Below are 72,089 nucleotides of genomic sequence, written 5' to 3'. Positions count from 1 at the left end.
CTATTTTTAATTTTAATAATTTTTAATTTAATTATTTTATTTTATTTATTATTTTTTCTTTCTTTCTTTTACTTTCTCCACTCTCTTCTGAGCCATGTGGCTGACAGGGTCTTGGTGCTTGGGCCAGGTGTCAGGACTAAGCCTCTGAGGTGGGGGCTCTGAGTTCAGGACATTGGTCCACCAGATACCTCCCAGCCCCAGGTAATGTAAATTGGTGAAAGCTCTCCCAGAGATCGTCTCAGCACCAAGACCAAGCTCCACTCAACAACCAGCAAGCTCCAGTGCTGGACACGCCATGCCAAAAATCTAGCAAGACAGGAACACAACACCACCCATTAGCAGAGAGGCTACCTAAAATGGTAATAAGTTCACAGACACCCCACAACATACCACTGGACGTGGTCCTGCCCACCAGAAAGACAAGATCCAGCCTCATCCTGCAGAACACAGGCACAAATCCCTTCCACCAGGATTCCTACACAACCCACAGAACCAACCATACCCACTGGGGGCAGACACCAAAAACAATGGGAAGTATGAACCTGCAGCCTGTGAAAAGTAGATGCCAAACACAGTAAGTTAAACAAAATGAGAAGACACATAAAAACACAGCAGATGAAGGAGCAAGGTAAAAACCTACCAGACCAAACAAATGAAGAGGAAACAGGCAGTCTAAGAGAAAAGAATTCAGAGTAATGATAGTAAAAATGATCCAAAATCTTGGAAATAGAATGGAAAAAATACAAGAAACGTTTAACATAGACTTAGAAGAAATAAACAGCAAACAAAGATGAGCAGCACAATAAATGAAATTAAAAATTCTCTAGAAGGAATTAATAGCAGAATAACTGAGGCAGAACAATGGATAAGTGACCTGGAAAACAAAATAGTGGAAGTAATTACCACAGAGAAGAATAAAGAAAAAAGAATGAAAAGAATTGAGCACAGTCTCAGAGAACTCTGGGACAACAATAAAACACACCAACATTCAAATTATAAGGATCCCAGAAAAAGAAGAGAAAAAGAAAGGGACTGAAAAAATATTTAAAGAGATTACATTTGAACGTCCCTAATATGGGAAAGGAAATAGTCAATCAAGTCCAGGAAGTGCAGAGAGTCCCATACAGGATAAATCCAAGGAAAAATATGCCAAGAGACACATTAATCAAACAATCAAAAATTAAATACAAAGAAAAAATATTAAAAGCAGCAAGGGAAAAGCAACAAATAACTTAAAAGGGAATCCCCATAAGGTTAACAGCTGATCTTTCAGCAGAAACTCTGCAAGCCAGAAGGGAGTGGCAGGACATATTTAAAGTGTTGAAAGGGAAAAAACTACAACCAAGATAACTCTAACCAGCAAGGAGTTTATGCAGATTCAATGGAGAAATTAAAACCCTTACAGACAAATAAAAGCTAAGAGAATTCAGCACCACCAAACCAGCTTTAAAACAAATACTAAAGGCAGGAAACACAAGAGAAGGAAAAAAATTACAATAAAAAACCAAAACAGTTAAGAAAATGGTAATAGGAACATACATATTGATAACTACGTTAAATGTAAATGGATTAAATGCTCCAACCAAAAAAAAATAGTCTGGCTGAATGGATACAAAAAGAAGACCCACATATATGCTGTCTACAAAAGACCCACTTCAGACTTAGGGACACATACTAACTGAAAGTGAAGGGATGGAAAAAGATATTCCATGGAATGGAAATCAAAAGAAAGCTGGTGTAGCAATTCTCATGTCAGACAAAGTAGACTTTAAAATAAAGACTATTACCAGAGACAAAGAAGGAAACTACATAATGATCAAGGGATCAATCCAAGAAGAAGATATAACAATTGTAAATATTTATGCACCCAAAGTAGGAGCACCTCAATACATGAGGCAAATGCCAACAGCCATAAAATGGAAAATCGACAGTAACACAATAATAGTATGGGACTTTAACACCCAACTATCACCAATGGACAAATCATCCAAAATGAAAATAAATAAGGAAACACAAGCTTTAAATGATACATTAAACAAGATGGACTTAAATGATATTTATAGGACATTCCATCCAAAAACAACAGAATACACTTCTCAAGTGCTCATGGAACATTCTCCAGGATAGATCATATCATGAGTCACAAATCAAGCCCTGGTAAATTTAAGATGATTGAGATCATATCAAGTATCTTTTCTTACCACAGCTCTATGAGACTAGATATCAATTACAGGAAAAAAAAACTGTAAAAAATACAAACACATGGAGGCTAAATAATATACTACTAAATAACCAAGGGATCACTGAAGCAATCAGAGGAAATAAAAAAAAAAAACCTTGAAACAAATGACAATGAAAACACAAAGGCCCAAAACCTATGGGATGCACCAAAAGCAGTTCTAAGAGAGAAGTTTATAGCAATACAATCCTATCTCAAGAAACAGGAAATATCTCAAATAAACACCCTAACCTCACACCTAAAGCAACTGGGGAAAGAAGAACAAAAAAAACCCAAGGTTAACAGAAGGAAAGAAATCATAAAGATCAGATCAGAAGTAAATCAAAAAGAAATGAAAGAAGCAATAACAAAGATCAATAAAACTAAAAGTTGGTTCTTTGAGAAGATAAACAAAATTGATAAACCATTAGCCAGACTCATCAAGAAAAAAAGGGAGATGATTCAAATCAACAGAATTAGAAATGCAAATGGAGAAATAACAATGGACACTGCAGAAATACAAGGGATCATGAGAGATTACTACAGGCAACTATATGCCAATAAAAAGGACAACATGGAATAAATGGACAAATTCTTAGAAAAGCACAACCTTCTGAGACTGAACCAGGAAGAAATAGAAAATATAAACAAACCAATCACAAGCACTGAAATTGAAACTGTGAGTAAAAATCTTCCAACAAACTAAAGCCCAGGACCAGATGGCTTCACAGGCAAATTCTATCAAACATTTAGAGAAGAGATAACACCTATCCTTCTCAAACTCTTCCAAAATATAGCAGGGGGAAGAACACACCCAAACTCATTCTACAAGGCCACCATCACCCTCATACCCAAACCAGATAAAGATGTCACAGGAAAATAAAACTACAAACGAATATCACTGATGAACATAGATGCAAAAATCCTCAACAAAATACTAACTAACAGAATCCAAGAGCACACTGAAAAAATCATACACCATGATCAAGTGGGGTTTATCCCAGGAATGCAAGGATTCTTCAACATATGCAAATCAATCAATGTGATACACCATATTCACAAAATGAAGGAGAAAAATCATATGATCATCTCAATAGATGCAGAAAAAGCTTTCAACAAAATTCAACACCGATTGATGATAAAATCTCTCCAGGAAGTAGGCATAGAGGGAACTAACCTCAACATGATAAAGGGCATATATGACAAACCCACAGCCAACATCATTCTCAATGGTGAAAACTGAAATGATTTCTACTAAGATCAGGAATAAGACAATGTTGCCTACTCTCACCACTATTATTCAATATAGTTTTGGAACTTTTAGTCAAAGCAATCAGAGAAGAAAAAAATAAAAGGAATCCAAATCGGACAAGAAGAAGTAAAACTGTCACTGTTTGCAGATGACATGATACTATACATAGAGAATCCTAAAGATGCTACCAGAAAACTACTAGAGCTAATCAATGAATTTGGTAAAGTAGCAGAGTACAAATTTAATGCACAGAAATCTCTTGCATTCCTATACACTAATGATGAAAAATCTGAAAGAGAAATTAAGGAAAAACTCCCATTTACCATTGCATCAAAAAGAATAAAATATCTAGGAATAAACCTACCTAAGGAAACAAAGGACCTGTAAGCAGAAAAGTATAAGACACTGATGAAAGTAATTAAAGATGATAAACACATGGAGAGATATACCAATTTCTTGGATTGGAAGAATCAACATTATGAAAATGACTATACTACCCAAAGCAATCTACAGATTCAATGCAATCCCTATCAAACTACCATGATATTTTTCACAGAACTAGAACAAAAAATTTCACAATTTATATTGAAACACACAAGACACTGACTAGCCAAAGCAACCTTGAGAAAGAAAAATGGAGCTGGAAGAATCAGGCTCCCTGACTTTAGAGTATACTACAAAGCTACAGTAATCAAGACAGTATGGTAGTGGCACAAAAACAGAAAAATAGATCAATGGAACAGTATAGAGAACCCAGAGATATACCCACACACTTATGGTCACCTTATCTGTGATAAAGGAGGCAAGAATATACAATGGGGAAAACATCATCTTCAATAAGTGGTGCTGGGAAAACTGCACAGCTACATGTAAAAGAAGGAATTTAGAACACTTCCTAACACCATACACAAAAATGAACTCAAAATGGATTAAAGACCTAAATGTAAGGCCAGACACTCTAAAACTCTTAGAGGAAAACATAGAACACTTTATGATGTAAATCACAGCAAGATCCTTTTTGACCCACCTACTAGACAAATGAAAAGAAAAGAACAGACGAATGGGACTTAATGAAACAAAAGCTTTTGCACAGCAAGGGAAACAATAAGGAAGATGAAAAGACAACCCTCAGAATGGGAGAAAATATTTGCAAACAAAGCAACTGACAAAAGATTAATCTCCAAATTATACAAGCAGCTTATGCAGCTCAATACCAAAAAAATAAAAAACCCAATCCCAAAATAGACAGAAGAGCTAAATAGACATTTCTCCAAAGAAGATATACAGATTGCCAACAAACACATGAAAGGATGCTCAACATCACTAATCATTAGAGAAATGCAAACCAAAACTACAATGAGGTACCATCTCACACTGGTCAGAATTGCCATCATCAAAAAATCTACAAACAGTAAATGCTGGAAAGGACGTGGAGAAAAGGGAACACTCTAGCAGTGTTGGTGGGAATGTAAATTGATACAGCCATTATGGAGAACAGTATGGAGGTTCCTTAAAAAACTAAAAATAGAACTACCCTAGGCCCCAGATTCCCACTCCTGGGCATATACCCTGAGAAACCCATAATTCAAAAAGAGTCATGTACCACAATGTTCTTTACATCACTGTTTACAATAACCAGGACACAGAGGCAACCTAAGTGTCCATCAACAGCTGAATGGGTAAAGAAGATATGGCACCTATATGCAATGCAATATTACTCGGCCATATAAAGAAACAAAATCAAGTCATTTGTAGTGAGGTGGATGGACCTAGAGTCTGTCACAGAGTGAAGTAAGTCAGAGGAAAACAAATACCATATACTAACCCATATATATAGAGAGTCTAAAATAAAAATGGTTGTGAAGAACATGGGGCAGGACAGGAATAAAGACACAGACGTAGAGAATGGACTTGAGGACACTGGGAGGGGGAAGGGTAAACTGGGAAGAAGTGAGAGATTGGCTTTGACATATATACACTACCAAAGGTAAAATAGATAGCTAGTGGGAAGCAGCCACATAGCACAGGGAGATCACCTTGGTGCTTTGTGACCACCTAGAGGGGTGGACTATGGAGGGTGAGAGGGAGATGCAAGAGGGAGGGGGTATGGGGATATATGTATACATATAGCTGATTCACTTTGTTATACAGCAGAAACTAACACGACAGTGTAAAGTAATTATACTCCAAGGAAGGTTTTAAAAAAAAAGGAGAATTTATTATGACTCAATAAGGATCAATAATTTGTATTTCTCAAAAACAGATATATATAACTGAAACACTTTGTTATATACATGAAAGTAAAATCATATTGTAAATCACCATACTTCAATAAAAAAATTTGTATTTCTTCCTATCTTTTAATGATAGAGTCTTTCAATTTACCCAGTGATACATATACAGAAAGATATCAGAGAGATGAGGCTCTCTCTTGCCTTTTATCCAGTTAATTTACTTGAGACTGTAATCAATCAACTGGTCTAATTACTGCAGTCTCTGAAGCCAATTTTCCTTTATATTCCTGCCTCATTTCTTAAAGGAATTGAGGAAAATAAATTTTTAATAAGTATATTGAATGCTGATCTTTTTTAGATTATAAATATTAAAATTACCTCAAAGCAATATATAACAAGTCCTAGGAGGAAAGCCCTGCAAAACTTATGTGATTCTAATATGCTAAAATTACAAACACTGCATGAGAGCAGAAGGCTCCCACTAGGAAGTAAACAAATGTATGATATGGACCTTTGTAGACATGAAAAACATGTTTATTTTGGCAAAAACTAGTTTTTCCTTTCTTTTGTTACTAGAAAAGAGCAGTTCACTAACCCCAAATTGTTTAGGACCAAACCTACTTTACATTTGTTTGCTTAGGTACAAGTTTAGAAAATGAAGGATTTTCATTGAGAACGTACATGCTCTTTTGTTTTTGCTTTTTTTGATATATTTACAAGCAGGAAACTGTTAAGACAACCTTTGATTTACTTTGTTTTTAATTTTTATTGGAGTATAGTTAATTTACAATGTTGCATTAGTTTCAGGTGTACAGCAAAGTGAATCAGTTATACATATGTATGTATCCACTCTTTTTTAGATTATTTTCCCATATAAGCTATTACAGAGTATTGAGTAGAGTTCACTGTGCTGTACAGTAGGTCCTTATTATTAAAATAGTTATCTATTCTATATATAGTAGTGTGTATATGTTAATCCCAATCCCCCAATTTATCCCTCCCTCCCATTTACCTCCTGGTAACCATAAATTTGATTTCTACACCTGTAACTCTATTTCTGTTTTGTAGATAATTTCATTTGTACCTATTTTTTAGATTCCACATATAAGCAATATCATATACTATTTGTCTTTGTCTGACTTACTTCACTCAGTATGACAATCGCTAAGTCCATCCATGTGGCTGCAGGTGGCATTAATTCGTCCTTGTTTATGACTGAGTGATATTCCATTGTATATATGTACAATATCTTCTTTATCCATTCCTCTGTTGGACATTTAGGATGCTTCCACGTCCTGGCTATTGTAAATAGTGCTACAATGAACATTGGGGTTCATGTATCTTTCCAAATTATGGTTGTCTCTGAATATACTGGCACCAAAACAGAAATGTAGATCAATGGAACAGGATAGAAAGCCCAGAGATAAACCCACTCACCTATGGTCACCTAATCTATGACAAAGGATGTAAGAATATACAATGGAGGAAAGATAGTCTCTTCAATAAGTGGTGCTGGGAAAACTGGATGTAAATGGATGAAATTAGAACACTCCCTAACACCATACACAAAAATAAACTCAAAATGGATTAAAGACTTAATGTAAGGCTGGATACTATAAATCTCTTAGAAGAAAATATAGGCAAAACACTCTGACATAAATTGCAGCAAGATTTTTTTGATCCACCTCCTAGAGTAATGAAAACAGAAATAAACAAATGGGACCTAATTAAACTTAAAAGCTTTTGCACAGCAAAAGAAACCATAAACAAAACAAAAAGACAGCCCTCGTAATGGGAGAAAATACTGTATTTGCAAACAAAGCAACAGACAAAGGATTAGTGTCCAAAATATACAAACAGTTCATGCAGCTTAATATCAAAACAAACAAACAACCCAACCATTTGTTTATTTTTAGGTGTTTGGGAGTGTTCTAAAGACAGTCTTTGGAAGCTACCATCATACAAATTGTTCACCTATGAAATTGACCTTTGAAGCTGAATTTTTTCTGACATAGTAAAAGCTAGATGGCTACACATAAATTAGTCATATGCTCTTTGGTCCTTTTCTTTTTTTTTTTCTTTTATTTTGTTTCCCTTACAAGCTATTTAGAACATGTCTTAAAATTATTAATACATCAGTGCCCTGCTGATTTTGTTATAAAAGATCCAAGTTAATGAACTCCTTAATGAGCTAAACCGTGTGCTATTTTTTCAAATATTATGGAAAATAAATGTTTACAGTTCAAAGCATAGCTAAATTAGCATTGCTTTTAATCAGATTTCATTGGCCACAATTTGAAACACCCGCAGATAGGAAATAAAATGTGTCATATTGTACTTTGGCATTTAGGTCTCTTTCTTTCCCATGAATCATTGTTTAAACCTAAACCAGATCAGGCAACAAGATGTTCAAGGGTAGCATTCATTGGACTCATCTTTTTCTTAGCACTGTAATTGTCTGTGTTAGAAGAAAGGGTGAGAGAGTCTCATACTCATGATTTAGGGACAAGAAGGAGGAAGAGTTGTCCACAAGAAAGGACTGAATAGTAATGAAGTCTAAAGTACTCTAACATCTGGAACCAATCCAAAGGTGCATCCATGGACGGATCATTCTTCAGAAATGTTGCTGTGTGTACAGATCAATTATCTAATTTAAATTTTTAGTTTCTGTCCATGATTATTCAATTTAGAGGCTATCATTACACATTTGGTAAAGAGGAAGAGGAGAGAAACAGTTAAGAGGTATTTTTCTCCTGGGTATTATAATTTTTTTGTTGTTTTTTGTTTGTTTGCTTGTTTGTTTGTTTAGCAGTGCCTCAATACCCTGATCATTGAGTGCCATAGGCAATTGGGTAGACCATATCCTCATATACTTTAGATTCATTTCTCAAAAGACTGGTCAAGCACAATCTCAGAAAGATCAGAGTGACTTGATCTGCTCCGCTCATTCAGGATCCTTAATTTTTGTTTGTGAATGGCACACTGGTCTCCACGGATGCAGTCACAGAGTTATTTGTTTCCCTTCTTCACCCCTCCACCAAATGTTGAACATTTTTACCTGAAGTGATCTTCAGTCCCAAAACCTAGTAATCATTTTATTTAAATAGGAAATGTAAAAATTGCTTATCAGAGTCATTGAAATTGGCTGCTTCCCCCAACCATTTCACCCAGGAGGGTGTGCTATCATTTCTTACATTCTGTCTCCTTAATACTTCATGTTTACTTTCTTTTCATGTCTTGCTTTTGTGGTTATTTTAATCAGATTTTACACACACACACACACACACACACGGTACATATGTATACGTTCAAGATAGATAATGATGTCTCCTAGGAAAAGAGAGGAGATAAAAGGAATGCAAATGAAGAGCACATTTTTTTTTTGATGTTACACAGCTTCTCTACCTCTATTAACCCTCTCGTACCCTTTTTAACAGAAAAGTTTAGAGTTTCTTCCATTTATTTTTTCCTCAGAAACAACCTGGACCAGTGAAATATTGGATTTGATCTATAGCAATGAGGATGCAGAGAGATGTAAAGGAGATGCAATATAAAAACGAGTGCCATTCATGGATTAATAATTCCCAGAATTACAAATGGTATTTTCTCTTAATATTCCTTTTCATCATAGGACTAAATCCCCCTGTCTTTTTGTGGTGTCTGGAGGAACCATGATGAAAAATGATATAGACAGAGCTTGGACAGTTGAATCATAAGTGTCTATAATAAAAGAGTAAGAATTTAGTTATGCCAATACCCATATTATACTCATCTTCCACCCAAAGATAATACCTACATAAGAGGAGATTTTGATGAGTATATGTTTTTGTGAATAGGACAGATGGAAGTTTTCAACATTTAAATAATGCGTGATCTTTATAGGTAGAAAATTCAGTGTTCGATCTAATATAGAATCATGTTTACTGTTATGTAGCAGATGTTCACAGACTCAAAGAAAAGGATGATGAGAACATGTGGTCTTGAGTTATTAAAATATTTAAAATTAACCATGGGTCTCATGGCTTAATTTGATTTTAGGATTTGAATATAAGAAAGCTGGAAAGAGATTTTGAAGTCCTCTAGTTCAATTTTCCCATATTATAAACAAGAAAAAGAGGAAGATAAATAAAGGAAAAATTTGGACATTTTACACTTGACCTACTGCTGTTTCTGCCTCAACAAGGCTTTGTATCTGAGGATTTTATAGACACTTATGAAGATAATAAAGCCCACTATTTATAAATAAAATAGCCTAGCTCACCAGAATTTATCAGTTTTTATCTCATTGTGGATTTCAGAAGTATAGGAAGACATATAGCCATATAGTCATTTCAAGCCATATAGTAGAGTTAATGTTTAAAAAGCCTTAGATTATATTGTAATTGACCTTTATGATTCCATATTTTAAATGCAGCTTAACTTTTATGCTTGAGGAATTGAACGGCATGCAATCTCCTCTATTAGTGAAAACACACCTAACTGTTGAACTTCTCTGTTTTTCATTTTGGAAAAATAACAGCAAAGAAGCAAATTTTTTTTGTTTTTACATCTTTATTGGAATATAATTGCTTTACAATGGTGTGTTAGTTTCTGCTTTATAAAAAAGTAGTCAGCTATATATATACATGTGCCCTCATATCTCTTCCCTCTTGCATCTCCCTCCCACTCTCCCTATCCCACCACTCTAATCTCCCTGTGCTATGTGGTTGCTTTCTACTAGCTATCTGTTTTACATTTGGTAGTGTATATATGCCCATACCACTCTCTCCCTTCATCCCAGGCTACCCTACCCACTCCCTGTGTCCACAAGTCCATTCTCTACATCTGGGTTTTTATTCCTGTCCTGCCCCTAGGTTCTTCAGAGCAGTTTTTTTTTATTTTTTATTATTTTTTGATTTCATATATATGTGTTAGCATACAGTATTTGTTTTCCTCTTTCTGACTTACTTCACTCTGTATGACAGTCTCTAGGTCCATCCACCTCACTACAAATAACTCAATTTTGTTTCTTTTAATGGTTGAGTAATATTCCATTGTATATATGTGCCACATCTTCCTTATCCATTAAGCTGTTGATGGACACTTAAGTTGCTTCCATGTCCTGGTTATTGTAAATAGAGCTGAAATGAACATTGTGGTACATGACTCTTTTTGAATTATGGTTTTCTAAGGGTATATGCCAAGTAGTGGTATTGCTGGGTCCTATGGTAGTTCTATTTTTAGTCTTTCAAGGAACCTCCATACTGTTCTCCATAGTGGCTGTATCAATTTACATTCCCACCAACAGTGCAAGAGGGTTCCCTTTTCTCCACACCCTTTCCAACATTTATTGTTTGTAGATTTTTTAATGATAGCCATTCTGACCGGTGTGAGCTGATACCTCATTGTAGTTTTGATTTGCATTTCTTTAATGATTAGTGATGTTGAGCATCCTTTCATGTGTTTGTTGGCAATCTGTATATCTTTGGAGAAATGTCTATTCAGGTTTTCTGCCCATTATTGGATTGGATTGTTTGTTTTTCTGATATTGAGCTTCATGAGCTGCTTGTAATTTTGGATAATAATCCTTTGTCAGTTGCTTCATTTGCAAATATTTCCTCCCATTCTAAGGGTTGTCTTTTCATCTTGTTTACGATTTCCTTTGCTGTGCAAAAGCTTTTAAGTTTCATTAGGTCCCATTTTTTAATTTTGTTTTTATTTCCATTTCTCTAAGAGGAGGGTCAAAAAGAATCTTGTGATGTATGTCATAGAGTGTTCTGCCTATGTTTTCCTCTAAGAGTCTTATAGTCTCTAGCCTTACATTTAGGTCTTTAATTCATTTGAGTTTATCTTTGTGTATGGTGTTAGGGAGTGTTCTAATTTCCTTCTTTTACATGAAGCTGTGCAGTTTACCCAGCACCACTTATTGAAGAGGTTGTCTTTTATCCATTGTATATTCTTGCATCCTTTATCAAAAATAAGGTGACCATATATGTGTGGGCTTATCACTGGGTTTTTGATCCTGTTCCATTGGTCTATATTTCTGTTTTTATGCCACTACCATACTGTCTTGATTACTGGAGCTTTGTAGTATAGTCTGAAGTCTGGGAGCCTGATTCCTCTAGCTCTGTTTTTCTTTCTCAGGATTGCATTTGCTATTCTGGGTTTTTTGTGTTTCCAAAGAAATTATGAAAATTTTTGTTCTACTTCTGTGAAAAGTGCCATTGATGGTTTGACAGGGATTTCATTGAATCTGTAGATTGCTTTGGGTAGTATAGTTATTTTCACAAGGTTGATTCTTCCAATTCAAGAGCATAGTATATCTCTCCATGTGTTTGTATCATCTTTAATTTCTTTCATCAGTGTCTTATAGTTATCTTCATACAGGTCCTTTGTCTTCTTAGGTTGGTTTATTCCTAGATATATTTTTCTTTTTGTTGCAATGGTAAATGGGAGTGTTTCCTTAATTTCTCTTTCAGATTTTTCATCATTAGTGTATAGGAATGGAAGAGATTTCTGTGCATTAATTTTTCATCCTGTTACTTTACCAAATTAATTGATTAGCTCTAGTAGATTTATGGCACCATCTTTAGGATTCTCTATGTATAGTATCATGTCATCTGCAGACAGTGACAGTTTTACTTCTTTTCTTCTGGTTGGATTCCTTTTATTTTTTTCTTCTCTGATTGCTGTGGCTAAAACTTCCAAATCTCTGTTGAATAATAGTGTGAGAATAGGCAACCTTGTCTTGTTCCTGATCTTAGTGGAAATGGTTTCAGTTTTTCACCATTGAAGATGATGTTGGCTGTGGGTTTGTCATATATGGACTTTATTATGTTGAGGTAAGTTCCCTCTATGTCTACTTTCTGTAGGGTTTTTATCATAAATTGGTGTTGAATTTGGTCATATGCTTTTTCTGCATATATTGAGATGATCATATGGTTTTTCTCCTTCAGTTTGTTAATATGGTTTATCCCATTGATTGATTTGCATATGTTGAAGAATCCTTGCATTCCTGCATAAACCCCACTTGATCATAGTGTATGATCCTTTTAATGTGCTGTTGGATTCTGTTTGCTAGTATTTTGTTGAGGATTTTTGCATCTATGTTCATCAGTGATATTGGCCTGTAATTTTCTTTCTTTGTGACATCTTTGTCTGTTTTTGGTATCAGGGTGATGGTGGCCTCATAGAATGAGTTTGGGAGTGTTCCTCCCTCTGCTATATTTTGGAAGAGTTTGAGAAGCATAGGTGTTATCTCTTCTCTAAATGTTTGATAGAATTCGCCTGTGAAGCCATCTGGTCCTGAGCTTTCGTTTGTTGGAAAATTTTTAATCACAGTTTCAATTTCAGTGCTTGTGATTGGTCTGTTTATATTTTCTATTTCTTCCTGGTTCAGTCTTGGAAAATGTGTTTTTCTAAGAATTTGTCCATTTTTTCCAGGTTGTCCATTTTATTGTCATTTAGCTTCTTGTAGTAATCTCTCATGATCCTTTGTATTTCTGCAGTGTCATTTGGTACTTTTCCTTTTCATTTCTAACTCTGCTGATTTTAATCTTCTCCCTTTTTTTCTTGATGAGTCTGGCTAATGGTTTCTCAATTTAGTTTATATTCTCAAAGAACCAGCTTTCAGTTTATTGATCTTTGCTATCATTTCATTCATTTCTTTTTCATTTATTTCTGATCTGATCTTTATGATTTCTTTCCTTCTGCTAACTTGTTTTTTTTTGTTCTTCTTTCTCTACTTGCTTTAGGTGTAAGGTTAGGTTGTTTATTTGAGATGTTTCTTGAGGTAGGATTGTATTGCTATAAACCTCCCTCTTAGAACTGCTTTTGCTGCATCCCATAGGTTTTGGGTTGTTGTGTTTTCATTGTCATTTTTTTCTAGGTATTTTTTGATATCCTCTTTGATTTCTTCAGTGATCTCTTGGTTATTTAGTAGTGTATTGTTTAGCTTCCATATGTTTGTATTTTTTAAAGTGTTTTTCCTGTAACTGATATCTAGTCTCATAGCATTGTGGTTGGAAAAGATACTTGATATGATTTCAATTTTCTTAAATTTACCAAGGCTTGATTTGTGACCAAAGATATGAACTTTCCTGGAGAATGTTCCATGAGCACTTGAGAAGAATGTGTATTCTGTGTTTTTTGGATTGAATGTCCTGTAAATATCAATTAATTCCACCTTGTTGCATGTATCATTTAAAGCTTGTGTTTCCTTTTTTTTTTTTTTTTTCATTTTCTATGATTTGTCCATTGGTGAAAGTGGGGTGTTAAAGTCCCGTACTATTATTGTGTTACTGTCGATTTTCCCATTTATGGCTGTTAGCATTTGCCTTTTGTATTGAAGTGCTCCTATTTTGGGTGCATAAATATTTACAATTGTTATGTCTTCTTCTTAGATTGATCCCTTGATCATTATTTATTGTCCTTCTTTGTCTTTTGTAATAGCTTTAGTTTGAAGTCTATTTTGCCTGATATGAGAATTGCTACTACAGCTTCTTTTGATTTCCCTTTGCATGGAATCTTTCTCCATCCACACACTTTCAGTCTGTATGTGTGCCTAGGCCTGAAGTTGGTCTCTGGTAGACAAACATATATCTGGGTCTTGTTTTTGTATCCATTCAGCCAGTGTATGTCTTTTGGTGGGAGCATTTAATCCATTTACATTTAAGGTAGTTTTCGATATGTATGTTCCTATTACCATTTTATTAATTGTTTTGGGTTTGTTATTGTAGGTCTTTTCCTTCTCTTGTATTCCCCCCCTTGAGAAGTTCCTTTAGCATTTGTTGTAAAGCTGGCTTGGTGGTGCTGAATTCTCTTATCTTTTGCTTGTCTGTAAGGGTTTCCATTTCTCCATTGAATCTACATGAAATCCTTGCTAGTTAGAGTTATCTTGGTTGTAGGTTTTTCCGTTTCATCACTTTAAATATGTCCTGCCACTCCCTTCTGGCTTGCAGAGCTTCTGCTGAAAGATCAGCTGTTAACCTCATGGGGATTCCCTTTTAAGTTATTTGTTGCTTTTCTCTTGCTGCTTTTAATATTTTTTCTTTGTATTTAGTTTTTGATAGTTTGATTAATATGTGTCTTGGTATATTTCCCCTTGGATATATCCTGTATGGGAGTCTCTGTGCTTCCTGGACTTGATTGACTATTTCCTTTCCCATATTAGGGAAGTTTTAAACATAATCTCTTCAAATATTTTCTCAGTCCCTTTCTTTTTCTCTTTTTCTTCTGGGACTTCTATTATTCAAATATTGGTGCATTGAATGTTGTCCCAGAGGTCTCTGAGACTGTCCTCATTTCTTTTCCTTCTTTTTTCTTTATTCTGCTCTGCAGTAGTTACTTCCAGTATTTTATCTTCCAGATCATTTTTCCGTCCTTCTGCCTCAGTTATTCTGCTACTGATTCCTTCTAGAGAATTTTTAATTTCATTTATTGTGTTGTTCATCATTGTTTGCTTGCTTTTTAATTCTTCTAGTTCCTTGTTAAATGTTTCTTTTATATTTTCCATCCTATTTCCAAGATTTTGGATCATCTTTACTATCATTACTCTGAATTCTTTTTCAGGTAGACTGCCTATTTCCTCTTCATTTTTTTGTTCTGGTAGGGTTTTACCTTACTCTTTCATCTGCTGTGTATTTCTCTGTCTTCTCATTTTGCTGAACTTACTGTGTTTGGCATCTCCTTTTCACAGGCTGCAGTTTTGTATTTCCCATTGTTTTTGGTATGTGCCCCCAGTGGGTAAGTTCTGTTCAGTGGGTTGTGTAGACTTCCTGCTGGAGGGGACTGGTGCCTGTGTTTGGGTGCATGAGGCTGGATCTTGTCTTTCTGGTTGGCAGGACCACATCCAGTGGTGTGTTTTGGGGTTTCTGTGACATTATTATGATTTTAGGCAGCATCTATGCTAATGGGTGGGGTTGTGTTCCTGTCTTACTAGTTATTTGGCTTAGGGTGTCCAACACTTTAGTTTGCTTGTTGTTGAGTCGAGCTGGGTCTTAGTGTTGAGATGGAGATCTCTGGGAAAGCTTTCACTGTTTGATATTACATGGAGCTGAGAAGTCTCTGGTGGACCAACGTCCTGATCTCGGCTCTCCCACCTCAGAGGCTCAGGTTTGACACCCAGCTTGAGCACCAAGACCCTGGCAGCCACACAGCTCAGAAAACAAGGGAGAAAAAAGAAAGAAAGAAAAAATAAAATAATGTTATAAAAGAAAATATTTTAAAAATTAAAATAAAATGTAATTTAAAAAAAAGAAAGAAGTGAGCAGCCATACCTAAAAACATATTCACCAATAATAACAATCACTAAAAAGTATACAAAAAAAAATGACAGACAGAACTGTAGGATAAATGGTAAAAGCAAATCTATACAGACAAAATCACATAAAGAATCACACACATACCCACTCACAAAAAGAGAAAAGGGAAAAAATATATATATAAATAAAAGGAAGAGAGCAACCAAATCAATAAAAAAATCTACCAATGATAATAAGCTCTAAATATTAAACTAAGATAAACATAAAACCAGAAGCAAATAGATGCAGAAAGCAAACCCCAAGTCTGCAGTTGTTCCCAAAGTCCACTGCCTCAATTTTGGGATGATTCTTGTCTATTCAGTTATTCCACAGATGCAGGGTACAAGTTGATGCTGGAGATTTAACACGCTGCTCCTGAGGCTGCTGGGAGATATTTTCCTTTCTCTTCTTTGCTTGCACAGCTCCTGTGGTCCAGCTTTGGATTTGGCTCTGCCTGTGTGTAGGTCGCCTGAGGGCAGCTGTTCCCTGCTCAGACAGTATGGTGTTAAAGTAACAGCTGATTAGGGGCTCTGGCTCACTCAGACCGGGGGCAGGGAGGGGTATGGAATGTGGGGCTAGCCTGCAGTGGCAGAGGCCAGTGTAACGTTGCTACAGCCTGAGGCACTCTGTGTGTTCTCCCTGGGAAGTTGTCCCTGTTTCACAGGACCCTGGCTGTGGCGAGCTACACAGGCTCCCAGGAGGGGAGGTGTGGCTAGTGACCTGTGCTTGCACAGAGGCTTCTTGGTGTCTGCAGCAGCAGCCTTAGCATTTCATGCTGGTCTCTGTGGTCTGCGCTGATAACTGCGGCTCGAGCCCATCTCTGGATCTCGTTTAGGTGGTGCTCTGAATCCCGTCTCCTCGCACACCCTGAAACAATGGTCTCTTGTCTCTTAGGCAGGTCCAGACTTTTTCCAGGACTCCCTCCCGGCTAGCTGTGGTGCACTAGCCACCTTTAGGCTGTGTTCACACAGCCAACTCCAGTCCTCTTCCTGGTATCTGACCTCCGAAGCCCGAGCCTCAGCTCCCAGCCCCCACCTGTCCCAGCGGGTGAGCAGACAAGCCTCTCGGGCTGGTGAGTGCTGGTCGGCACTGATCCTCTGTGCAGGAATCTCTCTGCTTTGCCCTCTGAACCCCTGCTGCTGCACTGTCCTCCATGACTCCAAAGCTTCCCCACCCACCCACCCCCCATCTCTGCCAGTGAAGGGGCTTCCTAGTGTGTGGAAATGTTTCCTCCTTCACAGCTCCCTCCCAGAGGTGTAGGTCCCGTCCCATTCTTTTGTCTCTGTTGTTTTTGGGGTTTTTTTTTTTGCCCTACTCAGGTACTTTGGGAGTTTCTTGCCTTTGGGGAAGTTTGAGGTCTTCTGCCAGCATTCAGTAGGTGTTCTGTGGGAGTTGTTCCACAGGTAGATGTATTTCTGATGTATTTGTGGGAAGGAAGGTGATCTCCACATTTACTCCACTGTCATCTTGAAGTTCCCTCCACCAAGGTAGCACATTTAAAAAAAACAAACTTTGTGATATGATTTCTGTTACTAATTATGCAGATATTAAGATGAGGGATTGCAATCCCTGTATAAATTATTAAAAAATAGTAATTTTGTCCATATATCCCAAGGATTAAAATAACACCAGTGGGCACAAGTGCTATAGATAAGGGATTACACTTAAACCTGAGAATTGCTCAGGTTTTCTGTTCTCCAAAATGTCTTGTCTAAATCCTGTCACTCACAGTCTGTTTTTAAACAATGGATATTTAAATAACCCAGAACTGCTTCTTCATTAATTCAGTATAATTTTAATTTACAAATATGAACTTATATATAATTTATAACATATGTGTAATTTATAACATATACAATTTATATATATTTATGGATTCATTTTAGACTTCCTTTTTTTAAATAAATTTATTTATTTATTTATTTATTTTAGGCTGTGTTGGGTCTTCCTTGCTGCATGCAGTCTTTCTGTAGTTGCGGTGAGCAGGGGCTACTCTTCGTTGCAGTGCACAGATTTCTCATTGCAGTGGCTTCTGTTGCTGGGCAGCACGGGCTCTAGGCATGCAAGCTTCAGTAGTTGTGGCACGTGGGATCAGTAGTTGTGGCTCACAGGTTCTAGAGCACAGGCTCAGCAGTTGTGGTGCACGGGCTTAGTTGCTCCGCGACATGTGGGATCTTCCTGTGCTAGGGATCGAACCTGTGTCCCCTGCATTGGTAGGCAGATTCTTAACCACTGTGCCACCAGGGAAGTCCATAGGCTTCCTTTCTTATAACCATTTTAATTTGTGTAACATTTAGGGTGAAAAGTGCGTAAATACTAAGGATATGGCTTGATGAGTTTTCACAAAGTGAGCATACCCATGAAATTAGCACCGAGAAAAAGAAATTGAACTTTCTCAGAGCCCCCTAAAGCTCTATTCCCGTGCACTTCCAGACAGGAGCCCCCATCTCCAAAGAAAATCACTATTTGTGAACGTTTTCACCATAAAGTAGTTTGCCTGTTTTTCCTGTACTCGTAAAGTATGTACTCTTGAATATTTAGCTTACTTCATTTACATAATATTTGTGAGATCAATTCATATCATACTTGTTATTTTGCTTTTGTCTAGGTTTCCTTAATGTAGCCTGCTCCATCATAAAATGTGGTATCCTGAGCAAAAGTAGCTCACGAGATATGCAAATTTGCAGGCCCAAGTCTAACCCACTGAATCAGAAACTATGGGTATGGAGTCAGTAATCTGAGTTTTAATATGACCTCCAAGTGAATTTGATTCATATTAACATTTGAGAAGCACTGATGTAAGGCATTCCATTATGTGTATGTGAATATTCAACAAATTACTTATCCATGGTACAATTGCTGGACAGTTGGGTTGTTACTATTTGTCAGTGATTAAAATAGTGCTGCAGTGCACATTCTTATGAAAGTCTTTCATTGCACATATATGTACACATTTCTCTTGGTTAAGTAACGGGATAGAATTGCTGCATCTTAGAGTGTGCATTTGTCCAACTTTAGAAATTTTCAAACTTCTTTTCAAATCATATGCACCAATTTACACTTTGATCAGCAGTATACTATTTGAAGTTCTCTATGTCCTCATCAAGCCAAAATATAGCTAACATATTTAATTTTAGCCATACTAATAAATGTCTGTGGCATCTCATTGTGGTTTTACTCTGTATTTCTCTAATGACTAATTGGTTTAAGCAACTTTACGTAGCTTCAATATCACCTTTCTGAGGTATGTGTACAAATTCTTTGCCTTTTTCTATTGGGGTGTCTTTCTTTTTATTATTAAGGTAGAAATTCTCCATATAGTCTGGATACAAGTCCTTTGATGGGATAATTTAATTTCTTTATATCTTACTCCATTTTATTTTTTCCTTTTTCACTTTCTCGGCAATATCTTTTAAAGAAGTTTTTAATTCTGAGGTTCGTCGATATATGATTTTTTCTTTATGATCAGAGCTTTTTGTAATTGTTTAAAAAATGTCATCCCCAAAGTCATGAAGATATTCTCCCTTCTGTTTACCTCTATAGGTTTTATTGTTTGTTACCACATTTACATCAAAATACCTGTTTAATACCTATAACATAAGTAGTAATGTTCTTTTTAAAAACTTTTGATATAATAATTTTCTCTCTTCCTTTCTCTCTCTCTCACCTGGACACACACACAAACACACTAACATTATTTTGTGAATGTTTGTTGCTAGTATATGTACATAAATCTTTTATCCATTAGAGCTAGTCATGTTTTTTCTAATGGATTTCATTCATTTTTCTGTATAGATGTGCATGCTGTCAGTAAATAAAAAATGTAAAATATTCTTACTTCCTTTTCTCAATCTGGATGCATTTTACTTTTTTTTTTTCTTGTTTTACTTAACTGGATAGAACCTCTAATATAATACTGAAAAGGAGTGGTGAGAGCAGATGTCTTTGTCTTGCTTTTGACCTTAGGAAAAATACATGGGTATTTCACAACTAAGTATGATGATGTTACCTATAGGTTTTTTGTATATGCCCTTTAATCAAGCTTAGAAAGTTCTGTTCTAGTCCTACTTTGCTGAGTTTTATCAGGAATGCACGTTGGATTTTGTCATTTTTTATTGACAAAATCAATGGGGAAAGGAAATGGACACTTTTATAATCCCATATCACTGGTAGTTCTGATATTCTGGGACAAGAAAGGGGGATGAAGGAAGTGGCTGGATGACATTTTTTAATGTTTTTTTGTTTGTTTGTTTTTTTATGGTACGCAGGACTCTCACTGTTGTGGCCTCTCCCGTTGCAGAGCACAGGCTCCGGACGCGCAGTCCCAGCGGCCATGGCTCATGGGCCCAGCCGCTCCACGGCATGTGTGATCTTCCGGGACCGGGGCACGAACCCGTGTCCCCTGCATCGGCAAGCGGACTCTCAATCACTGCGCCACCAGGGAACGCCCCCTAGCGCTCTTTTAATAATGGTCCCACATTATTCAATTATATAAGAAGTAGAGATCAAATGATTTATCTATTAATCTCTTATCAGGAAGGCAGTTTAATGTGAGCTGATGAAAGAGATTGTGTTCCCAAAAAGAAAATAAAATCTATACTCCGATGGTTCCAAAAGGAAAAGGAATATATTCATGCTGTAGAATTGAGACTATCTTTTAAGCCAGAGTTGGTAAACTTTTTCCTTCTTGCCTAGGCAGGTTATTGTTTCTCTGTTCTCAATTACCTACACCTTTTCCATTCATTAGACACATGCTTGTCAGGTTGCCAAGGCATTCTCCATTGTGGAATCAAATATCCTAACTTATTTCAAAAGTACTGGTTTTGCATCAAATTTTAAAATGACATATTTTATGTATGAAATTTCAAAATTAATTTAGACTAGCTCCCTATTTACCTTAATAATATAATTATGTCCATTGTATTTTTCCTTGTCTTTGATTTGTTTGACTGTTTTCATCTACTCAAATTATATATTCAAATAGGAAATTTATTCTTCCAATAGAGAAAAAGCAATATTTTGAGATAAGAAAGCTATTCTTGTGTTTTTGGCAATAAAGAAATTTCACAACCTATTAGGGAGCAAATTTAAATGCTTTATTGTACATGATTTAATAAAATCTAGGATTTACTTAATTATTAAATGAAAATCTACATTTAAATATGTAAAAATGTTATCATATTTTTTGGCTCAAAGACCTGTCTTTGATATTGGGCCATAACTTGTGCTTTTGGTCTGAAGAAATCATTGGTAATAAACCAGCACAAAACCCTATATTTGTTACCCCGATAGGTGAGGAGGATTATCTTCTAAATTGCAGAAGTTTGTTACCAAGAAAATGGATTCTTTATAGAATACATACCTTTTTAATGAATGAGGAAAAAAACTATTTTGTGCCTCAAATCCTCAAGTCAGAATAAATAATAACTATTTTTGGATTTTGTTTTTGTTTTTTCTTGACTATGGTATATACACATAGTATATAATTAATAATAAAGGAATCCATAGTAGATGCTATAAACTGTTTTCAAACTTCCTTGAATCCATATTTATTTTCTATTTAGACTTACCTTAGATAGTGAAGTATCCCTCACTTTTCTTCACATTATACATATTCTTAATAATTACAAGAACTTTACAGACAGAGAAAATCCATCACAAAGAATTTAAATGATTTCCCTGAAATCTTACATTTAGAAAGCAACGAGATTTGTTTTATAATACAAATAACTGACACCTGCTTTTCCAATGCAAGTCATTGAAATGAAGCAGTGGTCATCCCATATTTTCAACCAATATCCTCCATGCCCTGTCTCTTCCTTTATTCAATAATGAGTTTTTTTCCCTTCAAGTTTTATTGAGATACAATTGACATACACCACTGTATAAGGTGTACAGCATAATTATTTGACTTACATACACCATGAAATCATTATCACAATAAATTTAGTGAATATCCATCATCTCATATAGACACAAACTTTTAAAAACAGAAAAAAAAATTTTCCTTGTGATGAGAACTCTTAGGATTTACCCTCTTATCAATTTTCATATGTGACATACAGCAGTGTTAATTATATTTATCATGTTGTACATTACATCTCAAGTGCTTATTTTTCTTATAACTGGACGTTTGTACCATTTGAGTGCCTTCATCCAATTCCCCCTCTACCCACACCCCATCTCTGGTAACCAAAGAACTGATCTCTTTTTATATGACTTTGTTTGTTATTTAAGTATAGTTGACTGAAAATGGTATGTTAATTCCTGGTACACAACATAGTGATTTGATATTTCTGTACATTTTTAAATGATCACCATTATAGGCCAAGTTATGATATATCACCATACAAAGGTATTATATACTTATTTACTATATTTCCTACACTGTACATTTCATACTTGTAACTGTTTATCTTGAAACTGGAAATTTGTACCTCTTAAACTTCCTCACCAATTTCTTATATCCCCTCATCTCCCTTCCCTCTGGCAACCACCTGTTTCTTCTCTGTACCTATAACTCTGTTTCTGTTTTGTTATGTTTGTTCATTTGTTTAGATTCCACATATGAGAAATAATACAGCATTTGTCTTTCTCTGTCTCACTTACTTCACTCAACACCCTCTAGGTCCATCCATATTGCCTCAAATGGCAAGATTTCATTCTTGTTCATGGCTAAATAATATTCCATTATACATATATATATATATATATGATTTGTTTTATAATACAAATAACTGACAATGGCTTTGACACTTCTGTCTGTAATATCTGTATTAAAGACAAAGAAAATCCATCAGAAAGAATTTAAACGATTTCCCCCAAATCTTACATTTAAAAGCAATGAGGAGTATGATTAGAGGGACCTTCAAGATGGTGAAGGAGTAAGATGTGGAGGTCACCTTCCTCCCCACGAATACATCAAAAATACATCTACATGTGGAACAGCTCCTACAAAACACCTAGTGAATGCTGGCAGAAGACCTCAGACTTTCCAAAAAGCAAGAAACTCCCCACGTACCTGGGTACGGTAAAAGATAAAAAGGAAAAACAGAGACAAAAGAATAGGGACAGGACCTGCACCTCTGGGAGGGAGCTGTGAAGGAGGAAAGTTTCCACACACTAGGAAGCCCCTTCACTGGTGGAGACGGGCGGTGGTTGGGGGGGAATCTTTGGAGCCACGGAGGAGAGCACAGCAACAGGGGTGCGGAGGGCAAAGTGGAGAGATTCCTTCACAGAGTGTTGCTGCTGACGAGCATTAACCAGCCTGAGAGGCTTGTCTGCTCACCCACCAGGGTGGGTGGGGGCTGAGAGCTAAGGCTTAGGCTTCAGAGGTCAGATCCCAGGTATAGGACTGAGATTGTCTGCATGAGTACAGTCTGAATGGAGCTAGTGTGCCACAGCTAGCCGGAAGGGAGTCCAGGAAAAAGTTTGGAACTGCCTCAGAGGCAAGAGACCATTGTTTCAGGGTGTGCAAGGAGAGAGGATTCAGAACACTTCATAAACAAGCTCCAGAGATGGGCGTGAGCCGCGGCTATCAGCAGGGACACCAGAGACAGGCATGAAACGCTAAGGCTGCTGCTGCAGCCACCAAGAAGCCTGTGTGCAAGCACAGGTCACTATCCACCCCACCCCACCTGGGAGCCTGTGCAGCCAGCCACTGCCAGGGTTCCGTGATCCAGGAACAAATTCCCCGGGAGAACACATGGCATGCCTCAGGCTGGTGCAACTTCACACTGGCCTCTGCCACCGCAGGCTTACCTTGCATTCTGTACCCCTCCCTACCCCCAGCCTGAGTGAGCCAGAGCCCCACATCAGCCACTCCTTCAACCCTCTCCTGTCTGGGGGAAGAACAGACACCCTCAGGCGACCTAAATGCAGAGGCAGGGCCACATCCAAAGCTGAACCGCAGGAGCTGTGCAAACAAAGAAGAGAAAGGGAAATCTCTTGCAGCAGAATCAGAAGCAGCAAATTAAATCTCCACGATCAACTTGATGTACCCTGCATCTGTGGAATACCTGAATAGAGAATGAATCATCCCAAAATTGAGGCAGTGGACTTTGGGAACAACTGTATACTTGGGGTTTACTGTATGCGACTGACTAGTTTCTGACTTATATGTTTATAATAGTTTAGTTTTTAGCACTTGTTATAATTGGTGGATTTGTTTATTGGTTTGGTTGCTCTTTATTTTTTATTACTTTTTAATAACATATTTTTAATTTTAATAACATTATATATTTTATTTTATTACCTTTTTCTTTCTGTTTTGTTCTCCCTTTTCTTCTGAGCGCTGTGGCTGACAGGGGCTTGGTGCTCTGGCTGTGTGTCAGGCCTGAGCCTCTGAGGTGGGAGAGCGGAGTTCATGACACTGGTCTACCAGAGACCTCCTGGCCCCTCATAATATCAATTGGTGAGAGCTCTCCCAGAGAGCTCCATCTCAACGCTAAGACCCAGCTCCTTACAAGAACAAGCAAGCTCCAGTGTTGGACACCCCATGCCAAACAACTAGCAAGAGAGGAACACAATGCCACCCATTAGCAGAGAAGCTGCCTAAAATCATAACCTACACAAACGACTGAACCAACCTTAGTCACTGGGGGCACACAACAAAAGCAACAGGAATTACAAACCTGCAGCCTGTGAAAAGGAGACCTCAAACACAGTAAGTTAAGCACAATAAGAAGACAGAGAAACACACAGCAGATGAAGGAACAAGGTAAAAACCCACCAGACCAAACAAATGAAGAGGAAATAGGCAGTCTAAATGAAAAAGAATTCAGAGTAATGATAGTAAATATGATGCAAAATCTTGAAAATAGAATGGAGAAAATACAAGAAAAGATTAACAAGGAATTAGAAGAACTAAAGTGCAAACAAACAATGATAAACAGCACAATAAATGAAATTAAAAATTCTCTAGAAGGAATCAATAGCAGAATAACTGAGGCAGAAAAACAGATAAGTAACTTGGAAGATAAAATAGTGGAAATAAATACCACAGAGCAGAATAAAGGAAAAAGAATGAAAAGAATTGAGGACAGTCTCAGAGACCTCTGGGACAACATTAAATGCACCAACATTTGAATAATAGAAGTCCCAGAAGAAGAAGAGAAAAAAAGAGGGATGGAGAAAATATTTGAAGAGATTATAGTTGAAAATGTCCCTAATATGGGAAAGGAAGTAGTCAGTCAAGTCCAGGAAGCACAGAGTCCCATACAGGATAAATCCAAGGAGAAACACACCAACACACATATTAATAAAACTATCAAAAATTAAATACAAAGAAAAAATATTAAAAGCAGCAAGGGAAAAGCAACAAATAACTTAAAAGGGAATCCCCGTAAGGTTAACAGCAGATCTTTCACCAGAAACTCTGTAAGCCAGAAAGGAGTGGCAGAAAATATTTAAAGTGATGAAAGGGAAAAACCTACAACCAATATTACTACACACAGCAAGGAGTTTATTCATATTTGACAGATAAATTAAAATCTTTACAGACAAGCAAAAGCTAAGAGAATTCAGCATCACCAAACCACCTTTACAACAAATGCTGAAAAAACTTCTCTAGGCAGGACACACAAGAGAAGGAAAAGACCTACAATAACAAACCCAAAACAATTAATAAAATGGTAATAGGAACATACATATCGAAAACTACCTGAAATGTAAATGGATTAAATGCTCCAACCAAAAGACATAGACAGGCTGAATGGGCACAAAAACAAGACCTGTATATATGCTGTCTACAAGAGGCCCATTTCAGACCTAGGGACACATACAGACTGAAAGTGAAGGGATGGAAAAAGATATTACATCCAAATGGAAATCAAAAGGAAGCTGGAGTAGCAATACTCATATAAGATAAAATAGATTTTAAAATAAAGACTGTTACAAGAGATAAGAAAGGACACTACATAATGATCAAGGGATCAAACCAAGAAGAAGATATAACAATTATAAACGCATATGCACCCAATGTAGGAGCACCTCAATACATAAGGCAAATGCTAACAAACTTGAAAGGGGAAATCTACAGTAACACAATAATAGTAAGGGACTTTAACACCCCATTTTCACCAATGGACAGATCAACCATAATGAAAATAAATAAGGAAACACAAGCTTCAAATGATACATTAAACAAGATGGACTTAATTGATATTTATAGGACATTCCATCCAAAAACAACAGAATAAAATTTCTCCTCAAGTGCTCATGGAGCATCCTCCAGGAGAGATCATATCATGGGTCACAAATCAAGCCTTGGTAAATTTAAGAAAATTGAAATCATATCAAGTATTTTTTCTGACCACAACACTATAAAACTAGATGTTAATTACAGGAAAAAAAACTGTAAAAATACAAACACATGGAAGCTAAACAATACATTACTAAATAACCAAGAGTTCACTGAAGAAATCAAAGAGGAAATCAAAAAGCAGTTAGAAACAAATGACAATGAAAACACGATGCCCCCAAACCTATGGGATGCAGCAAAAGCAGTTCTAAGAGGGAAGTTTATAGCAATACATTCCTACCTCAAGAAACAAGAAAAATCTCAAATAAACAACCTAACATACACCTAAAGCAATTAGAGAGAGAACAACAACAAAAAAACCCCCCAAAGTTAGCAGAAGGAAAGACATCATAAAGATCAGATCAGAAATAAATGAAAAAGAATTGAAGGAATTGGTAGCAAAGACCAATAAAACTAAAAGCTGGTTCTTTGAGAGGATAAACAAAATTGATAAACCATTAGCCATACTCACCAAGGAAAAAAGGGAGAAGACTCAAATTGATAGAATTAGAAATGAAAAAGGAAAAGAAACAACTGACACTGCAGGAATACAAAGGAACATGAGAGATAGCCACAAGCAACTATATGCCAATAAAATGGGCAACCTGGAAGACATGGACAAATTCTTAGAAAAACACAACCTTCTGAGACTGAACCAGGAAGAAATAGAAAATATACACAGACCAATCACAAGCACTGAAATTGAGACTGTGATTAAAAATCTTCCAACAAACAAAAGCCCAGGACCAGATGGCTTCACAGGCAAATTCTAACAAACATTTAGAGAAGAGATAACACCTATCCTTCTCAAACTCCTCCAAAATATAGCAGAGGGAGAAACACTCCCAAACGGATTCTATGAGGCCACCACCACCCTGATACCAAAACCAGACAAAGATGTCACAAAGAAAGAAAACTACAGGCCAATATCACTGATGGACATAGATGCAAAAATACTCAACAAAATACTAACAAACAGAATCCAACAGCACACTGAAAGGATCATACACTATGATCAAGTGGAGTTTATCCCAGGAATGAAAGGTTTCTTCAATATATACAAATCAATCAATGTGATATACCATATTAACATATTAAAGGAGAAAAATCATAGGATCATCTCAATAGATGCAGAAAACACTTTCAACAGAATTTAAAACCCATTTATTATAAAAACCCTCCAGAAAGTAAGCATAGAGGGAAGCCACCTCAACATAATAAAGGCCATATATGACATACTCATAGCCAACATTATTCTCAATGGTTAAAAACTGAAAGCATTTCCTCTAAGATCAGGAAAAAGACAAGGTTGCCCACTCTCACCACTATGATTCAACATAATTTTGGAAGTTTTAGCCACAGCAATCAGAGAAGAAAAAGAAACAAAAGGAATACAAATCAGAAAAGAAGAAGTAAAGCTGTCACTGTTTGCAGATAACATGATACTATACATAGAAAATCCTAAACATGCCACCAGAAAACTACTGGAGCTAATCAGTGGATTTGGTAAAGTAACAGGATACAAAATTAACACACAGAACTCTCTTGCATTCCTGTACACTAATGATGAAAAATCTGAAAGAGAAATTAAGGAAACACTCTCATTTACCATTACAAAAAAAGGAATAAAATACCTAGGAATAAACCTACCTGAGGAGACAAAAGACCTGTATGTGGAAAAGTATGACACTGATGAAAGAAATTAAAGATGATACAAACAGATGGTGAGGTATAACATGTTCTTTGATTGGAAGAATGAACATTGTGAAAATGACTATACTACCCAAAGCAATCTACAGATTCAATGCAATCCCTATCAAACTACCAATGGCATTTTTCACAGAACTAGAACAAAAAATTTCACAATTTGTATGGAAACACAAAAGACTCTGAATAGCCAAAGCAATCTTGAGAAAGAAAAACAGAGCTGGAAGAATCAGGCTTCCTGACTTCAGACTATACTACAAAGCTACAGTAATCAAAGCAACATGGTACTGGCACAAAAACAGAAATATAGATCAATGGAACAGGATCAAAACTCCAGAAATAATCCCACACACATATGGTCACCTTATCTTTGATAAAGGAGGCAAGAGTATACAATGGAGGAAAGACAGCCGCTTCAATAAGTGTTGCTGGGAAAACTGCACAGCTCCATGTAAAAGAAGGAAATTAGAACACTTCCTAACACCATACACAAAAATAAACTTAAAATGGATTAAAGACCTAAATGTAAGGCCACACACTATAAGATTCTTAGAGGAAAATATAGGCAGAACACTCTATGACATAAATCACAGCAAGATCTTTTTGACCCATCTCCTAGAGAAATGGAAATAAAGACAAAAATAAACAAATGGGACCTAATGAAACTTAAAAGCTTTTGCACAGCAAAGGAAACCGTAAACAAGACAAAAAGATAACCCTCAGAATGGGAGAAAATATTTGCAAATGAAGAAACTGACAAAGGATTAATCTGTATAATGTACAAGCAGCTCATGCAGTGCAGCAAAATATCAAGAAAAGAAATAACCAAATCCAAAAATGGACAGAAGACCTAAATAGACATTTCTCTAAAAAAGATATACAGATTGCCAACAAACATCTGAAAGGATTTTCAACATCACTAACAATTAGAGAAATGCAAATCAAAACTACAATGAGGTATCACCTCATGCCATGCAGAATGGCCATCATCAAAAAGTCTACAAATAATAAATGCTGAAGTGGATCTAGAGAAAAGGGAATTTGCACTGTTGATGGGAATGTAAATTGATACAGCCACTATGGAAAGAAGTATGGAGGTTCCTTAAAAAACTAAAAATAGAACTACCATAAGACCAGCCATCCCACTACTGGGCATATACCCTGAGAAAGGCCACAATTCAAAAAGAGTCATGTACCACAGTGTTCATTGCAGCACTATTTATAATAGCCAGTACATGGAAGCAACCTAAGTGTGCATCGACAGCTGAATGGATAAAGAAGATGTGGCACATATGTACAATGGACTATTACTCAGCCATAAAAAGAAATGAAACTGAGTTATTTTTAGTGAGGTGGATGCACCTAGAATCTGTCATACAGAGTGAAGTAAGTCAGAAAGAGAAAAACAAATACCATATGCTAACATATATATATATATGGATTCTAAAGAAAAAAAAAGTTCTGAAGAACCTATGGGCAGGACAGGAATGAAGATGCAGATGTGGAGAATGGCCTTGAGGACACTAGGAGGGGGAAAGGTAAGCTGGGACAAAGTGAGAGAGTGGCATGGACATATATACACTACTAAATATAAAATGGATAGATAGTCGGAAGCAGCGCATAGCACAGAGAGATCAGCTTGGTGCTTTGTGACCACTTAGAGGGGTGAGATAGAGAGGGGGAGAGAGACACAAGAGGAAGGGGATATGGGGTTATATGTATATGTATAGCTGATTCTGTTTGTTATACAGCAGAAACTAACCATTGTAAAGCAATTATATTCCTATAAAGATGTTAAAAAAAAAAAAAAGAAAGCAATGAAATTTGTTTTACAATAGAAATAACTAACACCTGTTTTTCCAATGCAAGTCATTGAAATGAAGCAGTGGTCATCCCAAATTACATCAAACTGAAAAGGTTTTGCACAGAAAAGTAACTATCAACAACATGAAATGGTCATCTACTGAATGAGAGAAGATATTTTCAAACCTAATATCTGATAAAAGGTTAATATGCAAAATATACAAGGAACTCATACAACTCACCATCCAGAAAAACACATTTGATTAAAAATTGGGCAGAGGATCTGAATGACATTTTTCCAAAGAAGATATACACATGCCCAGCAAGCACGTGAAAAGATGCTCAACATCACTAATCGCCTGGGAAATACAAATCCAAACCACAATGAATTATCACCTTACACCTGTCAGAATGATTATTATCTAAAAGATATTATATTACATTATATTTATATTATTATACTTTTTTATATATTATTATATTTGCTATATATTATACTTTGTTATATATACATATAATATACTATAATATATATCATTGTATTAGTGTATAGAAATGCAACATCTGCAAACAGTGACCGTTTTACTTTTTCCTTTCCAATTTGGGTTCCTTTCATTTCTTGTTCTTGTCTGATTGCTGTGGCTAGGACTTCTAATACTATGTTGAATAAAAGTGGTGAGAGTGGGCATCCTTGTCGTGTTCCTGGTTTTAAGGAAAATGTTTTTAGCTTTTCACCACTGAGTATGATGTCTTCATAATTCCTGAGAGCAAACTTGGTAAGAGAAAATGTGAGCAATATAGGGAGCAATGGAGCCTGTGGTTGCTTTATGGCATGTGAGTTTTGGTGGTTGGGGTGTTATAAGAAAAGAGGAAAGCAAGAATACTAGAGTAGAGGAAGAGTGCAGAAATGCAGTGAAATTTTGTATGCACCTCTAAGTATATAGTAGCAGAAGTGGACATCCTGATAGAACTTTTTAAAGCAATGGAATGAAAAGGTCAAATGCAATTTCTAGGGACTGCCCTGTAAAGGAAAGTAGACTTGGAAAAATTGAGGGGAAGCCAGCTGTTGATGGTAGTTCTATAAGGATAAAGTCACTACTGTTGTGGACAAAATTCTGTGAGAATAACTGCATCTGGTTCATTAAGAACTTAATTAAATTGCCCATTTCTACTTAGTCACTGCTCATAAGCCATCATCATTTTTCTAGTCTGTCTTGCTATTGAATTAGAAAGTGAATGCAGGAATAAAAATGATGAAACTTCACACCGACATAGAGCTAATTACCAGTAGAGCATTGTACTAAGTGCTTCACTAACGTTGTTTTAAATTTGCACACTGTCTTTCTGAATTCGGTACAGTGTTATCATCATTTTATATAGGATAAAACTGAAGTACAAAGATAGCATGTAGCTTTCCCAATGTCCAAGAGAACTGGGATTGGAATCTAGGCAATTCTGTTCTGCTTTAAAACCCTACCTCATCCTTGACCAAACTGAGTGCTTTACAAGTTAGAAAACTGACACTGAACAAATTGAGAAATATTTCCCAGTCTATACCGAGAGCAAGGTGGCAGAGACCAGGTTAGAAAGTATCTTTAGGTCTGACCTACAACCCTAAATCTCTAACAAAATTGGCTGTAAATGGTGGAGACTAGAAAGTGAAGGGTATTTAAAAATGAAGTGATGACAAAACAGAGTTAATTACATCCATCCTGTGGTCCAAATGACCACAAACAGTGTGAATGGAGTAGGGGTGTGATTTGTAACACACCATTCTGTGCTTGCTATACCTTCACACCCTATAGACTTTCAGTATATTCAGCCTGTCTCAGAAAGTTATAATTCTTCAGGAAAAGTTAAAAATGATACAAAGAATAGCATGAGTCCCCTATATTTATAGAAATCTGAATCACCATTCTATGTTTATTTCCTGGTTAAAGTTCTTTATTATTTTATGAGTACATTGATATATTCATAGGGTGTGTGTTCAACCAACTATGTCAGTTAAAATACTGTATAGCCAGATAACATAAAATTAACCTTAGACTCAGCTTTTTATTTCTTTAAAAATATGTAGTACCTTAAAAGATCTCACAGATCTCAAGTTAATATAAACTTTAGAAATTTCAAGAACTATAGTGTATAATATCACCTTATTTTTATTAAAACCAAAATGAAAACATCATTATTACTCCTTGCAGAAAAAAAATAACGCATTTTATTTCATGCAAGTAAAAGCAATCATTTGCTTTGTATTTCAAATAGTCATAAAACAACCATTTTAGACTAGTCACCCTTGGGAATTCCCTGGTGGTCCAGTGGTTAGGATTCTGGGCTTTCACTGTTGGGGGGCCAGGTTTGATCCTTGGTCAGGGAACTAAGATCCTGCAAGCCACGTGGCACTGTCAAAAAAAAAAGATGACTCACTCTTTGATATGTGTTTGCCTCATCCAGCTATGAAAGTCAAAATTCTCAACAGCATTAACAATATAACTTCTTCTAAAGTAGTAAATGATGGCAATTTATGTAAAAACAATTTCTATTAAAAATCTAGAAGATAGGAGCTTAAAAGAAAACAGAAAACTCTTCTAAGGACTTAGTTATGAAATCGTAATTTCTAAAGATGTTTTTAATAAAAAATTTATTATACAGTATTTTGACTCAGTTGATATACACAAAAGTACTACTCAGTCTAAAATACAAACCATTAAATATTCATTTATTTAAAACTTATACAAAGCAATGTATTCAGTAGGGACGCCTGCCCAGCCACACAATTTATCAGGCTCAGAGTGGGTGCTGTTCAGATATGGGGCGGGTATCTCTAAAGCCATAGAGGTCAGGGAGGGAGGAATGGCAGGGTAAAGGTTGGGATATTAAAGTATAAATTACATGTTAATAGAAAATATCATTTTTACCTTTGCTGAGGCAGCTTATGAGGACTAGGGCTAAAGACACACTTCCTTAAGAGAGCTTTTGTTGCTTCTTTTTCAAGAAATGTAAACCACAGAAAAACGTACGGGCACTAGAGGTAGCTGCTCGCTGCCTCTACTTTCCCAAGCCTACAAAAGAAAAGAAGGAACCAACTTGTGTCTCTACTTTCTTCTCTTCCACCTTGGAATAAGAGGAGAAATGTCTTCAACTCAAGCTCTTTTAACGTTATGGTGAACAAGAGTGGGGTTTACCTTCCTTGCATGTGTGTGTTGTGTGTTGTGTGTGTGTGTTGGGGGTGGAGTGGGTGTGTATAAATGGGAAGAAGAAGACTGGACATCACGTAGCAGGCTTTGTTATTTCCTTCTCCAGGGTCAAGATAAGGCCAGTATTATATACAAAAACCACAGCTGTCAAACAGGGCTTTTCTCTTCGGCAGCTAAAAGAGTAAGCATTCCTGTAGCACCCAAGATTATAACTTTGGTGCCGAGACATTCTCTGTCTGTTGTTCTGAAAACTCACTTTTATTAACAATGCAAAGAGGGCTTCCCTGGTGGCGCAGTGGTTGGGGGTCCGCCTGCCGATGCAGGGGACGTGGGTTCGTGCCCCGGTCCGGGAGGATCCTGTGTGCTCCTCAGCGGGAGCGGCCACAACAGTGAGAGGCCCACATACCGCAAAAAAAAAAAAAAAAAAAAAAACAATGCAAAGAAAGGAAAAAGAATACATGTCCATATTCACAGACCCAAGAACTTTGTCTCACCTAACCGAATGAAGCTCTCTTTCTTGAGGAAGAAGAGAATATATTTGATTGGTGGCAGTTGTATGTGAGAATTTACTTAATGCTCATTTCCATTTTAATAGTGTGTACCCAATGAGCAACAAGAGAGAGAGTCTGTATTTGAACTCACATTTATGTTGTAGACATTGAAGTTCATGATCTCATCACTCTACTATGTTCTCTCTGAAGGCTGATTACCAGACAGGGTCAAATTAATTATCAAAGAAATCAGTTGTGAGATTAATTACATGCTGACATTTACCAAACACAATTGATTAAATAAAATTAATCTGCTTCCTATACCTAGGACTAAAAACTTTTAATATATCACATAACTATGATTATCAACATAAATCTAAAAGCCTTTAATTCATCAAAACGTTTACCAAGTTCATTCTAAGGGTCAGGATCAGTGTTAGTCTATAGCAACAGCAAGTACAGTTGTGACTGTTGTGTACTCTACAATTCTAGGAGGTAATATTCATACTGAAGTATAAAACCTGATGTCCCTAAGTGAGACCTTGAAAGACAATTCGTTTATGAAGAGGAATAAACTCCAGGCTTTGCCATCAAGGGACTTTGAACTAAGTTGAATAAGTGGATTCCTTAGCTTTTGAAGACATCTAAGGAAATAAATCTGGATTCTGCAAGCTCACTTTTGGATATTTTCATTTCATTTCATTGACATTTTCCAATGTCAATAAATTTTTGTGTTTCTTGTGAATATTTCTTTATCCAATAATACCCCTCCACTGTTACCATCCTTCTTCTTCATTAAATATGACCAAGGTGTATAAGAATATCAATATTCAGATGAGGGATTTTCCAGTTCTGAATAGGGAAGTGAGGAAAAAAACATCCGTGTAACCTATTTTCAGAAGGGAAATAGATTGATCTTTACACTAATCCCTGCTTTCTTATGTAAATGAGCTATGATGACACAAGGAATTTCAAGGAAGTGGCTCTTACCATTATTTCTATCACAGGAGGGAAAAGACAGCCTTGTCCTCAGGAGTTTACAGACAAGCAAGTAGTTTCAAAAAAGGTTAGCTTCTCCTTTGGACTCACACATTCTTAAGAAGGGTAACTAGAAAACTATTATATATGCAGATACCACTGGTATAAGAAAAATGAAATTTGGAGAATATTGATAAATATTAGGATATTAAATCAGATACTCTTAGATAAGAAAAATAAAATGTCCTTAAAACATAAAAAGAGAACTAGGGAAAGCATCATAATCTGAGAAAAACTGTCATCACTTTTGCCTTGAGTTATATATCACAAAAACAAAATGTCCAGTTTCAATGTTTTTTCTCACTTTCATTTTTAAACTTACTCTTTCAAAAATTTAGAACATTTATTCAGTATTACTAGGTTCACAATTTGAAGATATAATTTTTATAAACATGTAGTTAAAAATAAAGTTCACTGTGGTTATTATAAGCATGCATGGCTAAAATTTAGAAGCCTTTTTTCCTCACAAATGTGTACATAAAAATCACGTATATATTCAGCATTTCTTTGTATTTGCTTTGCATATGCAATTTTTAAAGCATAAGACACACTCCCTGTCTTCAAAGAACTTATCTTCTTATAAGATAAATAATAAAAAACTAAAATTTATTAATATATATCAGGCTATTATGCAAAGGTAAATTGCATGCCACAATTCCTGAGAAGAAAATAAATAAAATTAAAATGGCAAATTGGGGAAATATTTGTTCCACTTATGGAAGAAAAATGATTACTGTCCTTAATATATAAAAACCTCTCAAACTTATCAGAACATAAACATTTTAATAGAAAAAATTGAAAAAGAAACTAACAGTAGTTTACCCACCCCTTTAAAAAATCATTAAATGAGAAAAGCATAAAAAAGTCAAGCTCTGTGTAATTAAAGAAATGCCAACTAAAATAATGAGGTGGCAATTTTTGCCTGTAAGATTATACTGCTCCACAATGGTAAAATTAAACCATCTGCCATATCAGGTGTTGGTCATTAGGATTGATTAGAGGTGCACTGATATTCCGCTAATGAGAATTTAAATTGAATGAAGTACATACCTTTGTTTTAGCAATTCTGCTTCTAAAAGTTTTTTTCCAAAGTATGAAATATTTTTCTTAATAGCGAAATTCAACATAAAACTGGTATGTATAACATACCATTTTGGGGGGACAAATTTGTGTAAAAATATTTAGAATACTCTGCAAATACCCAAATATTAATAGTGGTTTTTTCTGTGGGTGAAATTTAGAACAAATTTAAATCCACATTTTCTGTATCTTCTGGAATTATTTTGCATTGTAACTATATTACTTTTACAAAGAAAAAATATTTTAAGATTTTGTGTGCCTTTAAAATTTTATCTTTCTCACCTGCCATAAAATAATTTCCTAATTTTTATTTAACTTCTCATAGAATTTATTTACGTATTTATTTTATTAGACACTCGGTGACACTGAAAGAATTCAAACTTCTTAAATACTTCCGTTTAGACTGGTTGATGTGTACACAGGGCTAATTTTAGGGAAAAAAGAATACATGCATTGTGAATCTTTTCTGTCTTTCTTAATCTCTCTTTTAGCTCTATTATTTTGTTCCTTAAGCCCACATGACATGACTTAGAAGTCACAAGTTGTTTTCTGAGCCTGATTCTTTACCTGTTTATAGGATCTTAGCCAAATCATTTAAAATCTTTGAATCTCAAGGGGAAATTTTGAGCTATCAACAGATTGAGAATTCCTTCAATTAATCAATTTATTTATAAATCAGCAAGGCAAACACAATGCCTTTCTTTTTTTTCGTAGTGTAGTGTCCTGGGACATGATAGATCTGGTGACTAAATAAATGAATAGATAGATAAATGAATGAATGAAGCATAGAATATTAATACATGTTTTAAAACAAGAGTGAATTTTCATTCATTGTTCTCAAAAAATGGTCCTCAAACCAGTAGCATCAGCATCATCTCAGAATGTTGGAATAGCAAATTTTCAGGCTCCACCTTAGACCAACAGAATCACAAACACTGTGGATTGGGACCCAGTAATCTGTGTTTTGTCATTGCCTCCAAAATGATTCTAAAACACACTAAAATTCAAGAATCTCTGATTTCGGTTGTTTTTCAATTAGTATATACTGATCAAAGTTTGATGCATTAATTGATAATGGGGTTGCAGGCAATCCATGCACATCTAAATAGTTTTCCTGAAATTAACACCTTATGCCAAAGTTTGCAAATTCCTTTCCTTGGCATGTGCCATACAAAAGCGTTTATATTGTTTCATGTATGTAGTTAGGTGCCAATACTTAAACGTTGAGCATTTGGACAGCTCACAAAAAGAATCGAGACCTCTAAAAATGTTGCCCTCTTTTCTGCATGGCAAGGATATGCTGGACATTAACCCCTCCAGCCTCATCACCACTTTATTCTCCTACTAAACTTCTTTGTGTATTTGTGACTTAGAATTAAAAAAAAAAAGAAAAGCTGAGAGGTCGTAGAAATGATTAGCATGACAGAAAACAACTGCATTCTGAAACCATCAGCTCTACCCTCTGGATTTCTGCTGCCAAAATTATTTTATCTTCAGTATATGTTTGTATATCTTTGCTCTTTTCATGATATTGGAAACTCATGTTTCTTTCAGATGAAAACACACACATATACAAACAACTTTTCATCATGATCAAAATTATTACAAGACATTCTTATAAGTTGTAAAGAAACAACAGACTTCCATCTACTGACAGTTCAAGTTCTTTCCCTTTGCATTTCTCTCAAACTCTTTGAAGCCATGTGGGAACCTTTAAATCTAGCTAATCTCTGACTTTGCTTACTTTTGGCCACCACCCTGATTCATTTCCTTCTCAGGGATTACTGGCTCTTCCAGCAGTGGAAGCAGCAGGCCCTGTCTCTGTGTGTGTAGTTCAAAATTTTTATATCTTAACTGCCTGTGAAGTCACTGACTACAACATTCAGATCATATCCTTAAACATTTTTTTCCCAGAGACAGGAGTGAGCCTCCCTGAGTGCACCTTGCCCTGCCCTTCAGGACTACCACCAGTACGCTGTGTTCCTTTCCGCAACTGCACCACCGACTGAAAACGAAAACTGAAAAAGAGATTAAATTGTGAGGTAAAGTTTTCTTTTTAAATCTCTTTTCTCTAAGTTTTGATCTTGCATCCACAGTGCATTGGGCTCCTTGAATGGTTTCCATTTTGAACACATGTTTATCATTGGGATGTTTTTGCCTAATTGCAATTTTCCCATGGGAAACTCAGTGTTTCCTGTTATGTTTTGCAGAATCTCAGGCTTTCAGTGATCCCTTTTATTTTTCTGGGTTTAATGGGACTCTTGTGAAGCATGCCAGGATTGAGGGTCTTCTCATTAAACTGTAAGCCTCATAAGCGAAAAAGGAGTCCACTCCAAGTTCTCACTTCTCTGTTCCCATCTCCCCTTCACCCCTATATACACATGTGCACATACACACAGATACACACCACGTTAAGGTACACTCCACAATACAGAACATATTATTTAATTCATTTATTTCAGTAGCTGGAGTTTGATGTAGACCAAGTAGAACTGTACTTTGTTAGGGTGAAACAAATGGAAGAAATATTCTTTTCCCATTAAAAGAACCATTCACCTTTAGTGTCAGATGACTCAGTTACTTTCTCCTAAGAGGGGCATTGTTTCCCATTTTCCTTTTTATTCTATTAATTTTTTTAAAGTCAATTTTAGACATTTTATTTTTTAGCTTATGGCTCAACTTAACTAGGAAGATTTGTAGTATCATGTAGACCACATAAAATTTATATAACCACATAAAATTTTTTGTCACTTTATGGTAAGATTTAAAAGAGTTTTAGGAAATGATTTTTATATTTTAAAGTAAATATCACTCATAAACCATAAAGACTTTTAGGAACCGACTTTTATATTTTAAAGTAAGTATCACTCATAAACTCAATAACATTAGTTATCTTATGTCTTTGGGCCCTCTTCCCTGAATCTATCTTCTCATATAATTCTAAGCTCATCATCATCCACTGGTCGTGATGAAGCAATGTTAATTCAAGACTGCTACTCCAACATTCTTGAATTGGTTACACCCACTTCCCAGATGTGATTCGTATGTATTCACGATCATCTTGTTACTCATATCCATCCTTCTCTGACAACATTTTTGCAGCATGAGGAGTTAAAGCTTTATGTCAGAGCAAAGTTTGCTTTGTCAAAAAAAATTTCCCTACAATTAGGAACATCTTTGACTCTAGTCAGGCCCATCCATGTAGACATGCAGTATGACCAAGTGAGCAGAGCTGGGGAAACTGAACTCTATTTTTGAGACACATACTCACTTGCTGTGTGTCTGAGCAGACTCTCTGAAGCTCTGTTTCCTAATCTCAATCTGTAAAATGAAAGTAAAACTTATTGTCAGGGTGGGTAATGATTAGAGATAATATATATTAAACACAATAAACACTATTTTCTGGAAGAAACTTAATTCATTTTGATAAATCATTTATATACATCTTATATTGTCAGAGAGTAGATTAAAGGTGTTTTAAAATCATGCTTCCCAAATTTTCTTATGAGTATAAATTACTTGGGGATTTTATTGAAATATAGGTTTTGATTCTGGATTGGAGCCTGAGATTCTGCATTTCTAACAAGCTGTCAAATGATGACAATAGTACATGGTGCTTGTACATGGACTGTATTTAAATAACAATTATGAATCAATTATATAAATATAAAATAATAGTACAAGTCAAATTAAAATGAAGAAATGAAAACTTTAAGACATGAAATGGAGCTAGGAATGATGTTATAAATGTATAACATAATGTTAACCACCTACTGTGTGGGGAAAAAATTTGTCTATATGATTTATAGCAGACACTATGGAAAATACATCTGTGTCCTCAATACTCACTTGCTTTCCCATAACAATCTGTATGTTTAATATGAGTTGGTAAGTGGACTTATAGTCCTCCTAAATTTTATATTCTAGAGCCAAAGAAGAAAAAGAGAGCCTCACTTATTTTCCTCAATTAATTCAGAATATACAAGTGTTCAAATGAGGTCTGGATTTGATATTTACATTTACATAATCTGGAAAAAACAATTTGCTAAGAAATTAATAGAATAAAATGTTTCAAGGAAAACCATCTCATTTACTATGTGAAATAAAAATCTAATATCTGAATATACTATGTTGATTTCTGCCATCACTCATTCTTTATATCCAAACTCGGAAGTTACACTGTCCCCAAGATCTTAGAAGATTCTGGATGGGAAGTGTAGGTCTCATCATTCATTCATTTATTCAGTTCATTTAATACCTACTTTATTCCAAACACAGTGTTTACATACTGTTTCACTTCTTGCCACTTCCTGCTCTGCTGAGTTCTTGACCAACCACATTATTTATTTCCTTCTTGAGGCTGCTGACATGATCCACAGTAATTCAGGATGGCGAATTTTTTCTACTAGAACCTGCCCCTGCACTAACAAGGGACCATGAAATCAGCCAGATATTTTACCAAAAATAAAGGATAATTGAGAAGCATAGAAAAGGCAACAATTTAATATGGAATATTTAATAGAATTTTCCCCAAATGCCCAGTCTACTCAGCTCTCACTGGCATCCGTTTCTTAGGATCTTGCCTGCTGTAAACATGTTTGTGTCTACTCTCTGCTGAGACTCTGCTCTTTCATTAATATACACTTTTCTAAGCTTCCGAGGCCCCAACTCCTTTATTCTATGAGCAGTAATGAAGATGCAAAATTCAAATGATTTGAACTGTATTTCTAGCATAAGATGCCGTATATTTTAAGAAAAATCCATTCTTTAATAACAACTTTTATTGGGAAAACTTAAAGACACACTATTGTTGTAAGTATACCTGTTAATTATAAGATATAAAATATGACATATAATTCATGTCTTATAACGTAAAATGAAGAAATGTTTGTCCAGATTTCTCTCTTCTAGACTTTTTTAAGGGGCTAGAGGATGGGGGCTAGTAGGGTGTAGAGAAGTTATCTCTAAAACACTAGTCTGTAACACCAGCATATTTTTCCTAATCTAAAGCATAACTTTTTCTATACAAATCAATTTTAGGCATATGAGTTTAAATTACAGCTAGCTTTTATATTAGTGATTTTGTTTGTGGTTCCCATTACACAAGTTACTACTGAAAGCTTAATAAGTGCAATCACTGTTTAAAGCACCCTCAAAGAATTTGGAATCACCGAATTACACAAAATATTTGCCTGATAGGGCTTCCCTGGTGGCGCAGTGGTTGAGAGTCTGCCTGCCAATGCAGGGGACACGGGTTCGTGCCCTGGTCCGGGAACATCCCACATACCGCGGAGCGGCTGGGCCCCTGAGCCATGGCCGCTGAGCCTGCGCGTCCGGAGCCTGTGCTCCGCGACGGGAGAGGCCGCAACAGTGAGAGGCCCGCGTACCACAAAGAAAAAAAAAATTGCCTGATAAAAGAATATATGTATCAATTAATATGTCAATCAGAGGTGTAATTTAGCTTGTTAATTCAAATTCTATTTATCTGTTGTATACATTATCTATTATTATTGATTGACAGATTCTCAGAAATAAATGGAAAAATAGATTATGATGGATCCTATAACTTATACATTCTGCATTTCCTTCTATTTCTGAGATGTTTACATTCCATGGGGGCAGAAAGAGGGTTGTAAAATGAGAAACACATTAGGAAGAGCAAGACTACAGTTTCACTTACAAAGTTCAGTGAAAATGAAGTGGAAAAAATAAATAATGAGTAGCTCTATGTGATGGTCAGTTCCGTGTGTCAACGTGATTGGCTCACAGTGAGCCCAGATATTTGGTCAAACATTATTCTAGCTGTGTCTGTTAGTGTATTTTGGGGTGAAATTAACATTTGAATTGGTAGACTATGTAAAACAGACTGCCCTCCCTGGTGTGGACAGGCCTCAACCACTCAGCTGAAGACCTGAATCACATAAAAAGGAGGGCCCTCTGGGAGTAAGGGAGAATCCCTCCTGCCTGGCTGTCTTTGAGCTGGGACATTGTTTTTCCTACCTTCACACTTAAACTGAAATATTAGTTCTTCCTGGATGTCAAGCCTGCCAGCCTTCAGAAGAGGACTACACCATTGGCTATCCTGGTTCTCCAGCCTGGGATAACTGCATATCTTTGGATTTGTCTGCATCCATAATCACGTGAGCCAATTCCTTATAATAAATTCCCTCCCTCTTTCTCTCTCTCTCTCTCCATACATATATATATATATATACATATATATATGTAATTGATTCTGTTTCTCTTGAGAACCCTGACTAATACAGTCTCTCAAGACCCAAAATGTTTTGAATAGATTAACAGATCAATAAGATTCTAATTCAGGGTTAGCATTATTAGGATTATTATGATAAGGATAGTTTATTAATTAAAGAAAATGCATAGCAATTTTTATATTATATATATATACACATAAAGAGATTTACTATACATAGTTGGCTTAGATAATCTTAGAGGCTGATAGGTCCCAAGATGTGCAGGATGAATTGGCAAGCTGGAGACCCAGAATAGCGGATGATTTAGTTCCAGTTTGAGTCTGAATGCCTAAGAACAAGGAGAGCTAATGGTATAGTTCCAGTTCAAAACCTGCCAGGCTTCAGACCCAGGAGAAGTCAATGTTTTAGTTCCAGCCTGAATGCAGGAAAAAAAGCTGATGTTACAGTTCAAAGGCCATCAGCTAGGAAGAATTCCTTCTTACTCAGACTTTTTGTTCTATTCAGGTCTTCAACTCACTGAATGAGGCCAACCTACATTAGGGAAAGCAATCTGCTTTATTTAATACACCCATTTACAGATTAATCTCATCCCAAAACATCCTCACAGAAACACCCAGCATAATGTTTGACCAAATACCTGGGCATCTCATGGTCCAGGCAAATTGACACATAAAATTAATCATCATAGCTTCTAAGCAAAATAGAGTAACAGAAACTAAATTTTCCCACTTGTGTGAAACAATCAAAATGAATGATAGTGGATAGGAAACAAACAAAATGAGCCCTACAGTTTCCCCAGCTTACTGTCATGAGGGAATTTCTGGGCCACAGCTTAGGGAGGAAAACCCAGGTACACCACCAGACAGCCAATAAAAAATATCAGGCAGGCAAACTAGCCGAAGAAGGCAACCATAGGTAAGGGAAAAATTAGTTAACTGAAAACAATCTAGAACTCACACAGATGTTAGAATTAGCAAAAAAAAAGATATTAAAATAGTCATTATAGCTATATTCAATATGCTCAAAAAGTTGAGACAGAAAAAGTAAAATCATGCCCAAAATGATCTTCTAGAGATGAAAACTACGTCTGAGAAAAACATTCATTGGATGGTATTAACATCAGATTACACATTTCAGAAGAAAAATTTAGTGAACATGAAGAAATATAGCCATAGAAGTTATCCAAATTGAGAGACAAAAAAGATTTTACAAAATGAATAGAGCTTCAGTGAGCTGTGAACAACTTTATGTAGCCTGGGTTCTCAGAAAAAGAGAGAGAAATTAAAAAAAAAATTTTTGGAAGAAATGATGACTGTCAACACAATTCAGAGAAGTTCAATAAACGTGAAGCATAGGCACACAACAACAAACACATGAAAATAACCACACCAAGGCACATCATAATTTAGTTGCTCAAAACCAGTGATAAAAAAAGAGGATCTTAGAAGCAGACAGAGAAAACAAATTCATTATACTCAGAAGAATCAAGGTGAGAAACACAACAGGTTTCCTGTGAGAAAAAATGAGGTACAACTGGAGTATAACAATGACTGACAGATTTATTTTGCTTTAGGTCCAGATATTTTTTAGCATATTTCTGTGAAGTGGGATTTTTAATTCAAAGTAAAATGTGCAGTTCTATTTCTTTCCAAAGCTTCCATTAAAGACCTTTGATCTGCTTGTCACTGAGCCAGCTGCTGCTCTTGCAGTCTACAGCTGTACACCCATAAAAATGCCCTTTGTATTTAGATCTCTTGTGCTCAGTGTGTTAAAGGCCAATTTTACTGTCAAGTTGCAGTGTCTTAATAACATTAGTTACTCAGTTTCTTATTTTTACCCTCTTTTTCCCTCCATGATTTGATTATTCTTAAGTATTCAATTAAGTATTTTTACAGTCTGGAACAAAGATGACTTCCCAAAAAGATGTCCTGAGAAAAAATCTGAAGATAGTCCATGGCTGTCCCATCACCTATGCTTTTGCAAACAACTGGGAAAAGATTGAACAGTTCCAAAGCAGGCCAGATGACATTGTGATAGCCACTTACCCCAAATCAGGTGAGTTTTGTGGCCTGACAAATGCACGTCTGACTTCAGCTTTTGTTCCCTGAAAATTAGCTTCTCTACAAAATCGCTAACATCCTAAATAAAATTAGTATTCCTAAAAGTCAGTCTAGCCATCTACTTTGAGGATATTAAAATGGACATTTGGGGCATAGAAAGAGAAACTCTGCAGAATTAATTTTCTAAGATAATATATTAAGGTGGCAGGCTTCCAACTGGGACTTTTTGCCCCCAGATTCAGGTGAAGGTAATAAAAATGTTGTCTTTTGCCACAGGTACCACTTGGGTTAGTGAAATTTTGGACATGGTTCTAAATGATGGAGATGTTGAAAACTGTAAGCGAGATGTTATAACTGTGAAAGTTCCAATGTTGGAAATGGCTCTTCCTGGACTGGGGACTTCAGGTAATTTTAAATCACCCAGAATTTATAATTTTGTAGTAGTATTTACATCACATATTAAACACTGTATTTGTGATGTCCATTCAAGGAAAATGGAGTATATTTGGTAACATAAAATGGAAGTTTTGCAAGCAGTACAATAAGCAAGGCATACAGAGAAACTGTAGTTTAGTCCATTGCATGCACATCCAGGTATGCTAATCAAAGATAAAATAATTTTGTTATGGAAAACAACTAAAAATCTCATTGATAAAAAAACCATTTGTTATCTTTTACTGAATTTTGTTGTATAAAATTTGGCAGATTAGAACAGTAATTTCTTAATTTAGAACATTGCTGTAATTAAATAAATAAGAAGTACCAATGTCTCATAAAACATAAAATTTATTATTAATACAATTCATTTTTCATTGCACAAATATTTACTGAGTTCTTCTAAATAACTGTGCACTGTTCTATGGACTAGATAAAAAATGATCAGTAGGGGCTTCCCTGGTGTCACAGTGGTTAAGAATCTGCCTGCCAATGCAGGGGACACGGGTTTGAGCCCTGGCCCGGGAAGATCCCACATGCCGCAGAGCAACTAAGCCTGTGCACCACAACTACTGAGCCTGCACTCTAGAGCCTATGCTCTGCAACAAGAGAAGCCACTGCAATGAGAAGCTCTCACACTGCAACGAAGAGTAGCTCCTGTTCATGGCAACTAGAGAAAGCCTGCACACAGCAACGGAAGACCCAACGCAGCCAATAAATAAATAAATTAATTAATTAATTAAATCTATTTTTAAAAAGTCAGCAAATTAGATATCCTATCTCCAAGTAGCTTACAATAACATTGTGACATTAAATAAGTAAAGAAACTAGCAATATACGAATATTGTTAGCCTAACATATCCAGAGAATAGGGCTCTACGAAAGGGAACATCAGCAAACTTTACTTTAGATTGGGTAGTTAGGGATATCGGCTCTGAATGGAGACCTAAAGCTTTGCACAGTGCTAGAGAAAGCATATTTCAGGAAGATGAAGTATTAGGTATGGGGGCCTAGATGCAGAAAAGACCTAGGTGTAGTCCAGGGACTAAAAAATCAACCACCACCACCACCAACAACAACAATGAGAGAACGGAAAAGTGAGAGGCAAAACAATTGGAGACGGGGCAGGGACAGATCATGCAGGGCTTGTAATTCTTAAGAAATACTCAGTGAGCTAAGAGAGAATCAGCAGAGTAGGGTATCATGTAAGCAATTGAGAAGGGTTCAAAAAGCGAGGGCTAGCTTTCAAATGCTGCTAGAAACCTGGGATAAAAAGACAGTATTATGGTGGTGAATGTCTATCAATGTAAACATCAGAATTCAAATTATCTCCCCTACTGGAGCTAGTTACTTCCACAGGCAGAGAAGGACCAACTGAGAGGGTATATGATTCCCTCTGTGTGGTTGCCTGAAGTCAGAGAGCAAATGCTAAAGCTTGAAACTAAAGGATTATTCTGGGACAAGCAACCAATCGAGTGAGTTAAGACTCCAGAACCATAGAAAAGTATGAAATGAAAAAGTGATAGAATCAAAGTAATCAGGGACAGGGGAGCCAGAGATTACTGGTGAGAGACAGAGGTTGGGGATGGGACGTGAGGCTGTGTAGCATCACCAGAGAGTGAGTAGGTGAGATTTGGCAGGTAAAGGAGAGTAAACTGACACTCAGATTTCCTCTGCAACCTGAATGTGTATATTTGTGATGTCATTACATATTCCCAACTTTCACATTTAAGTATGTAAAGGGTTCATTTAAAGGACCTCATGTGGCAAAACAATCACAAGACGGAAGAGGTTGAGCAATCTTTCAGTGAAGTTAAGAGATGGAAGAGGAAGAACAGATAGTGAAAACTTTATAAAAGAGACACATAAAATTTCAAGTCATGGACATTGAGGCAGAGTGAGTTGTGGAAGATTATGATTTCTCATTTCTATATGCTGGATAAAGTAGCTGCAGCTACCAGGTCAGTAGAAACATAAGGAATTAGCTGGTGGAATTTTACAGGTGTATAATTAATAGTTCCAGATAAAATCCAGGATACCCAATTAAATTTGAAAATCAGATAGATACTTCTTTTATTTAGTATATTTCAGATATTGCAGGGGAGATACTTACAGGTATCTGTTGTTTATGTGAAGTTCAAATTTAACTGGGATTCTTGCATCTTTATTTCCTAAGTCTGTCAACCCTATCTACATTGATATTAAGGGGTTCTTCTTGACACCATGTGCTATGAACTGTTCTCTACAGAATATTCACTGGTGAACATAACAAGCTACGCTTCTGCTCTTATGGACTCTCCATTCCAGTGCGCATTTGGGAATGAGGATGGGAAGAGGCATGGGAACTGACAATAAACAAATAAATAAACATAAACTGTGAGACAAAATATGGGCTGTATAGAACATTTAAAAAGGATGACTTATTTGCAACTGAGTGGCTTTTAAACATATGTAGTTAATTTTGTGAACAATTGAAGCATAGGATTGCTTTGAATGAGTGAGTCATACAATTTGGGGCAGGTGTGCCTTTGTATGCAAAATATGTGAAGATGATATATATAGGATTAACAGGTAATCTAGAGGTTAGACTGGGTGTAAGTAATATTGTGAAAAAATGTACAGGACTGTAAGATTGACTGGATGTGAAACCTGAAGGAGGAGACAAGAATAATTGAGATTTTAGGGACTGACGACTCTATATGGGATGACATCATTAACAGATAAATCTGGGAAGTGATAAAGGCCACTGAGTCCATTAAAAAATCATAAATTAAGGGTAATCACAGCTCTTCCTGGTCCATGTCAGAAATTCTCTGAGTATGCCTTTACCCCAAAAGTGCCCTCAGACTGGCCAAGTCACTTATAGATTGATCTAGGCCCCTGGGATCTTCCTAGCTCTTCATGTAGAAAATAAATGGATACTTTCTGTCACAAGGAAGTTCATATAACCCTTAACCAAAGACTTAATTTGAAACTAAGTTCTATTACTTATTAGTTGTATGTCTTTAGAAATTTCAGCCAGCACCTAAAAATTGCACAAAAATTTCATTTTTTATATGCGTAATATATATATATATATATGACACATAAAGGAAATAATGAAAATGCAGGTACAACAGGTGATGCTCTACAAAGATCTCATCTATACTACAATAGCTGCTGCATAACAATAGCCAATATGAGAATTACCAGTTATCAATATCTCTACATACAGGAAACATTTTTGTAATTACTTGTAATAATGCAAAGGCATGATAAAACTCCAAATTGCTAAGGTTGGTATTATTACTTGTCATTTGGGAGGTGGTTAAAATGAAGCCTAGAGACTCTGGGATACTTTCAGATATTTCATGATGAGTGATAAAGTTAGGATTTGAGCCCAAAGAGGCTAACTGCAGAACCCAAGCTCTTAACCATTAGAAAATATTGGCTCTTAGAATCCAGATAAATGATGCTTGAGATTGGTTCAAAATTTAGCAGCATTATATACTGGTCAAAAATATTTTGAAAAGTTGGTTAAGAAAATCCAGAAACGCAGGTTCCTTGGAGACTCTAGTATCTCCATAACCAAACTAAATTTCCCTAGGTATAGAGCAATTAGAGAAGAATCCATCACCCCGGCTTGTGAAGACACATCTACCAATTGATCTCATTCCTAAGTCTTTCTGGGAAAACAACTGCAAGGTATACTCTAAACCACAAGTAAATTTTTTAATGTGACTTTTAACCCTTTTTCACTCACATAGTAAGTAAAGTAATTGCTCAAATGTTTTGTTTATCTGTTACCATGAGAAGTGAGCTACATTAAAAAAACGTGTTTCGATTAAAAGAATACGTTTTAGCCTAAACGTACATGCTCAAGTTTTCCAAGGTTATGAAGCAACAAAATCCTTATCTCAGCACAATATTGCTACTATTATTTCCCAGCTGTCTTATATAGTTTGACCTTCCCTGAAAACTCAGCATAAGGATATCAATTCTTATTTAATAGTTTGGTAAAATTCTTCAGTGAGACATTTGAGCCTGGATATTTGCTTCGGGGAAACTTTTAAATTTAAAACTCATTTTTTTTCCAATAATTGTGAAGCTATTCAGATTATCTATCTGGCTTTTGCTAGTTTGTGATATGTGAGGAATTCTAAGTTGTTGAGTTTTGTAATGAAATGTTAATAATATTCCCATCTTATTCTTTCTTTTAACAGACTTTATTTTACAGCAATTTTATCTATTTTTAAAGCAAATTTATTTTGACAGAAAACTGAGAGGAAGTTAAAGAGGTTTTCCATATATCCCTTGCTCCCACATATCCATAGACTCCCCATCATCAATATCTCTGACCTCTCACCAGAGCGATACATTTGTTACAATTGATGAACCTACATGGACACATCATTATCACCCAAAGTCCATAATTTACCTTAGGGTTCACTATTGGTGTTGTACATTCCATGGGTTTGGACAAATATATGATGACATGTATATACCATTATAGTACCATACAGTGCAGTTTCACTGCCCTATAAATCCTCTGTGCTCCACTGATTCATTTTCTCCCCTTAACCCTGGCAACCACTGATCTTCTTATTGCCTCCATAGTTTTGCCTTTTCCAGTATGTCATATTGTTAGAATCATACATACGTAGCCTTTTCAGATTGCATCTTTCACTTAGTAATATGCCTTTAATATTCTTCCATGTCTTTTCATGGCTTGATAGCTCATTTCTTGTTAGTAATGAGTAATAGTCTATTGACTGGAGGTACCAGGGTTTATTTATCCAGTAACCTACTGAGGGACATTATGGTTGTTTCCAAATTTTGGCAATTATGAACAAAGCTGGTATAAACACATTTGCAGATTTTTGTGTGAACTTTATTTTTCAACTCCTTTGGGTAAATACCAAGTAATGCAATTTCTGGATCATATGGTAAAAGTATATTTTGTTTTGAAAGAAAAATGTGTCTTATGAAGTAGCAGTACCATTTTGCACCCCCACCAGCAATGAATGAGATTTCCTGTTGTTCCACACCCTCACCAGGGTTTAGTGTTGTCACTGTTCTAGATTTTGGCCATTCTAAAAAGTATGGAGTTGTGTCTCATTGTTTTAATTTGCATTTCCCTGATGAAGTAAGATGTTTGGTATCTTTTCACACTCTTATTTTTCTTTTAATAGCTGCAAGATTTGTTGTGATATCCCCTGTTTTTTATTGATACTAGTAATTTGTGTCTTCTCTATTTATTTTGTCAGTCTTGTTAGACGTTTATCAATTTTCTTGATTTTTTTTAAAAGATCCAGCTTTTTGTTTCATTAATTTTCTTAATATTTTCCTGTTTTTAATTTCATGGATTTCAAACCTGTTGGTTTACATGCCTACTATATGTTACTTTTTTTCTTAAACAAAATATCATGTATTTGATTTTTTTCATCCTCTCCCTGCAGATGATTTATCTGGCTCGAAATGCCAAGGATGTTGCAGTCTCATTTTACCATTTTGACTTAATGAATAATTTACAACCTCTTCCGGGAACCTGGGGAGAATATCTAGAGAAATTCTTGACTGGAAATGGTACGATGGCCTTGGCTAAAAATTAATGTCATTTTTAAATTATTTTAAAAAATAATATTAACCATTACAAGTACGAATTTTCCTTTCAAAACACTTATTTTTCCAAATCAGTAACAAGTACATTCAAATACCATTTAAAAATTAAATCAAATACATCTAATATTTTACTATGACATTCAACATATAAACCTGGTATTAAACATTGGCTTAATGAAAATATTCTTGAATCTCTTTTCAGTTGCTAAAAACTCATTCTCAGTTCCTGCTCAGAATAGAAATTGTTTAACTTGCCCAAATCATTAGTTAAATCTGTTACAGATATATTTATAGTACTTAGGTAAATAATTGATTGAGTACTTCATAAAAGAATAGTTTTCTTCTGTGTGAGGCTAAGTATAACCTATTAGAGGTCAATGTATTTTCATTTGAAATTCTTCTTTTGTACTTAATATTTTTAAAATCTGATTATACATCCATAAATGGCTGATGGTATATAATTGTTTAAATTGGCTTTACAGTCTCAGTTCCCTTGAGTACTAAATTCCACAAAATGTTTGTACACTTTGACTTATTGGTCACAAACAAATCTTTGATTTGATGAATGCTTATGGAAGTAGACTGTTTCTCTGGTTTTAGTGGCCTTTGGCTCCTGGTTTAATCACGTTAAAAGCTGGTGGAAGAAAAAGGAAGAACACCCAATACTTTTCTTATTCTATGAAGATATGAAAGAGGTAAAATGGTAGAAATGCATTCTAGATAATTCTTTAGCTACATCCTGGGGTAAAAGGATTATTATATTTTTTCAACTTGGACTCTATGGAGTCCAAAATGACATGATTGCTTTGCCTATTTTCCTTGCCTACTTACCCAAATCTGGTTAAGGTCATTAATGACAATAACTGAAATCAGGGACATTTTTATCCTCATCCTTCTTAACCATTGTGTTTCTTTTGAGCACCTTTTCTTTTCGAACTTCTCTCCTACATTTAATTGGTTATCACACTGTCATGGTTTTCCTGTGAATCTCTATCACTTACTCATTTTTCTTTTTGAACTCTTTGCTATAGTTTGATGATCATGTCCAAGCCCACTGTTGCCAAAACTATTTATGTACTAATGACCCACCAAAAACTCCATTTTAACTTCTACCCTGAATTCAAACCCATGTTTTTATTAAAACAACCCTCAAATTTAACATGTTCAAAACTAAACTCGTCTTGCTTCTCTCTCTCCAACAGGTAATCCTTTTCCTTTATTCTCTCTTTTGGTTAATGATGTTTGGTTGTTCATTCAGAGTTCAAAGCTTGAAAGTAAATTGTCCTCACTGGCTTTCATGTAGCTGATATGGTTCCACTATATCCTGAACATCCCATTGTTTCACATGCTCTAACTATTATATCTTTCAAATGTGTCCTTCTCCTTTACATCAGCTCGGTGCTTTGTGACCACCTAGAGGGGTGGGATAGGGAGGGTGGGAAGGAGAAGCAAGAGGGAGGGGATATGGGGATATATGTATATGTATAGCTGATTCACTTTGTTATACAGCAGAAATTAACACACTATTGTAAAGCAATTATACTCCAATAAAGATATTAAAAAAAAAAAAAGACAACAGGGCTTCCCTGGTGGTGCAGTGGTTGAGAGTCTGCCTACCGATTCAGGGGACGCAGGTTCGTGCCCCGGTCCGGGAAGATCCCACATGCCGCGGAGCGGCTGGGCCCGTGAGCCATTGCTGCTGAGCCTGCGCGTCCGGAGCCTGTGCTCCGCAACGGGAGAGGCCACAACAGTGAGAGGCCCGTGTACAGAAAAAAAAAAAAAAAGACAACAAACTGAGATTGCAAAAAAAAAAACACATGCACATACATTCACCACACACACACACACACACACACATACATAAACACACAGAGAGTTAATAAGACATATTATTAAATGCTGTTGCTTCCCTACTACATATCAGATACAGTCCAAATCCTTCAGCAGGACATCCAAGGATGTTCTCAATTTTACCCCAATTCATCTTTCTTGATTCATAGCCTCTCCCACTCCTATAAACAACTCAGCTCTAACTGCAACCACTTTGCTTTTTTTCTCCCTTGAACACACTGTGAGAACCTATACCTCCAAGAATTTTAACTATTTTCCCTGCTGGGAATTCACTCTCCAACCACTCAGCAGACTGCATCTTGGTAAATTCTGACTCATCTTTCTAAACTCAGCTTAGATGTTACCCCCTCAAAATCTTTCTAGATATATCTATGCAGATTTTAACTTAGCTTCCTAAAAAGTTATAAATATTAAGTTTATGTCATTAGAATCTGAAAAAATGATTTATCTCTCAGATTTTTTTCTTCTTATTCTCAAAGACCAATGAATAATTTAGGTCTTGATATCTTTGCAACTTCATTGGAGTTTGTTTTTAATAATTTACATCCAAGCAAGATTTGATCAGTATTTACACTTTAAAAAATACCTGAAGTTTTCCCTGAATTTATTATTTTTGTTTTTAAATATTATTATTAAGAATAAGAAAGCAATTTTGATGAAGAACAGAAAAATAATGGCAGAAGGAACAAAGATACTAGGTCCCTAAAACATTTACATTTCAAATCTGATCACAAATTGAGCTTAAAATCATTACTATAATCTTTTTCTCTAAATACTGTTAATATTTAGGCCAAGATTTATTGTTATTGTACTTTGAATGAAAACTAAAAATATAAGATTTAGTACAAACAAAATATTCCATTCTACTTTTACTAAACATAAATTGTTGATTTTTCTCATTTTTATGATTTTTTTCACATTATGTTAATGAGTTATTGTGTACCATTTTCTAGCATATGTCTCTTTACCCACTGATAGAATCCAAAGAAAGAAATCAAGAAGATTGTTAGATTTCTAGAGAAGAACCTGAATGATGAGATCTTGGATAAGATCATCCATCATACCTCCTTTGAAATGATGAAGGACAACCCTCTGGTGAATTATACACATCTACCAAGTACAGTGATGGATCACAGTAAATCCTCTTTTATGCGCAAAGGTTAATATTTTGCTGAGTTTAATTTTCCTTTTTACTTTCTTATGAATTACTCTGAAGTGAGGATTAGCTTTGTAATCTCTATCAAGTTACTTAGCCAATTTTGGCATCAATTTCTTCATCTGTAAAATAAGGACACTAAAAATACCTACCACAAAAGTTGCTGAATTAGATTAGAAATTATTAAAGGAAATAATGCATGTAAACACGTTATTAAAATATCTTGAGTACTTGATACATATTTCTCCTTCTATTTACTACCCTGCTAAAAGGGAGTGGTTTTGTCAATTCTGATGTGAGTCATTCCAAATTTTTTATTACTAAATCTTAAATCTTTGTTTAAATTGTCATAGGCCTCCTTCTCCTCCCCAGTAATAAACTAATGTCACTCAACACAGTACCATCTTCTTTAAAGACCCCTTATCATTTAGAAAGCAGTGGTCATTTTGTTAAGAAGGATTCACCAAGAGTAATAACATTTTTTTACCATATGGGAAGTTTTTCCTCCCTAAAAATACTGTCTGAATTATAGGAAAACATGGAATCTAAAATTAACTTAAGAAAATGACAATAGAGAAATATGTCATTCACTGTCAAAATACAGCTCTATTTCCATTAAGGCAAATACTGTATATTATGGTTTATTGTATATGGCTTGTGTCAAAAATGTGTTATTAATGATAAAAATAATGCATTTAACAGATTATTAACTAAAATTTGAGAAGTTATCCACCTAGTCTTGCCACCTTTCTTTTCAATGTCCTTTACTGGATTGGAGAGAAAAAGATAAAATTTCAGCTGGTGTGCCGGGAAGTAAACATAACCCTAGGAATATATTGTGCATATGAACACGTGGATCAAAACCCTCAATTTTGAAAGAGTTATATGATTACAGATATTTCTAACACAGTTTTCTCTGTACCTTAGTGTAGTCCTATACTAAAAACACTAAATTATGTTTTTCTTTTAATTTTCAAAAACACTGCACTTAAAAAATAATCTGTGGTATAAGAGGGCAAGGCAAATTTTTCATTGTAAATGGTGCATTACAAATTTGAACAAATAAGACTGATAAATGCACAACACACACATAACACACACACATGTTTTTCTTGTGGAAGAAACAGAGACAAAAAACGTCTTTAATTAAACAAGGCAAATTTTCATTATGCCAGACCATTGAATGTAACTTCCAGGAGAGTTTTATCCCCAGTCATATGAAAATTGATATGATCCAATGATATCTCATTAGGGTATAAAGATAGATGAGATAAGCTCAGTATGTGGATTCCATGCTTTCACCAACTTCAAAGGAAAAGGGTATATGAGAGAGATAGTCTTTACATCCCCTCTGGGAGTAGTGAAGAACATAACCTTTGTGGTGAGATTGCTCTGGGATTTATCGAGGCTATGCCACTCACTGAACCTTTGACTTTGCATATATTAATAAATCTGCCACAGTTTCGGTTACATCACTGACAAAATGAAGAAAGGAATAACACCTATAGCACAAGTTTTGGGGGAGGATTTTGGGAAAAGATATATAAGCATTTACTATATTTTTTCTGACCAAAAATGATATACACAAAAGTAGCAAGTCATATTAGTCTAATATGTTCTAATCTAATAGTTCAAGATTCATCTATTCATTTATTCATTCATGCATTCAATAACACTTAAAGAATACCCTTTATTCATTAGTTAATATTTATGAAAAGCTCTTCATGAACACCTATATGCAGCTCATATTCTCTAGAATATAAATGACATGTACATCTACCTCAAGAAGCTCATAATATAATACAAGAGGCATGCATGTAATGAATATTGAAAAGGGCTCAAAAGTGAAGAATGGACAAAGGGCCAAGCATAGTTTGGTCTTCAGTCTTGAAGGAGTCCACGCTGGATAAATCAAATTCAAAATTTAGTCACACAATAGTAACGATGTTAGGGAGAGGATAGATAATGTCCAATGTTTATGCCTATGTCCCAAACAGCAACAAAACAGAAAACCCTGAGATTTGGCAAGAATTTATTTTATCAAAAAAATTTTTATACTTCCCTCACTCTTGTGAAGCAAATGTGTTTGTGTATATAGTATTTATACTCAAAATAGAAGATTATTAGACTACTTTATATATGACTCTTTATTGTTTAAATATGCACTTTCTCTTTTCAGTGACATCTTTAGAGGTGTACTATCCCAGATATGCATTACCCTCACATACATTCCAAAGAACTATTATCATTTGGTGAAAACAGAATAAAGTAAAAAACCAGGGAAACAACCTTGTCTATGGGGATATTTTTCATTAAAAGGGTTTTAAATCTTCATGAAGCAATCATGGGTTAATAAGGCTTGAAATTCAACACTATTATATTTAATATTAAATAAATTTGCAAAATTAATGTTTTCCTCCAAACCCATTAGCAGTACATTAAAAATTTATTAATTTTCCAAATATATATTTTTAAGCATCCAGTATAAAAGATTAAATGTAAATTTATATCCCAACAGTTTCACCTTTGTAAAAATGGTTCAGGGATTTTATGTGTTTGATTTTAATGCTATTCTTCTCCTCTAAAATTAAAATAAGATATGTCTAGTGAATTCAGGAAACACAAATATCATCCAAATATCATAACATCCTCATTTATTATTTTTGTGAAATGATACTTATCAGCTTTCTGTTTCATGGTTTGACTGTGCTCTTGACCAGGTCTTTGTACAGTTTCCAAAAGTAACTCATGAAATAGAATACTCCCTGACCATTGATCCAGTGGCCAGTGGTAACCCCATGACCTAGGACAATTAGAAACACTAAAAGAATCTCTTTTAGGAAACTATTGTACAGCCCATAAATTTAGACAAGAAAATTAATCTTTCTTATGTATTTTTAAAAGCCAGACTCTGCACCTTATTTTTGATAAAGGAGGCAAGAATATATAATGGAGAAAAGACAGCCTCTTCAATAAGAGGTGCTGGAAAAACTGGACAGCTACATGTAAAAGAATGAAATTAGAACACTTCCTAACACCATACACAAAATAAACTCAAAATGGATTAAAGACCTAAATGTAAGGCCACACACTATAAAACTCTTAGAGGAAAACATAGGCAGAACACTCTATGACATAAATCACAGCAAGATCCTTTTTGACCCACCTACTAGAGAAATAGAAATAAAAACAAAAATAAACAAATGGGACTTAATGAAACTTCAAAGCTTTTGCACAGCAAAGGAAACCATAACCAAGATGAAAAGACAACCCTCAGAATGGGAGAAAATATTTGCAAACAAAGCAACTGACAGAGGATTAATCTCCAAAATTTACAAGCAGCTCAATATCAAAAAAACAAACAACCCAATCCAAAAATGGGCAGAAGACCTAAATAGACATTTCTCCAAAGAAGATATACATATTTCCAACAAACACATGAAAGGATGCTCAACATCACTAATCATTAGAGAAATATAAATCAAAACTACAATGAGGTATCACCTCACACCAGTCAGAATGGCCATCATCAAAAAATCTACAAACAATAAATTCTGGAGATGAGGTGGAGAAAAGGGAACCCTCTTGTACTTGGTGGGAATGTAAATTGATATAGCCACTATGGAGAACAGTATGGAGATTCCTTAAAAAACTAAAAATAGAACTACCATACGACCCAGCAATCCCACTACTGAGATTACAAATCTTTTCTTTTGGTATACATTAGCTTTTCCTTCATAATGAAAATATTTTATTCATTCATATGTTTTCTTATTTGTAATTTTTAGGGATTACAGGTGACTGGAAGAATTACTTCACTGTCGCCCAAAATGAGAAATTTGATGCCATTTATAAGAAGGAAATGTCTGAAACTGAACTTCATTTCCGCACAGAGATTTAAAGAGCCTAAACTGAAAATTTGAAGAGAGAAGTCTGACCTGCAGTGTGTTGAAACAGGGACAGTTATGACTTGATTTGGGCAATTGAATGGTTTTATAAAGGGGAAAAAATGTGCTTTTAAAACTTTGATTTTTCAGTGTTGTTAATCAAGTCCCCACTCACCAAGCTTCCAAATTCCCTAAGATTAGGACAAACTGTTACCTTTTTGTACACTATTCCTGCCTTTTCCTAGAGTAGTACTGACAAGAGAGAAAGTTTCCTACTCAATCTCCATATACTGTGGTTTAAAATGAAGTTCTACTCCCTACTAACCTAGCCCAAGAAATGCTGCTTTAACAGTCACACTATGTTTCCTAGCTCTGCCCCAATTTCCCTTTCCTAAAAACTTGACCCTGGACGTTCTCTTCCATTGCTGTCTTCTGGGTTTCATGTTGTTCCCTGAGTCATAGCTCATCTTGTAATGCCTCTCTTGGAATTATATGGTTCATGTCCTAGATAGTATGGTTCAGATTTTGGAAATGTTATTTCCATACCTGATTTCTGTTTATTCAAATTTCTAATTTCTGAGTATGTAATTTTTGAGTCTCTAAAGGTGAAAGATCATTATTAGTCTCCCTAAGGCTCTCCCCTGGGAACAGGAGCTCTGGTCTGAGAGTCTGGGTCAAGGGCTGGAACCTGTTTCCTATGGAGAGTCCTTCCAAAATTCAACAGCTTCTTCTGAATTCCTGAGAATTTCTTATTGCCATGATACGTTTACCATTTGGGAACTTTGGTTTCTTCATCTTGTGTCTGAACAGATGTGTATCCCTTAATACCACTTTCAATACCCCACATATAATCACATCTACTGCTAAAACTTTCCCAATCTGGTGCCCACAAGAGACTCTCTAGGCTGAATCTCCACCTACACCCTCCAGACCCAATGTCCCTTCTACCTACTTTTCCACACTTAGGTCTATCTGCTGGTCTCTTTGATAGATGTTTCTTTGAAACATAAGTCTTTAAGTAAATGTTCATATGTTTTAAGGTAAATTTTACAGGAAATGTCTCATTTAAAGAGATACATTAGCATTCTTTTATTTTTAATTGAAGCATAGTTGATTAACAATATTATATTAGCTTCAGGTGTACAATATAGTGAGTCAATTTTTTATAAACTGTACTACAAAGTTATTACAAAATAAAGATTATATTTCTCTGTGCTGTACAATATATCCTCGTTGCTTATTTATTTTACACATAGTAGTTTGCATAGTTTAATCACATACCACTATTTTGCCCCTCCCTACTTCCCTCTTCCCACTGGTAACCACTAATTTGTTCTCTACATCTCTGAATCTGTTTCTGTTATGTTATATTTGTTTGTTTTATTTTTTAGATTCCACTCATAAGAGATAAGGTAGAGTATGCCTTTCTCTGTCCAACTCATTTCACTAAGCATAATACCCTCTAAGTATATTTACATTATTGCAAATGTCAGAATTTCATTCTGCCTATGACTCAGTAATATTCTGTGTGCATATTTATCCATTCATCATCTTCTTTATACATTCTCAGTTGATGGATACTTAGGTTGCATCCATATCTCATCTATTGTAAATAATGCTGCTATGGACATTGGAGTGAATGCATCTTTCAGATTAGTGTTTTTGTTTTCTTTATATTTATACACAGCAGTGGAATTGCTGGATCATACGGTCATTATATCTTTAGTTTTTTGAGGAACCTCCATAATGTTTTCCATAGTGCCTGTGCCAATTTATTTTCCCACCAACAGTGTACTAGGGTTCCCTTTTCTCCACATCCGTGCCAAAACTTGTTATTTCTTGTCTTTTAAATAACAGCCTTTCTGACAAGTGTGAGATAATGTCTTCTTGTGGTTTTGATTTGTGTCTCTCTGATAATTAGCAATGCTGAGCATTTTTTTCATGTCCCTGTTGGTGGTCTGTATATCTTTTTGTAAAACTGTCTCTTCAGGTCTTCTGCCATTTTTTGATTAAGTTGTTTGTTTCTTTTGATATCGAGTTGTATGAACTGTTTGTATATTTTGGATATTAACCCATTATTAATCATATAATTTTCAAATATTTTCTCCCATTCTCCCAGTAGGTTGTCTTTTCATTTCCTCTATGCTTTCCTTTGTTGTGAAAAATGTTTTAAGTTTAACTAGGTCCCATTTATTTATTTTTACTTTTGTTTCTTTTTCCTTAGGAGACAGAACCAAAAAAAAAATATTGCTATGATTTCTGTCAAACAGTGTTCTACCTATGTTCTCTTCTAGGAGTTTTATGGTTTCAGGTCTTACATTTAGGTCTTTAATCCATTTTTATTTTATTTTTGTATAAGGTGTTAGAAAATGTTCTATTTTGACTTTTTTACACATAATTGTCCAGTTTTCCCAGTATCTCTTATTGAAGAGACTACCTTTTCTCCATTGTATATTCTTGCCTCCTTTGCCACAGATTAATTGACCATAAGTGTCTGGGTTTATTTCTGAGCTCTTTATTCTGTTCCATTTATCTAGGTGTCTGATTTTGTGTCAGTATCATACTGTTATATTACTGTAGTTTGTAGTGTAGTCTGAAATCAGGGAACATGATACTTCCAGCTTTGTCCTTTTTTTCTCAAGATTGCTTTGGCAATCCAGGGTCTTTTGTGGTTCCATGTATATTTTAGGATTATTTCTTCTAGTTCTGTGAAAAATGTCATGAGTATTTTCTTAGGGATTACATTAAATCTCTAGATTGCTGTGCATAGTATGGACATTTTAAGAATACTAATTCTTCCAATGCAAAAACACATGCTACCTTTCCATTTTTTTGCATCAGCTTCAATCTCCTTCATCAATGTTTCATAGTTTCAGCATTTAGGTTTTTCACCTACTCATGTAAGTTTATATTTTTGATGAGATATTTAAACAGTATTTTTTTTCTTGCTTTCTCTTTCTGATAGTTTATTATTAGCATATAGAAAAGCAACATATTTCTTTATATTAATCTTCTATCCTGCAACTTTACTGAATTCATTTATTACTCCTAATTATTTTTTCATGGAGACTTTAGAGTTTTCTATACACAGCATCTTGTCATCTGCAAATAATGACAGTTTTACTTCTTACCTTCCAATTTGGATTCATTTTACTTTTCATGTTTTATTGCTCTGGCTAGGGCTTCCAATACTATGTTAAATAGAACAAGTATGCTAGAGTGGGCATCCTTGTCTTTTTCCTGATTTTAGAGGAAAAGATTTCAGCTTTTTACCATTGAGTATGATGTTAAGTGTGGGTTTGACATAAATTAAATAGTCTTTATGAATTCCTCTATACCAACTTTGATGAGAGTTTTTATCTCATCAAATAGGTGTTGAATAGGTGTTAAATTCTGTCAAATGTTTTTCTGCATTTATTGAGATCATCATGTGAATGTGATGTATCACATTGATTTAAAAGTATTGAACCATCCTTGAATCCCTGGAATAAATTCCATTTGATCATGGTGTATGGTCCTTTTTATATATTGTTAAATTTGATTTGCTAACATTTTGTTGAGGATTTTTTCATTTATATTCATCAGAGATATTGGTCTGTAATTTTCTTTTTTTTTTTATTGTCTTTGTCTGGTTTAGGTATCAGGGTAATGGTGGCCTCGTATAATGTATCTGGAAGAGTTCCATTCTCTTCAATTTTTTGAAATAGTTTGAGAAAGATAGGGATTAGCTCTCTTTTACGTTTGGCAGCATTCCCACTGTGAAGCCTTCTGGACCTGCACTTTCATTTCCTGGGAGTATTTTTTAATTACTAATGTAATTTCACTACTAGTGATCAGTCTGTTTCAGATTGTCTATTTCTTCCTGATTAAGTCTTGGAAGACTGTATGTTTCTAGAAATTTCTCCATTTCTTCAGAGGTTGTCCAGTTTGTTGGCATATAACTGTTCATTATACTCTCTTGTGATTTATTGCATCTCTGTGATATCAGTTGTTATTTCTCCTCTTTAATTTCTTATTTTTTTCAGTTGGGTCCTCTTATTTTCTTGATTAGCTTGGTGAAAGATATATTAATTTTGTTATCTTTTCAAAAAAAATCTCTTGGTTTCATTGACCTATTTTGTTTTTGTGCTCTCTATTTTATGTATTTCCTCTCTTATCTTTATTATTTTCTTCCTTCTGCTCACTTAGGGCTCTGTTTGTTCTTCTCTTCTTAAAATTCCTTTAGACGGTTGATTAAATTTTTTTCTTTTAGGTAGACCTGTATCACTATAAACTTCCCTCTTGGAACTACTCTTGCTCTGATTTTCAAAGTTTTGTTTCAATTCTCATTTGTCTTGAGGTATTTTCTGATTTCTTTTTCCATTTCTTCATTGACCCATTTGGTTTTTAGTATCATATTGTTTAGTCTCCACATGTTTGTGCTTTTCCCATTTTTATTCCTGTAATTGATTTCTAGTTTTATACCATTGTGGTCAGAAAAATTGCTTGATATACTTTGTATCCTCTTAAATCTGTTGAGACTTGTTTTGTGGCCTACCATGTGATCTATCCTGGAAAATGTTTCATGTCCATTTGAAAAGAATGTTTATTCTGCTGTTTTCAGATGAAATATCCTGTAGATACCTATTAAGTACAACTGGTCTAATGTGTCATTTAAGACGACTGTTTCCTTATTGATTTTCTGTATGGATGATCTGTCCATTGATGTAAATTATGTGTTGAAGTCTGCTATGATTATTGTGTTATTGCTATTTTCTCCCTTTATGTCCATTAATATATGCTTTATATATTTAGGTGCTTCTGTATTTACTGCATATATGTTAATGAGTGTTATGTCCTCTTCTTGTATTGGTACCTTTATCATTATATAATGCCATTCTTTGTCTTTTATTATAGACTTGGTGTTAAAGTCTATTTTGTCTTATATGAGTATTGCTACCCCCACTTTCTTGTCATTTCTGTTTGCATGAAATATATTTTTCCATGCCTTCACTTTTAGTCTGTGTGTGTCTTTAGCCCTGAAGAGAATCTTTTGTAGGCAGCATACTGAATGGTCTTTTTTTTTTAATCCAATCAGCCATACCATGTCTTTTTATTGGATCATTTAGTCCATTGACATTTAAAGTGATTATTGCTAGGTATGTCCTCATTGTTACCTGTTTTTTGGTTGTTTTTGTCATTCTTCTCTGTTCTTTTCTTCTTTCTTTCCTTGTGGTTTGATGATTTTCTTTAGTGGTATGCTTGTGTTCCTTTCTCTCTAGTTTTTGTGTGTCTGTTGTAGTTTTTTTATTTGTGGTTACCATGGGCTTCCTATATGTAGACCTATAACTGTACCTACTTTTTTTTTTTTTTTTGCGGTATGCAGGCCTCTCACTGTTGCGGCCTCTCCCATTGCAGAGCACAGGCTCTGGATGCGCAGGCTCAGCAGCCATGGCTCATGGGCCTAGCCGCTCCGTGGCATGTGGGATCTTCCCATACCAGGGCACGAACCTGTGTCCCCTGCATCGGCAGGCAGACTCCCAACCACTGCACCACCAGGGAAGCCCTGTACCTACTTATATTAAACTGGTAGTCATTTAAGTTCAGACACATTCTAAAAGATATATATATATATATATATATATATATATATATTTTTTTTTTTTTTTGCGGTATGCGGGCCTCTCACTATTGTGGCCTCTCCCATTGCAGAGCACAGGCTCTGGATGCACAGGCTCAGCAGCCATGGCTCATGGGCCCAGCTGCTCCGTGGCATGTGGGATCTTCCTGGACTGGGGCACGAACACGTGTCCCCTGCATTGGCAGGCAGACTCTCAAGCACTGCGCCACCAGGGAAGCCCAGAGATCTATATTTTTTTCTCCCCTCCCCCCCCTTTTTTAATGTCTTATTTTACATCTTTATGTAATCACTTGAAATGTCATAGGACTAAGCACTCCAGTCAAAAGACATAGTGTTTATCCCTTTATTGATTATTTAGTTATATTTGATTTTACAATTCTTAGTCTTTTAATCATTGTTCTAGCTTACTTAAGTGGTTGATCCTCAGCCTTTACTATATATTTACCTTTACTAATAAATAAACTATATTTACCTTTACTAATAAATAAAAGTAGGATTTTTCCTTTCCTATAGACACTTCTTGCCATAGCCTATTATTTTTCACTTAGAGAAGACCTTTTAACATTTCTTTTAGGATAGGTTTAGTATTGATGTGCTCCTTTAGTTTTTGTTTGTCTAAAAATTTCTTTATCTCTCTTTCAATTCTAAATGATAATCTTTCTGGGTAGACTATCCTAGGTTGCAGGTTTTTCCTTTTCAGCACTTTGACTATATCATGCCACTTCCTTCTGGCCTGCAAAGTTTCTGCAGAAAAATCAGATGATAACCTTATGGGCATTCCCTTGTATATGACTTTTTTTTTTCTCTTGCTGCCTTTAGAATTCTCTCTTTATCCTTAACTTTTGCCATTTTAATTACTATATTTTTTGGTGTAGGTCTGTTTGCATTCATCTTGTTTGGGACCCTCTGTGCTTCCTGTACCTGGATATCTATTTCCTTCTTTAAGCTTGGGAAATTTTCAGCCATGATTTTGTCAAATACATTTTTGACTTTCTTCTCTCTCTCTCTTCTCCTTTTGGGACCCCAATAATGCAAATTTTGGTATACTTCATATTTTCCCAGCAATCCCTTAAGCTATTCTCATTTTTTATTTTTTTTAAAATTTTTCCTGTTCTGATTGGGTGATTTCCATTATTTTATCTTATAGATAACTTATGTATTCTTTGGTATCACCTTTGTCTTTCACAGCTGAGCTCTCCACTTGGCCACTCCCACTTTTGTCCTGGTGTGGAGCTGCACCACAGAACAAGTGGGGCCAGTTAAAGTGCTAGGTGTGGGTTGGGACATTGGTTGTAACATTCCTTACACCAGTGTAGAGCTGCATTGTAAAGTAAGTAGGGCCAAAGTGGCGGCTCAGCTCAGGCTGTGGCGTGCACCAGTGTGGTCACAGGAAAGTGGCCTGTGACTTATGCAGTTTCAGTCTGCCTTCTCTCCCCGATTTGGGGAATAAGCAAGTGTGTGCATACTCCTCATGAGTGGAGTCCAGGCTTCCCACAGTCCTCCTGTTAGTCCCACCAGCATTTCAACAAATCTAGGGGACTTGTCTTCCCAGTGCTGGACCCCAGGGCTGGGGCATCCAATCTGTGGCTCAAACCACTCACTTCTAGGAAGGGTCTCCGTCCATGTAATCTCCCTTTTTTTATGAATCTTCTCCCAGGGGCATAGATCCTGACCATATCACTTCTCTTCCCTTCCTACTTGATTCCATATGGACCTTTCTTACAACCTTCGTTGTGCAATAGTCTTTTTGCCAGTTCTCAGTTAGTTTTCAGTGAGAATTATTCCACATATCGATGTATTTTTGATGTGCTCATAGGGGGAGATGAATTCCACATCCTCCTACTCCAACATCTTCATCTCCTCTTGATTCAATTAGCTATTAAGTCCAGATATGATTACACACTGATAAAATCATATAGAATTCAGCATCAATACTACCCTTGTTCAATTTTGTATTGCTATAAGTGTTGAAAAATTACTATAAATAAGTAAATAAGATGATGGGAATTTTCCCCCCAATGTCATTCAATTCTCTAAATTAGTTCTGACAAAACTCACACATCAAAAACTATCAAAATCATAAAAATGTTAAATATATATTGGATGACAACTCTCTTAGACACTTCTTCTTTGTTATTTGCTAAAAGCAAAGAATTGAAAGTCATCTGATGTTCAAAAGGATTTTCTACCCAGTAAATAGAATCATGCTTTGTCTCAATTCTAATAAGGGTGTTAAAATGACTTTACCAAGACTTATCATAAAATTTTTAATTAGTGCTGCTGCATTTTCACTTAAAGGCAAATTATTTAACCCGAAAAACATAGAAAAAATTGGGAAAAGAAAGTATTGGGAATTGATGTGTCTGTTTCCAATTCAACATTTTTGATAAAATGTTTTTGTTGTTGCACACTTTATTTTTTAATTTTTTAAATTTTAAAAACATTTAATTTTTTTCATTGAAATATAGTTGATTTACAACATTGTGTTTGTTTCAGTTGTACAGCAAAGTGATTCATATATGTACATATATATATATTCTTTTCCACACACTTGAAATAAATTTTCTTTAAAACTTTGGGATTCATAATTAGCATATTAAATCTGCCATTTAATTTTATTGGTAATGTCAGTCCATATTGTTATACAATTAAATCAGATTTATTTTTATTAGTATTTTATTGTTTCAAGAACACTAAGATTAGTAGATAAAAACTACTATATATAAAATAGATGAACAATAAGGTCTTATTATATAGCCAGGGAATTATATCCAATATCCTGTAATAAACCAAAATGGAAAAGAATATGAAAAAGACTATATATATATATCTATATCTGAATCACTTTGCTATACACTAGAAACTAACACAACATTGTAAATCAGCTATTCTTCAATATATATGTATATAAAGGCTTGGTTAGTTCAGGTTTAAAAAAAAAAAGAGCAATGAAGAACAGTCAAGTAAATTCAGACAAATGGTAGAAGTCTACAGTATTCACAAGCATCCTCATTATCACAGCTTCTCCTTTCCAGAATTTATAGAATTATAAGCTAATTGCTTAAACCTCAAAATTTTTAGGTACATTGAAAAAAGTATCAAGTGATTTGCAGTTCTAAGGATGGTGTATTTTTCAGCATTAAACTCTCTAAAGAGAAGACCATATTAAATTAATTTTATTATGTAATAGAGGGACAGGCCTTAAAGAAAAAGAGAAATGGCTAGATTTTTCATTTACTAGACCTCAGTTAGACTTCTATTTTCATCTTCTAGTCTAATTAGCAGTCAGTCCAGAAGTTTATGGATCATATTCCATGGACTCCCCAGAGTCTTCAAAGAGGCCAAGGGACTGGGAATGCAACAATGGAGTGAGGGGCATTTGGCCTCCCCTCTCTAATTTCAAATACAATAATTGTGCTTTTTTTTTTAACTTTTCATTTAGGACAATTTTAGATTTACAGAATTATTGCAAAGGGGTAGTACAGAGAACCTCACACCTGGATACCTCACACTCAGTTTCCTCTATAATTAATATCTTACATTAATATGACATACTTATCATGATAAATGAACAAATATTGATACATTGCTATTAACTAAAACCCAAACATTATTTAGATTTACTTGGTTATTCTCTAATGTTGTTTTTCTGTGCCAGGATCCTATTCAGGGCATCACATTACATTTAATCACTGTGTTCTTAGGTTCCTCGTAAGTGTCAAAATCTTCTCAGGCTTTCTGTGTTTTTGATGATCTTGACAGTTTTGAGGAGTACTCAACTATTTTTTAGAATGTCCCTCAATTGGTATGTATGTGATATTTTTCTCATGATTATACTGAGGTAATGTTTTGGGAGAAAAAGACTGTAGAGTTAAGGTACCATTCTCACCATACTAACTATATGACCTATCAGTATTAATGTTCACCTTGCTCACCTGGTTGAAGTAGTATTTATCAGGTTTCTCCACTGCAAAGTTACTCTTTTTTTCTCCCTTTCCATATTGTACATTTTGGAAGAAAATCAGTCTGCAGCTCATATGTAATAAGCAGGAAATAATGCTTCATCTACTGAAAGGTGTAGTATCTACAGAAATTAGGATTACTCTGTGTGGGAGATTTTTAAATTCTCAACCATTTATTTATTTAATGATTTATTTAATCAGTAAGGGCTCATACATAATTATATTATACTTTTGGTTATGTCAGTAATACTGTATTTCCTTGCTCAAATTGTTCCAGTTCTTCCATTGGGAGCTCTTTCAGTTCGCTTCTGAATCCCTTTGACATACCCCCATTATTGTAGAGTTGTTTTTATTTGCTTATTTGTTTTGAGCACTTTATTAATTTCTGGCACTACAAAATGCTCCAGACCCATCTTGTATATTCTGTGTCCTAGTTGTAGAATCAGCCATTTCTCCAAGGAGCTTTGCTTCCCTTTTTTGGAGAATGTTAATAGAAATCAAGATTTGGGTGCTATGTATGTTTATTGCTACTTGTGTTGTCATTGCTCCTAAGCCCTCTCAGCTAACAGAACAGGAGTTATATGTGTGTATACTAACCTGTGGATACACATATATTTATAAATATTTCTATAGGTCGCTATCTTAGCGATATTAAGTAACACATGAGTCCATACTGATGTCTCCAACAATAATCCATTAGACAGGAATCATAATCATTGTTATATTTTATATTTTATTGCCATTTTTATTGATTATTTATTTCTTTTCATTTTAAAATTTTATTTTATATTGGTGTATAGTTGATTAACAATGTTGAGTTAGTTTCAGGTGTACAGCAAAGTGATTCAGTTATACATATATATGTATCTATTCTTTTTCAAATTATTTTTCCATATAGGTTATTACAAAATATTGAGTAGAGTTCCCTGTGCTATACAGGAGTTCCTTGTTGGTTATCTATTTTAAGTATAAGAGTGCGTACATTTATTAAATGTCAGACAATCTTGTAGAAGTATTAGTACACTCATTTTAAGGTAAGGAAACAAACTTTGAACTAAAATTCAAAGCTATGTCTGCTTGACTCCAAAATGTCATTCTTAGTCACTATATAACACTACATAAAATTACATATAAATAATCTCCTTCAGATATTACATATTTGATTACCTTTCAAAACATTCTCATAAACATAATTAGAGGGCTTCCCTGGTGGCGCAGTGGTTGAGAGTCTGCCTGCCGATGCAGGGGATGCGGGTTCGTGCCCGGAGAGGCCCGCATACTGCAAAAAAAAAAAAAAAAAAAGAAAAGAAAAGAAAAAACGAAAACAAAAACATAATTAGATAATGGTGTCCAAGCTGACAATACGAAGGTTCCAAGCTCCATCCAGTCTCAGAGTCCTACTTTTGAAGGGACACTGCCTGCAAACCTATGAAGGTTAGATTTGTGAATGTTTTTCCTCTATAAACTATGTCATAATTGGTACTTGTTTATTATTTAAAGATGAAATAGCTTTGTTCAATCTCATCTAGGTTAATGTACATTTCGAGTGATATAATTAGGAAGGAATGTCCCACGTAAAACACATAGAGTCTAAATAAATGACTAATAGTTTTTGTAATGCAACTTATTCATAAGATAGGGTCTGACTGTGCTCTGTCCTGTTTTTCCCTATTCAGGGAGGAAGAGAACAAGCTGTCATAAATCTTATGGAGAAGATTCCTGTGCAACTTTGAGTATGAGAGAAAGAGGACGAGAAAGAATAAAATATTTCCTTGCAACTTGTATCCTCTTTATCTCCTCCCTTCTTCTGCTCCTAGTAGTATGAGTACCAAAATTCCTGAGCTTATTGGAAACATTTGTAAAGAAAGTAAGGTTCTTGGGGTTCTCCCTGGAGATTTTGATAAGATAGCCTAGACAAAGCCCCAGATTATGCATTTTTTATGAACACCAAAGGTGATTTAATGGCTGTGTTATCTATTGCTATTTCCACATGACAAAGATTAACTATTCTTGTTTTTCAAGTAACTGCCAGAGAGGTAAATTAGAGAGAGAGACAGATAGATAATGACACTCCTTTTGTACTGATTGGATTCATATTTGAAAATGCAAAAAAATAAACAAATAAAACAAACTCAGTGGTTTAATATAATTTGAAAGGAAGAAGGAAGTTAAGTGAATTATACAACTCAACATTGGGCCTTTAGCCAAATGTACACTGTGTTTCAAAATAAAAGAAATGGGTAACTTTTCCAAGTACAGTTTGTCCAGTGTGTGAACTATTCACTAAGCTTAAACAATTGGTGTAGATTCAGTTACATTGAGAACATTTTTGCTCATTTCCTGGGTAATTATTCCTTCTATTGTGTAAGAGCTAAATTTCTAAGTAGATTAGTATGTGTGAATACTGTACTCCCCCATTGTTTTGCCTGAATTGTTCTTAATGACATACTTTGGGGTCTTGGGTTTGAAGCACATTGGACCTCTGCAAAGAATCCAAAACACAAGGAAAGTAAACCAGAAAAAGACAAAAATATAGTAAATAGATATAAAGTAAAATCTTTTCATAGCTGCCTACTGGTTCAGGCATAGTATTTGAGTGGTCCAAAAGTTCTATCCCAATAGCTGAATTTTCCACCTCCAGCATGAGTTTACTTTTTTGGAAGTATAACAGACACACAGAAGTGTACAAATCTTAAGTATCCAGATAAATTTTCCCAAGTAAACCTATCTGGGTAACCATATCCATATCTCAAGAAACAGAATAATATCAACATACAAGAGCTTTCCCCTCTCTTGTACCCACTTTCAGTCAGTATTTCCCACAATGAAAAGCACAATCCTGATTTACAAAATCATAGATTTGATTTGTTTTTTTTGAAATTTATATTAATGGAATGATACAGGTGGTCTCTAACTTTCTGACTTTTTTCACTCAACATTATAATTGGGAGATTTAGCCATGCTGCAACAGTTGTATTTTTTTATCTCTATATAGTACTCCATTGTTGAAATATACCAATATTTATTTGCTCTTGATAGGCATTTGAAGACTTTCCTGTTTGGTTTTTACAAATATTTCTGCTGTGAACATTCTAGTTCATATTTTTGGTATATATATATATATATATATATATATATTCAATGCAGTTTCCTTGAGTTCAACCTAAGGGTTAAATTTCTAGATAATATGATATGCACAGGTTTAAGACATACCACCAAAGAGTTTTCTAAATTAGTTGTGCTGATTAATAACTACACTAACAGTGCATGAGAGTTTTAGTCCCATATTCTCCCCATCACTTAGTATTTTATGTAATTTCATTTTACTCACCTTGGTAAGTTGTATTATGCTGTGGTTCTAATTTATATTTCCCTGTTGATTAATGGAGTTGAGTAACTTTTCATGTTAATTTGTCATTTTAACATCCTTTTTTGTGAAGTGCCATTTCAAATTTTTTGCTTGTTTTTCTATGTGCTGGCTTTTAAAAAATTAATTTGAAAGATATATGTGTCTTTGTGTATATGTGTGTGTGTTTATACATATTTATGTATATGTATATAGGTGTACAGTATATACATTCTGTAAGTCCTTTTTGTATTATCTGTATTTCAAATATCTTCCCTGATTCTGTGACTTGAGTTTTGGTCACTTTATGGTGTCTTTTGATATTCTTGGTCCAATTTATCATTTTTCCTTTATAGTGAGCATTTATATCTTATACAAGAATTATTTGCTTACTATCAGGTCATTCCAATGCTCTAGTTTTTTCTAAAATATTTATTGCTTACCTTTCACATATAAATCTACAATCTGTTTTTATTGTAAGACTCCAGATATGTTTTCCCCCAATAAAGATACCCAGTTGACCCAGTACAATTTAAAGTTGACACTTGAACAACATGGGTTTTGACTGTATGGGTCCACTTATACATGGATTTTTTTTTCCGATAACTGTAGGCAGTTCTACACAAATCATGGTTGGTTGAATCCATGGATTAAGGACTGTGGATATAGAGGGCTGACTATGGGACTTCAGCATCCACTGATTTTGGTATCCACTGTGGGTCCTGGAACAAATCTCCCTTGGATACCAAAGGATGACTGAATTAAAAAGACCAATCTTTCTTCACTGTACTGAAGCCAACTTTATTATAAATCAGTGCCTCATATATATGTGGGTCAGTTTCTGGACTCTATTTTATTCCATAGGTTTATTTTTTATTATTTTACCAGCACCACACTGCTTTAATTCATATAACTTAATAATCTACCTGAATATCTGATAGTATGGCACTTTCAGTTTCATTTTCATCAAGATTGTCTTGATTATTGGCCTTTTGCATTTCCATATACATTTTAGCTTGTCAATTTCTATTAAAAAACTGCTATAGGGCTTCCCTGGAGGCGCAGTGGTTGAGAGTCCGCCTGCCGATGCAGGGGACACGGGTTCGTGCCCCAGTCTGGGAAGATCCCACATGCCGCGGAGTGGCTGGGCCCGTGCGCCATGGCCACTGAGCCTGCACATCCGGAGTCTGTGCTCTTCAACGGGAGAGGGCACAACAGTGAGAAGCCCTCGTACCGCAAAAACAAAACAAAACAAAACAAAACAAAAACTGCTATGATATGTATTGGGATTGCATTTGATGTATTGATCAATTTATGCAGAACTGACAAGTGTACAACACACATCCTTTTATTTGAGATTTCATTAATTTACCTTAAGATTTTTTTTCAGTCTAAACATCTTACACAACTATTTTTTTTTAATGTGACTATTAGCCATCTGTATGTCTCCTTCAGAAAAATGCCTATTCACGTTCTCTGCACTTTTTTTTGTTGTTGTTGTTGTAGAGCTGACACTAATATAATATTGTAAGTCAACTATACTTCAATTAAAAAATAAAATAAAAATAAATGAGAAGACTATATTAAGAAAATCTTATACAACTTTTGTTAGATTTATTCCTCTATATTTTATCTATATTAATGTCAGTTTTAAAAATATCTGTTTAAAATTTAATTTCTGTTTTTAGTGTATAGATTGATTTTTGTTTTTAATGTTATATACAGAGATCTTACTGAATTCATTTATTAATTTTAATAATTTGTACATTCTGTCAAGTGTTTTACACACACTATCATGTCCTCTATGAATAATAACAGATTTTAATTCTTCCTCTACAAACTTTATTTTTCTTTTTTTCTTACTGTGCTGTCTAGGACATCTCATACATTATTGAATAAAAGTAGTCAATTGAGCACTCATGTCTTTTTCTCAGTCTTTCCCTCTTCCTTATTTAGGTTTGATCTTCTGTTCTTTTCAAGTAACTCAAAGCAATTTTCAGAGCCACTGTTCTCCAGGACTCCATACTCTCTTCCATCCCTCATCAAGTGATTCTTTTTTTTTTTTTACATCTTTATTGGAGTATAATTGCTTTACAATGGTGTGTTACTTTCTGCTTTATAACAAAGTGAATCAGTTATACATATACATATGTTCCCATATCTCTTCCCTCTTGCATCTCTCTCCCTCCCACCCTCCCTATCCCACCCCTCTAGGTGGTCACAAAGCACCGAGCTGATCTCCCTGTGCTATGCGGCTGCTTCCCACTAGCTACCTATTTTACGTTTGGTAGTGTATATATGTCCATGCCACTCTCTTGCTTTGTCACAGCTTACCCTTCCCCCTCCCCATATCCTC

The 72,089-nt window shown here is 35.2% G+C and overlaps 1 protein-coding gene across 1 annotated transcript; it reads left to right on the top strand.

Annotated features, from left to right (window-relative positions):
* Nucleotides 1–43,722: 43,722 nt before the first annotated feature.
* On the top strand, nucleotides 43,723–56,843 carry SULT1B1 (sulfotransferase family 1B member 1). The gene is made up of 7 exons (XM_067734699.1): nucleotides 43,723–43,870; nucleotides 44,152–44,280; nucleotides 47,897–47,994; nucleotides 49,749–49,875; nucleotides 50,512–50,606; nucleotides 52,741–52,921; nucleotides 56,707–56,843. Exons 1-7 carry the CDS (start codon nucleotides 43,723–43,725, stop codon nucleotides 56,817–56,819), a joined length of 891 nt encoding a protein of 296 aa, XP_067590800.1. The 3' UTR covers nucleotides 56,820–56,843.
* The last annotated feature ends 15,246 nt before the right edge of the window (nucleotides 56,844–72,089 follow it).

This window comes from Pseudorca crassidens, chromosome 4 (assembly GCF_039906515.1).
Source record: "Pseudorca crassidens isolate mPseCra1 chromosome 4, mPseCra1.hap1, whole genome shotgun sequence".
NCBI classification, from domain to species: domain Eukaryota; kingdom Metazoa; phylum Chordata; class Mammalia; order Artiodactyla; family Delphinidae; genus Pseudorca; species Pseudorca crassidens.
The sequence above is the reverse complement of the archived record's forward strand: the minus strand, read 5'-3'. Positions and strand labels throughout refer to the sequence as shown.

Bases quoted from the DNA above. Each gene is read 5' to 3' on its own strand.
- SULT1B1 (XM_067734699.1), top strand. From the start codon at position 43,723: ATGACTTCCCAAAAAGATGTCCTGAGAAAAAATCTGAAGATAGTCCAT. The intron at 47,995-49,748 runs GTATACTCTAAA...CTCTCCCTGCAG, and splicing joins TCTGGGAAAACAACTGCAAG to ATGATTTATCTGGCTCGAAA. The intron at 50,607-52,740 runs GTAAAATGGTAG...ACCCACTGATAG, and splicing joins TCTATGAAGATATGAAAGAG to AATCCAAAGAAAGAAATCAA.